We start from the raw sequence: 72,089 nt of genomic DNA, 5'->3' as shown, positions 1-72,089 counted from the left end.
CTCAAATGAAAAACTTGGGATGTGAACAGAAAAAAAAATGCAAACTAATGAGCTCCACTGGAACAGCATGGAGCCAGGTGCTTGGGAATATGCTGAGTGTGTCCTGAGAAGCTGTTATGCAGACTAGAGTAGGCAGCATACATGATTACAAACATGTGAAGAGCAGGAAAAGAGAATTATGCAACAATTCCTTACACAGCATGAGCAGAAATACCACTCAATTATTAAGTAACAGTGGTCCTATCAGAAAGTGAAATCCTGTTTGGTTTGCGTTTTTTTCTTTTTTGTGCTAGTGAGTGATTTTGCAAATGCAAGTACTTGTGTATCTCTTCTTGAAACATGTATATCCCACTACCCTGTTCCCCAGATTATAATGTCATCCATCCCTTTGGGGGGACATTATTAACTTCTCGCAGAGGATGAAATTCCGTTCTCCAAGAGGTCAGATCACTGCTGGTCACTGAAGGTTTTCTCTTCTTATTCCTTTGTGTTCGCTCATCCCCCAGCAGGTGCCTGTTCACTAGTTATATTTCTGCCATTTACTGTATTTTTTCACCTATACCAGCATCCTTGGGTGGTTGGGGTTTTTTCATATCTAGTTCCTCTATTCTAGTGGTCTAGTTCCTCTATTCATTCCCTCTGGAAACCAAATGTTATGTTATGTTAATCAGTTTATTCAAAATTTCTTATTTCCAACTCATATTTTGGAGTTCTTAAATCTCTCAAAGATAGAGGGAGATAGGAGTTTAGCCCCTTTTGGAACTTTCTGATAGCTCACTGAATTGACAATACAAAATGTCAGTTATCTCAAAATTTTACTTCGACATGACACCATCTGGTGTACATGAATTATTAATTATTTATGCTTATTGCATTATCTTTATTCCATTACATTTAAAAAAAGAGTATTTATTATATAAGTCATGGTTATTAAAAAAGGGAATAACAATTTATGATGTTAGATGCTCAGATCTGTATTTCCCTTTACATCCACTGGAAAAATCCAAGAAAAGTAATGAAATGTTATGCAGTAAGATTGGGGCTTTTAATTTTAATTCAATTTTTTTGGCTTATTTTGTAGTATATTAGTCTAATACTAGTCCTGTTTCAACAGAACCATGACTAATGGCTTAGGTTGGAAAAGATAACATTCCATAAATCACTTATGATTTCAAATTAGGGGGATTTAAAGTTCTCTCAGTGTGCTCAGCTTTCATTTAGCTGTAAAAAAATGGAGACAAGATAGTATTCTTTGTGAAAGTGGTAAGTAAAAAGAGGGAAAGCTAACTGACTTCTCCTTATTTGAGAAAAGTAGTTGTTATGTGTCCTTGAAATTTGTATTAATAGCATTCCCACACGTACTTTTATATCAACATTTCCAGGAATTTCTATCTCAAATACCACAGTAAATTTGTCCACTGTGGATGGCAAACACCATTAGTAACAGAGCCACGCACTACAGCTGTGGGAATTTCCATCCCAAAATGATCAGTTTGAAATACCCAGCCATTGCTTCTCCTCCCCTCCATCATGCAATCTTGTTTGCAAAGTAAAAGGCAATTGCCACTTCTTGGTGGAAACTTGCAAAAATACATTATGGATGTGAAGTGTGGAGATTTTTAATGAAATTAGTGCTTTTCTCGGGCGTCTGAGTGTCGCCAACAAGTGTCTAGAGTTGGTTCACATTCTGATCAGCAACCTACAATACAGCATGAGGCTGATTGCTGCATACTGTTGTTCATTGGGGAAAGTATGTACTTCAGATATTATTTTTAATGTCTTCTTTGTCTCACCCAAAGAAGAAAAAAATATCTGAATATCCAGCGGACACTTTATAGGAAATGTTTTTAACCACTTCCAGACATGCCTTTGAGAGTCAGTGGGTATCCATGGAATGCCCTAAGAACTCACGGCTTCTAGGATTAAATCATCAGTGGTGACGTTAACACTCAGGTTTCCCCCTCTAATTGCCATTTGTTCTTATTTCCACCCTGTAAATCTTTCTTTGTTGAAAGGGAAAGATCATATTTTCTTCAGTAATTGACATAAATTTTGAAAGACACTGAAGTATATTGAAGTCTCTGGCACAGGAAAAAAAATCATTTGAATTAGTATACTCTGTGGCAGCCAATAACTATATCTTATTAAATATTTCCTGACAGTCCACTAGCTCTGTCCTAAAAATACATTAGTTCAGCAGTTCATAATAGAGCCAAACCTAAATAGATATCAAAATTCTATACAGACACATAGAGACTGTTTGAACATTTTTCATCTTGGCCATATGGCAATTAAATGTTTGTTGATTTTCTGTGAGGTTTTGCATATTGTAAGTTTCTTTCCCTTTTAGTGGAAGGTTGTATTGAGAGCCAAAATATTGTGTAACAAAATGATGCCATAAATGTGATCATCTTCGTATAGGGAACTACTTACAGGTAATCCCATAATTAACAAACAAAGAAAAATTAAAAATATTTTTTCATACTCACAGTGTTTCACATCTAAATGGTATTCATTACATATGTTCTTATGCGTTTTTTGTATTTCAGTTGGCAAATTAAAAAAGGCATCTGAAATGCAGTATTTTGTGTGTGTGTAGCTTTGCTTTTGTTCTTTTTTTTTTTTAATTGGAAATGCAGCCTTGCAACATGTGCATGATTGTAGATTTACATAGTGTAAAATTACTGTAATTTTATCTGTTCAGTTCAGGAAGTCAGAAAGGGATTTAGTAAGTAGTAAAGATTAAACTAGGAAGTAATATAAAGGCAGAGTGTATATATTTTGCACTTTTAAATAACCTTTTATAACAAGAGAACCTATTATCGTACCGTATACTGTAATTCTACTTTCTAGTGATATTCTTGCTATTGTCACAGTGTTGTCTTTACATCTGGATATGAATAGTTTGTACATGTACACACTTCAAAAGTGATTTCTATAATGGAATATGTGCTCCCTGTCACTATTAGCATCCCACTGGAAAATATTCACCAATTATTTTTTTTTATAAATTATGAATGTACAGTGTAAATTAGTAAATCAAATATTGTAGCAATGAAGAGATGCACTTTAAAAATGCAAAAGTGTTCATCTCCAAGAGTGTTATTTTGTATAGATGTTTTTGAATAAATAATTTATTGCTCATCGGTGGTTTTTTTCTCATTTATGAAATAAATATAAGGGATTTGTTAGCAGCTATTTGAGGTTTATATTTTGTCATCAGTGATTTGGTGGGTTTCTTACTTTTCAAATGAAAGTTTTGTAATTGGATCAGTAAAGGACTTTTAGTCACATTTCACCTTTCATTTAGTAAATCATTGTTGGCTTGATCTAGTTGCTATGACGAAGCTTAGGTGTGTTCCATGATGCTGCCCACAGTCCTTCTCGTGACCAGCCAGCGAGTGGACCTGTCTACAGCAGCTTCCTTCAGCCAGTTTTGGCCATGGAAATCAAGGTATGGAGAGAGGGATACATAACAAGTACTTTCAGTCTTAGGACAAGACAGAGTCAGGGTCTGGCCTTTGTCTATAATCTGGAATAAGGAATTAGAAGTACTCCCACTTCCCATGGTTTAAATGTAGCCAGTTGAGATTTACTGGTAGACACAATGACCACGATATACATTTGTTTCAGTGAGAGATCAGTGCTGAAATCCTGAACTGAAAGGTGCTAAACAGCAAAATGTCCTCAGGCTTCAAAGCTGAGCATAACTCAGATTGGTAATTTGAGATTTCTTGTATAGTTGTTCCTTGCTTTGCTAACAGAGGAAAAATGTGATGCATTAGGATGACTGTCAACTCTACTGGGCAGATATTTGGAAAAAGGGACTTCAGAAAAGTTTTATAAACAATTTTTTTTTTTTTAAGTCTTCTAGTATATCTAGCCTCTAAGAAGAAAACACATTTACCACCATATAGGTGATACTCATATTGTTAGTATTGGAATCATCCACCTGTCAGGACTGTTAATTGTAGAAATAAATTCTTCCTAAAGGAAATAACAGTATTTCAAGAAGAAAAGAATATATTCTGAATGAAAAATAAATCCTGAATTTAAACTTAAAAAAACAGTATGTGCTGTAACGGAGCTGAGCTTTCTTTCTTAGGTAATGCTAATACAGTGTAATCAAAGACAACCTATAAGTAATTAACACGTTTCAGTCACCCCATCTCTTAGTCTTTGAATTAAGAGGTATCCTAGTATCACAAAAGTGTATCCAGAGTGAGCCTTGGACAAATAAACTGAAAGTAGAGATTGAAAAAGCAATCACAGAAAAAGTCCTCTGTCTGTCACCAAATCTGAAGGCTGTAAATCTTTAAACGTGCTTAATACCCCAAATTTCCATGTATGCTGATGTGCTCTCCGTGTGGACAGAGGGCAAACAATCGGGAGGAAGGCTGCTGGGTCCAGGGAAAAGCTTGATGCTACAGTGCATTTTGAGTGCAGTCAGACCAGTCTCTTCACAAAATGATATGGCAGCTGCCATTTCTATTGAAATATGTACTTCCAGGTGGGGAGAAGCAGAATGACCCCATTATTTAACTGCCTGTTGATTACAGCACTGGACTCAGAGGGGGAATTATTCTTTTAGCAAGCGAGCTCCCAGAGCAGCTAGGTTTTTAGATGGTACTGTGTCCTGCCTGTCCCCTTTCTCTGCCTAGGGCTGTCCCCTGAGAAGAGGCAGCAGAAGAGAATATGCGCATGCATCGTAGGTCGCAGTTTGGCATTTTAACTCCAGCAGTCCCTGAAGAGGTCTAGTTTAGTATGCTAGCCTTTGTGCAGCAGCAGTGCAGGAAGGACAGGAGGGCCGGGGCAGATTTCAGCAACTACTCCTCTTTGCCTCGGCATCTGCTGGATCCCTTGGGTGCAATGTCGTAGCTACTGCCTTCATCTCGAGAAGCTGCTGTGAATGGCAGCACTTTCAGGCCTCCTGCTGAGGTTGTGCCACTATTGAGGGGAGGAGGCAGATATGCTGAGGAGGGAGAGTAAAGACAGATTAAGGTGCAAGCTTCTGTAAACCAGCAGGCAGGACGCTCATCTAGGGAGGTGTAATCCTGAGCTCTGGTCCCCTTTCCAAAGAGAAAACTGCAGAGATGTGAGGAAGGTCTCATTTATGTGCGGCTTAAATTGCATTTTACTGTGACATATTGGACTTTTTCACTTCCCTGTGGTAGTAAATTGTGCTTCTCATGGCAGTAGATGTAATTGCTTTGCACTAATTTATATTAACTATTTCAGATGGTTTGTTCTACTTCATGCTTGGAATGACAGAGCTGAATTCTTTTCTGCAGTACGGAGCTAAAAAGAAGAAAATTCCTGCTGACTGGGAAAAAATGTTTAGACAGTGGCTAATTTTAAAGTAATAACATTTCTTTTGTTGTTATGATTTTTAATGGTGGTTGCTGTTAGTTGTGAAATTCCTGACTTTCCAAAAAAGGGAGCTGTTCTTCACAGTTCACTTTTATTAAACTCGGTCATACTCAGTCTTTGCTGCAGCCCACGAACTCAGAACTGGTAGCGTTGCACCTGACAGAGAAACAGGTAGGTTAATTTTTAAGTACCCAAAGAGAAGAGGTTGTCTTCCTTTTTTTCTTCTGAGATCTGGACTTTGTTGTTCATATGCAGCCTTGTTTAATGATTCAGGTTCAGCTTTTGTGCATCCAAAGGGGGAACTTTACTTGGTGGTGTCAAAAGTAGAGCAAGAAGAGCTTAGGACTACTTGTTCAGTATCTCCGCCGTCTCTGAAACTCCCATTGCATGAAATACTTATCGCCTACCCTGCACAGAGGTAGCTGGTCTAAGAGCTCACCCTTTCTTAATTATGAAGGTGCAACAAGCTAAGATTTGCAGAACAGTCTCTTCTTGTACTCTCGGAGTGAGTGGTTCCCAACCCAGCAGCAGCACCAGGGCCCTTCTGCTGACTGACATCAGTCTGACAGTTTTGTAGGGAGCACTGCAAAATGGAAGTATTTTACCTAAAAGGATATTTGTGTAACTAGCGTGAAGTATTACCTGTTCATGGTTTTTAAAACATGTAAGACCCTCTCTGTTAGATCAAAAATCGTGGTGGAAATCGGGAGAATGATTAAGTGACAATTAAAAGAGACCCAGGACACAAGAAGTAGGGTAAGGACAAAGAATATGAGTGAAAACAGACAGGGAGGGATGGAGAAAGGGGGAGCAAATGGAGGGTGGGGGCATGGGAAAGGGTTGGAAAACTGGAAGTAGAAATGTGGGGTCAGCAAGAGGGACCTTGTGAGACAGGTAAAGATAAGTGAGGGAAGGGATGAAGGGAGGGTGTCCTGGCCTGGAAAAGTGGCAAATGTCTGTACCTTTGAGAATCAGAGTAGTGTTGCCTTTCAGATGCTAACACTGAGCATATTGAGGTCTGCACTGGGGGGCGGCGGGGCAGGAAGCAGCATGAAAAAACCACTGAATAGAGCTGGGTCAAGGAGACCTGTGGGTGTTTTGGGTTTGTGTGGCAGGGTTTTGCTAGCAGGGAAGGGGCTGCAGGGCTGGCTCCTGTGAGAAGCTGCCAGAAGCTTCCCGGGCTCCAAGTCGGACCGGCAGCTGGCCCAGGCCAAGCCCATCAGTGACGGTGGTAGCACCTTTCTAGAACAGCACCAATTGGTAGCACCAATCTAGAACAGATTTAAGAAGGGGAACCTGCAGTGAGTAGGGGGATTGGATGTGAGAGGAACCCCTGTGCAGATCCCGAGGTCATTGAGGAAGGAGGGGAGGAGGGGATGCCCCTGCAGCCTGTGGGGAGACCAGACGGCAGGCTGTCCCCCCCCAGCCCACAGAGGGGAGCGGGGGAGCAGATGCCCACCTGCAGCCCGGGGAGAGAGGACCCCACGCCGGAGCAGGGGGATGGAGGCCCCCCAAGATGGCCGCTGCTCCCTGGGGAAGCCCGCGCTGGAGCAGGCCATGACTGAAGGACTGCAGCCCGTGGAAGGGACTCATGCCGGAGAAGTTCATGGACGACTGTCTCCTGTGGGAGGGACCCCACGGTGGAGCAGGGGAGGAGTGAGGAGTCCTCCCCCTGAGGAGGAAGGAGCGGCAGAGACAAGGTGTGAGGAACTGACCCCAACCCCCATTCCCCATCCCCCTGCACCGCTGGGGGGAGGACGGAGAGAAAACCAGGAGTGGGGTTGAGCTGGGAAGGAGGGAGGGGTGGGGGGAAGGTTTGGTTTTGCTTCTCACTATCCTTGTTTTGATTTGATTGATAGTAAATTAAATTGATTTTGTTTTTTCCCCAAGTTGAGCCTGTCTTTTGCCCGTGACCATAAGTGGTAAGTGATCCCTCCCTGTCTTTGTCTCAACCCATGAGTGGTTTTTTTATATTTTCTCTTCCTCATCCCCCCGGGGCTGGTGGCGTGGAGTGAGCAAGCAGCTTCATGGTGCTTTGTTGCTGGCTGGGCTTAAACGACAACTGTAAGGTAAGACATTTCCTGTTGATGCAGATGAGTTGATAGAGTTTCTTACAACCATAAAATTACTGAAAATTGCTAGAAAAAGATAAGGCTGGGAGGAAGGACCTCAAAAGGGGAGGGCCTTGTATTTGAATGTCTTGCCCAGAGTATTTAATTTTATCTATTTTCAGAGCTTTTTTGTTGTAATTTGTGCTCTTATTCAACTAACTTTAGAGATTAGGTGTACTCACTTTAAGGAAAGAGTGAGACAGGTATACCTTATCGCTTTGGCCAATGTCAGGAACATGGAGAAAAAGTGAAACTTCAGGTGATAAATGAGCTCAAGGTAAAATACAGCTGAAAAGAGGAGAGAGTAATTGGGGGTTTGAACAGAAGCTAGTGAGGAAAATCAGAGAGTCAGAGCAGTCTGTAAAAGGTGCAGAGACAGCTGAGCTGCCTGAACATAATGGCTTACACACAGAGGTCGTGTTAACATGAAGCAGATTTAAATGATAGGCCACAACTGTATTTTTACACAAGTATTGTATCTAAGCATACCAAAAGCCCCTTGACTAACTGTCTTTTGCCAATTCATTCTTACTTATTTCATTCTCTGAGTAAGCTTTTTATTCTTGAGAGCTACTGTAGTTGATCAATACAAGATACTCTGTAATATGAAAAAAAATACTATTAGGCATAGGACATTACTAAATAGTACTTTTAATGGAGGACCCTTCATATTTCTCTAAGAGGGCCCATGTAACTAAGATTCATTGTGTCTGTGCCTGTTCAACCTTCCAGCATCTTCTAAAACAGCATCTGGCCTCCGGCTCTCAGATCCAAATTCTCCAGTCCAAAAATTGAACAAACCTGTCAGTTCAATGTATAAGGTAAGCCATAAAGTACTGGGCTCTCAAGGGAAGAGATGAGCCCACTGCCTTCTGCACCTTCCTCCTCCTTGAACTCCCACACTGAATCTACATGTCCCTGGCATTCTCAGGGCTAAAGGAGCATATGTACACCTGTATGAGGTTGTACATACTGAAACATCCATAGCTTCATGAACGTCTCCTTCCTGGCTCTCAGAGAAACTTTCCGGCATCTGCTGCCCTGAAACCAAGATGAAGCATCTGTTAAACCATTACCCAGACCTGGCACATGCACTATTTTAAAAAGAATGTTATGGCACAAGCAGTGGAGTGCAAAAGTCGTCACAAACTATGGTCCCTGTGGGGCTCTAGCCATCTGCTTGCTAATTATGTATACCACAGCCTGGCTGTTGCACAGAAAACAAACATTGCTGCTGGCAGCTTCGTCCTGCCATATAATTACTGTGACCGGCACAGGCAGAATTCCAGAAAAGTTATGCCTTTTTTGCCCATGACTGTTGCCACTTTTTGCTTGTTCCCCCTTTAAAGGATACACCTGCTCTTTCTGCCACCATCTACCTCATTCTAACCTGCTTGCATCTGCCTTTCTCAGCCTGTGCTAATCTCTCTCTCCGACAGTGAAAGTACATCACATTACCCAAGACGTGCTTCCTATGCCGCAAGAACTCTGCTCATATTGAGCTAATGTTGATATGACAGTGGAGTATTTGACATCTTTTATGCAACCCTGCATAAAAGTCACCTTTTTGATAAGGCAGATATATTCACTGTTTTTCTTTGTCTCAGATGAGATCTCAAGAGGTGACAGTTAGTTCAGAGCAGTCAGGGCATACTCCTGTGGTGGCCAGATCTCTAAGAACATACAAGATCTGCACTCATCAGCATCTTCCTTTCCTCCCCACTGCTTTTCCTTGTGTGAATAGCTCTCCCCTATGCCCACATAGTTGACAACAGGGTTCAGTAGTCCACGGTGTTCATCCGTTACAGACAGACTTGACAAGAAAAAACCTGTGAGAATGCGCATTGCCCCCCCACCCCAGATCACAGCCTGTTTGGGCCCTGTGATACATTGCTGGATAGTTATGCTGTTGCACAGGCACACAAACGTGATGACTTTTTATTAATGCAAATTCAGCTACTTAGGTGCTATTGCAGTTAGGCAGCAACTGAAAAGAAGTTGATGATCTAAACTTCTCTGTGCCTCAGGGGGAAGAGAATATGGATATCATTCTTGGATTTATGTATATTAAGAAAAGCTACCTGATGTCATAATATTATTTGGTTTTAAATGATATATGAAGATTATAAACACATCTGTATGAGTTATACACATGACTGCAGACTCTGCTTAATAATTTCTGCAGGTAGAGGCATCATTTCTTATTCATGGTCCTTCAAAGGTATTACATTATATTTGTCACATCCCAAAGCTTCTACTGGTCCTGTCATATAGTGTGTCCTTATTTATGGATGAATACCCACACCAAATTGATTAATCATGTCCTCCTGGTAGAGCTCTGGGAAGTTCTTTTTGTCCTACAGAGTGGCCATCAGGAGAGTGCGGGCAAGTATTTTGAGTGCATTCACCAGTGCAACAAAATAAGGTTAGAGCAACTGGGGGGGGCACGTGTTGCCAGTGTGCTACCAAAAATATCTACAAAATTTGCTTCTCGCCAAAGGACACTTCTCCCAAGTGTTTATTTCTCCTTAACACAGATTTCATTATTTCTGATGGGAACTGTGATTCTCTCAGAAGGCAAACAATTCTGCTGTCAAATATCATTGATCTGACCAGTGCACAGATTTGTTTTTCTGTCAGCCAGGAAAGGGCTACCTTGTGCATCAGGGGTCAGCTGCATAACTGAAGAAATAAGGGCTACATTAGTAGGAAAAACAGGTATTTTCTAACTACAGTACCCATAGCGATATGCAAATATGTCTAGGTGGTTTACAGCCATATACATATGAGCTGATCTGCTGGGTAAGACCTTATCCCAGATGACCCATAATTAACCGCCTACATACCATTATATACCCTGCACTAAAGTGGTGGTTAAAAGATCAGCCAGCCGGGTGGTCATTGACGGGAGGCTGCCCAGGCGGCCAGGCGGAGCTCCTCGCTGCCCGCAGCAGAGCAGGGCCGGGAAGCTGGGCAGGAGGGTGGGTTGGGGAGGATGGGAAAGGCAGTGGGTAGGTGTTAACTACCAGTCTGTGGGAGGAGTGATGAGAAGATGGGGGGAGGCACAACTTTGGTGTTCTTTCTGCCAGTTCTTGGGTTTGTGCTCCTTCTCGCACAGAGCTGGTGCTGCAGTACAGGTCACTGGGACTCAAGGCAATTGTATGTGAGAGCCCTGGGCTAATGCATGCCCAGGGGGTCAGGGACCTGCAGAAAGCTTTCCTTCTTCTCTTTCTTCCTCACTGCACACCTTTTTAACCTCTTCCAATTTTTAATTGGTTTTTTGCTACTTGCAAGTTATGTTTTCTTTCATGGTCAAGGTTGTTTAGCTCCAGTACAGCTCACAGGTATTGTATCTTCTTATACCTTTTTCTGTGGAATTGAAAACTTGCTCCCTATAGGTTTTTTTTCCAAGTGTAAATGCTCAACAGTATCAGATGTCAATCCTCAGCATTTTCTCACCAAACCAAGCACCTTCACTGCTTTAAGCCTCACATTGTGAAAGCTTACTCACAGTCTCCAGACCTCAGAAGCGTACATGATGAACTTGTAGTAGTGCTATCAATTCCATACATTGACACCAGATCAGTTTATTTTTTTAATTCTCTTTTTAAATCTCAGGGGCACACATTATTTTCTCTTGCCAGAGCATTAACCTGAAAGGTCTGTTAAGAATCAGTGATGATTCCTTTATATCTTTTTCTTCTCCTGAGCCACAGCTTTTCAAGATTCTCTTATCATGTGTATATTATCTTCACTATTTATTTCCAAAGACATCGCCTTATTTTTGGCTGTATTAAAATAATTTTGTTGGATTTGTCAATCTACCACAGTATCTATTATTAATTTTGCCTCAATTCAGATATCAAGATGTCAGTGAAAAATGGGTTCTTTTGTTATGCCTATGTAATTTCATATATATATATGTACATACAAATACACATTTACACACGTACTCTTCCCTGTTCCTTCAGCTATTTGGTAACCCCTACTTAATTGTTTACAAAGTGTTGATTCTTATTAATATTCATTTAAATGTGACGGGTTTCATTCTTGTTATTAGTTACTATTTAATGCTGTATGCTTGATAATTCTCATGTGCCTTTTTCATCTGGGTGTTTCAACATAAAAATAAGAAAGCTGTAACATCTTTTGTTTGTTCAGTCTAAGAGTTTTCTAAAACATACTTCTAGCTACAGAATACTTCAAACTCATCAGGGCATTAAAAATAACAGCTCAAGATTTGTGGAACCTTGACATGACGTCAAATAGCCAAGATGTTTTTATTACTCAGTCATAAGGCTCACTTGAACACTAAATGTCCCAGAAAGTAGTGCTGTGTGACCTCTTAATATCGGCGCTCATGAAGAATGTTTCATTTAACTTCTTCAGATCATTTACTTTCCTGATTTGTGACAGACTAATGGAAATCTGGATATTAATTCAGAAGCATACTCATTTGCCTGAGTGAATGTGAACTTGGATGAAAACAGTTCAAGAGTATCTCATTAGATTTAAAATGTGTTTTTCGATTAACAAAATGTGTTTATAATGTAGGATGTGTCTGGTGAACAATCCATCTAATGAGCTGGTAGCCATCTTGAGAGATTCTTATATTACTTGATTTACTGAATAGAAGTCTAATTTTTCACTGGCTGTTTGTTTGCATTTCTTCAAAATGACAATTCTATCTATGAAACAATTTCTTACCATTGCCTTTATCTTCGAATTAATAAAAAGATTAATTAAAAATTAAATAATAAATCTGGAAAGTCAATGCCACTGTTTGGAAAATGCAACCTACCAGGCAATTCACTAAAGCAGACCAGCAGAAAATATTTAAGTGTGAGGAGGAATTCACATGCTGCTACTCCAAGTTATTGTGCCCACAGAAGGGCTTCCTCCTCACAACCTTGGCAGATGTAATGCCTAATTTTGGGATAGGTATCCAGCCTAGAACAACCCAGGCTTTTTGGACAGCATGGAGAGACAATAAGGCTCTTCAGAATGGGATGTACCAATGCTGTCATACTGAGACACCTGACCCAGCTAGCAAGAACAGCTGAGAACATACAACTAACATAAAACGTGCTTCATGGTGTAGCATTTGCACTGCTCGCTGCAAGGCAGAGCCTTTCTCTAGTCACAATTCTATGGTCCTCTCCTTTTATAGGTGTCCATGTTCTCTTCTTGAGTACTTTGACTACACCACCTCTTTTCTTTCTTCCAAATAATGGGTACAAAATGAAAACATGTTGCCACTGCCTGGATTTTCACAGTAACTTGGTGTTGGGAGGCAGGAAGTGAAAGACATTGGTCCAGTTCCTACTGCTATCCAAGGAGCTTCTGATGTGAGACATCCATGTGTCATGGTTCCCACCATAGAAATATTCACAGAATATTTCACTCATTGCAAAGCACTACAAAAGGAGGACAGGAGCATCTGCCATCTGTGGACACTTTGAGTATGGCAATGAATCACTCTCAATACTGGCATCTCCCAGTTTTTCTTCTGGAATCTTAAATCCTCTTGTGGATTTGTCACTAACCATGCTGAGAGCCTCATTCACAGCAGGCAGAACACTAAAATTGGTCTGTCATAATTGTATTATGTGGCCTTTTTTTTTTTTTCCTAAATCAATTTCTGTTTTCTGCTAAATTAGAAAAGAGCATGCTTGTTATCTTGGTAGTATTTTATCAGCTTTATGGCTACATAACATATGATGTACCTACCTACCATCTCTAAATCCAAGACATAAACTTCATTATATGATACTGCTGTGGTCTCTGCAAGAAGGCCATGCATTGTAAGAAGGCAGAAATCTCACCATTAAGCTTGCCACTAAAATGATCTGTCTGAAAGAGATTGAGTTTGGTCTGAAATCAGTGCTTTATCAAGGTGAAAGATTAATTTTCTGTCTCATTTTAAAAAGAAAAGTGTTTGTGATTCAAGCCATTGAATTTCAGACCTTCTATAGACCTTAAAAATTGTTCATCTGTTCCACATTTTTCCACATAAATCATAATTTGCTCTTTAGTTAAGGCAGAGTTTTCAAACAGTGATATACAGGGTTGGCATGAATTCAGACACAAGACATTGAGTGGACTTTCCTCTGCAGCTAGATTTACCTTTATAGAGGCTTGTTCTGCATTTATTACAAAGTATAATAAACCACAGCACATTTAAAAAAATTCTTAGGCATACTTCCTGTAACTTAAGTTTTAAATATTGTTTGCTTGCATAAGGTATAACATCAGTTCGGGTTTAAATCAACATTTTAACAAGACAATGTAATAGTCTATAGATTTATTCAGTTAATGTTCAATGAATTTCAGTAATCCCAGTTATTTACATGTTATTTTCCATCTGTTTCTGAGAAAAATAATTTATCCGAGAATGTGATTTCTGCATCATACACTAAAATTAGTATGTAATGACCAAATCCTGTTGATCTTACTCAAAGCAAACTATTAGCCTAAGGAAACATAAGAATATAAGATACATTCCACCAGCCTGGGACAACTTTTCTTCTTCCGGATGAGACCATAACTAATCTGCAAAGGCAGAGATATTATTTTAGAGAACAAGCATGGCATTTGGAAAACCAGTCACCGAGTCAACAAGGTGGATAAATAGTTTATTCAGTCACAGACCATCAAATTCTTCCAGATCCGCAAGCTGCTTGTTCCTTCTTCAAGCCTACTTATCGCAGGAGTAAAGATCCAATGCTCTTCTCTTCCTTCGTTGCTTATAGTACTTACTGCTAATCAGGATGCTGTTCGTTACTATAGAACTATTTATCCACTATATGTAAGTATATTTTTTCAGTGATTATTTATCCTTTAATTTATGACAGCTACATGTACCAGTTAAGCTGAGCTTCAAGTCTAAACATAAACCATAGAAATTAGTCCTAAGAGCCATTTAGCTTTGTATTTTGCATTTGACAAAAAGCAACAATTGTTGCTGAGAGAAGCCTGTAAAAGAAGAAAAATTCCAGCCACAGTCTATTTGTGATTGAGGGAGTACCTGATGCAAATCTTGACTCTGATAGGCCTTGATGTATTTTCATTCAACAAAACTGTCAAAACATTTCTAGGAACTCATATAAAATACTTTTACCGCAGCTTCTTGACACAAGCTGTTACACGATGTAACTGTGTGTTGTCTAAATAATTGCCTTCTTTTGTTTGTTTTCAACCTGCCACCTACTTGACCCTTAGTTCTGTACTGGAATAGACAGTGAATGATCCTTACCTATTCACCCTCTTCATCCATTTCTGGCTTCAGAGACCTCTGCAAGGTCTTCTCTAACTAAAGAGAATAATAGCAAAAAATGTTTCTAATAAAATGGAATTCATTCTAGAAAAAAACTAAGTGCTTAAAGTGACTAGAAGTCACAGTATCGATGAAACCCAGCTAAACTGACCTCTCCTTGTAAACTATTTTTATTTCACCTTTTCTTGCATTTTTTGACTTGGTGACATTTTGCTGAACTAACTAGAACGAGACTAATTGCTGTTTTCATGACATTAATCTGGAACTTCAGCAAATTTTTTTCTGTTGGAGTATCGTTATATGCACTTTTTGCCTCTCCTCTTGCAAAAGACTGTTCTTGGAATTTTAATAGCTAGAAGAGATCAGAGACTAATTTTTTTATTATAGATTAGGCATCCATATTACTGGTGTCCCCTTCATGCCATGCTAGAGCCCAGGATAGCCACTAAATGCCACAAAACAGTGTAATCTGCTATCAAAAATAGCTCCTGCAGCTGCACAGATTTATCTCGGAGGTGTCTCATTCTAATCCAATGCTTGTAAGAACCGATGATGCATCAGAGAGCCTGGTAGGGCTGCAGGCTGTTCTGAGGTTGCAGAAATGTGTCTGTTCCCTGTATCAAACATCAGTTCCAATTGTATAATATTTTAAGTATGGGCTAATTTTTCTGAATACCATAGCAGGTCTGCAGAAATTAATACATGTAAATAATCTCAAATTCTATTGCTTTGGGGTATTTCCTTGAACAGAATTTATCTTTTTATCAACAACTCAGAGATTTAATGTATAGGTCTTTAAGTTTTAAGAACACAGATACAGTAGTGTTCTTCATGTGCAGATTCAAATCTTGGGAATATAACGAATGAGTCATGTAATTTAAAACTTAATAATATTAATATGGTTAACTGTTAAGGTTCACTGCTCCTTTTCTTAAAAGTGCTGTTTAGTGTAAGGACTGTTTTATACTTCTCTAGTACTTCATGTTTAGACAGTCATTGATCTGTGCAGTTTCACTGCTGGGCAGAAAGGTCTGACACCCTTTCTGCAGAAAGAATGGCTGAAGATGGGCAGCTAACAGAAAATCCAGAACAAAGGGGAAACATTCAGGAAGATATTCATTAAATTATCTGCAATGACATGTAGGCAATATATGAATCTTGGATTCAAAAAATTAAGGTTATTCTTGAGCCACTAAACTTTGCCCTCTTATTTCTCTTTCAGCAGATTTCAATAACAGGATTCTGAATGAGCTCCAGTAAAATGGGAATACAACTGCATCTGTCTCATCAGTCCAGTGTAATTAAGACTTCCCACACCTTCTATCTAAAACTGCGTTTGAGGGTCAGTGGGGATTTAAACATTTATACTCTTTAATTAAAGTCAAGAAAACACAAAATATATACTGCCATTCAAATTTTTCATCACAGGTCAATTTACTGCATGTAACCATCTAAAGCCCACTGTTGACAAATACTTCAACTGCAGCCAATGAGCAAAGGTTGAGATCCTTATTTAAACAAACCTTAATGTAGGTAAGCTCCTTTTGAACTAAATGGGGAGGCTTTGATTTTTGACTGTGAAACTGCAAAGAAAATCAGACCCATTTTTCACTTCAGGAAAGCCCCTCAACTCTCAGAAATGAAATCTGTGATACTTGGGAAGTATATGAAAGGATATAGGTGAAAGTTCCTTATTCTATTAGGTGTTTGGAATGGATCTGCTTTTCTCAATGCTTTGCTGTGCCATGGAAGAAGTCAGTCTTCTTTATGTTTTCTTATGTAAGGAAACAACCTTAAAAGATTTGCAATGGGCTTAAGGAGGTATTGCAAATTTGGCTTCTTGTCTGCAATCTTAAAGCCCCCAACCAAGGCTCATAGACCTACTTTTCCAGTAGAAGTCTGTTTCCCTTTACTCTCTGTTTACTTTTCACCCATGTCCACTCATCTTTGCAAGGAACAGGATTATGGATGATATTTCTGAGCTGAAGTTTGCAATAATAATAATCATAATCTTGAGTTTTACCTCCAGTCAATTCACATGCTTGTAGGTTTTCTTTCACTACCACATACCACAGTCACCAGCTCGGGGGTGCTCCCTGCTACCCAACCCCTACTTCACTTACCACCTATGGCAGAGATCAAAACACTGATCTTTGGCTCCACCTTGTGATCGCCCTGTCGAGTCTAGCAAATGAGGGAATTCTCAATCCTGATTCCAGCTCTGATTTTGATCTCTCTGCCTGAATAGGAAATGGGGGGGGGGGGGAGGGAGGTAATTAATTCTTTAAGTCAAAATACTGACTTTAGAAGAAGCACTGGGGTTGAAAATTGTTAGTAAATAAAAATAAGTAGGCTCAGAAGTGTGAAATAAATTTTCCAAGAGAACAAAACAAAATGAAAAGTGCTGCAAAGAAGCTGATGGGCAATCTGGGGGTTATCATCTGAGTTTCAGAAAGTCATTTTCGTAAAGTGCCAATGACAGAAGACATAAAATAGGACACAAAGTTGCCTTCTTTTTCAAATACATTGACAAAGAGAACTAGTGAAAAGTGTACCCAGAATTTACTTTACCGCATAACATGGTAGTATTTTTTTCTTTTAGTCTGAACATTTGTCCTTCACATTTCCATGAAAATGACTCTGATATCAGAACTGACTACACAGGTAGCTCTTGGTTCCTAGCAGGACAAAAATAAACAAGTCAAGCATTAACGTCAGCTTCTGCTTTGTGGGAACATGCTGTGGCCAAAAAGATTTTGAAATCATTTGCATGTTTAAAGCTTGAGTGAATACCAGTGCATAAAGCTCATAGGGTAAGCTGGGCCCCTGGAAAGTACTTCACTTTCAGATTTCAGAACAGTTACTGCCATCGATAAAGTACAGAACTGTGGAAGATAATCTCCTCAACAGACAAAAGGTCAGACTATAAAACTTTTGCTTGCCATTTTCCAGAAGAAATTCATTATATTAACTCATGAAATGTGAAATGAAGGGGTGTTTTCACGTTGAGTTTCTATGGGTAATATTGCTTCCCTGAATTTTTAGACCTGATTTATTAATTATTAATTTTCTTATGTTGATAGAGTATAGAACTAAAAATATTTTAAATCTGCAATCAACATAGCATATGTGAAAAATGTTACTTCTTGGATAGTTTATATATTTGTACTGCTGTAATAACTACCAGAAAAACCAGTGCACTGAAATGGAGAATGTGGCTCCCATTTGCCATCTAAGTATATTCATTGTGCTGCTTGATACCACAGTTATACTTGGATAGAAGTACAGAGGGGTCTGATCAATGTTATTATTAGTTTGGCCAGTTTCACTATCTTATGTGCAATGACAAATTTACAGTCAAATCATGTCGGTGCACAGAGAAGTTCAAAATGAATGGTAAAATATTGCTGAATTTCTTATATGTAGGCTGTGTTGTTAATATTGTCAGAACACATTATGTTATAAAATAAAGTGATGTATCTGCTAGTGCTAGAAGTTTCTCAAAATGGAAAAAAATAATAAGGAAGGAAGGAAAAAAGAGAAAGTGAACTACAGTTATTTCTAAAAATTAATATTCTGAACTTCAAAAACAGTCAAACGTGGCTACAAATCTAATTTAAAAGTAAAATTTCTATATGTAGGAAATTATAGTATGGCTTATAATTAGAAGATGAAGGTATGTATTTTGTCAACAATTATCTCTTCTTTCTTGTAGATGAAAGTGTTCATTATTTTGGGGATTTCAGCAGCTATAGCCTTCACAGCTGTTTTCTTTTCTTTCCTTCAGATAGGCAAAGATATCCTCTTTGGTGAGTAACAGAAAAAATACATGTTATTTTCTTTTTGTCGGTGATTACTGTTAAGCTGAAAATACACTGGCACTGCAGACAGTTTAGCAAAGGCAGTTTAGCTTAATCTGTTTTTACGTGCAAAATACAGTATCTGACTTCAGTGAGAATTATTCCATGGGTGTTTTCTTTTAAAATGCAGCTTCATGAATTCACAAAGGAAAACTTTGTATGTGTAATGTATCTATCTCAATTATGTATTCTTTGACTAGGAGTGATTTTACTTTCTTAGTGACATTCATAAGTCAGATGACATGCTTACGAGCATGATTGCTGGATTTCGTTCCCAGACTGCCAATCACTACATTTAGTCATCCTGGGCTAGAGTCAGTTGCCATAGGATATTGCAGCTGGCACCCTGCTGCTGGCCCACGAGGGTGAACTTCTCCTCTGGGTCCGTTCTCTGCTGGCACACTCAGGATACCGGGGAGATTTTAGAGCATCTCAGATTGCACTACTGCCTATGTTCAAACAATATTATCTTGCCATTTTAAACATCAGAGCTATTTTATTTGCATCTGTTCAAGCTAAATCAGTTAGATCTAGTAGACGAGAAATACAGCAGATACTAGATTGAATTTTAAGAGACTTCTGCAGAGACTGATTTTACATTAAAGTAGGGCAGAGATGATGAAGAAATAAGATTCTAATCTTTACATTCTCCTAATTAATTATACAGCTGTAGATCTGACTCAGAAGGGAAAGTCCTCAGGAAAGTTTTCACTTGAAGTTAGCATAGAATCACAAATGAAACAAAATTATATACAAAATAAAGTAAACAAAAAAACCCTGAACCAACCCCCAAGCCATTACTTCAGATGGGCAATCTTTTTTGGATCATCACTGTGAAACAGGGGATCAGATTTATTTTCCATAGTGGATCCTCTACTTGGAGCTTCCATACTAATTGCTTGGAATGACATGGTATATAATGAGGTTATATTGCATTTTAGTTAATATAAAATTAATTATATGTAGACTGTAAATAAATGGATTAGATGGACTGCATATGATTCTTTTTTATAGTAAGCATCCTTTGAACTGATGGGAACAATATAAAATAATGTTTATTACTGCAAGAACCACATTTTTTAAAACACTGCATTGGTACCAAAATCATATTTCTCAGTAGAAAAGGAAGGGAGACAATGGAATTCAGGTATAGCAGGTGGATCTTCTCTTCTAGATCAGAGTCTGAATCAATACCACATGATGAGCAGTACTTTGAGCATAAATATATTTCTCAGAGGTAAACTCCCTAGGAGTAATTAAAAATCATGCAATATTAAATTCTAAAAAGTTAGCTCTTGTATGGCCTATAAAGATCAGTCTTGCTTTTTAAAATAGACTCAGAACCATTTTCAGATGTAACAGAAATCTGAATGATGACATTAAATGAATCATCGAATTTTTTATCATATATAGGTGAAAAAAGAAATAACTACTGCTATACTTAGAGGCTGAGAAGATCTTTAGTCAAGTGAAGTAGAATTTTGCCTAGGAAAGATTACTCCTCATCACACATTATTTTCCCTTTATCTGAACACCCTATTCAAAAAGTACATCACAGAAATAGCACAACATGGACTACAGTTAAAATATGTCACTTAAAATTACAGTGTACATAAATTATGAGCAATTGTACATAAATGATTGTTAGCAAACTATTATTATTCATGATTCATTTTCTAAGAAAAATGGGTGATCTCATAAATTATAGATGGGAATTAAACCACCGGATTTTAAATATAACTGATTCATTTACTATAAAGCTAGATCTACACAAAAGAGGAATAATCTATGTTCCATGACAGCACTACGCAAAATAGGAAAGCTGAAGTATTATTAGCTTCACATATGTCTTTCCATCAAATATAGGTGGAGAAATGAAAATAGGGCTTTCATGCATTGGTCAGAAGGTCTTATAGTTTGGCAATTATGCCTGAATATGGACTTGAGTTCTTCATGTGGCTCAGGCCAGCTCATACTACCTGTGAGGGAGGCTTGGATTTGTCCTATCAATCCAAGGACAGTTTAATGCAAAATACATGTGAAGCCTAAGGAGCATAATCACATACACAGAATACAACACGTTTCAGCTGGACCTGTTAGGTTTGGTACTACATAAGGTGTGCACAGCTGGATTTATACTGGAAGAAACAGAAGGAAAGTCTAACTCTTCAACCCTTATAAATTAGGGAAGAATTCATTTACTACCCCACCTTATCTCTTTCAGAAAGCTCAGAAGCCACAACATTAGTTCCAGGAACACTAAAATATGGAGATCATTTTAATGGGGAAAAATTACATATAGCTTAATATTACAAACCTGTATATTTTGTAAATGTAAATATTTGAATAAATATGTTATTGAATAACATATTCATCTTTCTTTCTTTTTATTTTTTTCCCTGTTGAGAAGAAACTGAAGATAACTGCATTACTGAGGCTATCCAGAGGGGCTCTAATCTGGTGGATTATGCTGGACATTATACACTGAAAAGGTAAAAAAAAAAAAGAAGAAGAAGGATCTACTCAGCAAAAAGCTTTCATAAGAGACAAGCTTGAGATCAGTCTGCTTCTTTGAGAAAACATAATTATAGATTGTTTATGATCATCTGTACCAATATAACCTTATGCATTATCACTGCATGAGCTGCTGTCTTAAAATGGGAGAAAAATATGAAATATGAAAATAAACAGGAATGTTTTTCTGATCTAAGTAACATACCACATTCCATTAATATGTGGCTCAAAAAATTGTAATTTTATGGACATTACATATTTTTGAACTTTAATTATGCTTTTTCCAGTGCAAAGTGAGATGGAAAAACCCTATTGCCTTAAATGGGACTGTTGAAGTGAACTGCACATTTCTGTGGTCTGATACACATTGTTGTTAACCATTGGATCTTTCTTAGGCAGAACATTGCTAATAACAGCTCTCTGAGAACTGGTCATGTCTTTTGGTTAAGCTTGGGATTAACCCTGTAAGCAGCCAAAGGCTTTCAGCAGAGCATCGGAAGATGTGCGTTAGTGTCACCACTGAGGCATGTGCTTTCCTGTTTTGCGGAATCAGAGCCACAAGTGTCCAACACCTGCATTAGGAGTCTGAGTCTCATAAAAGTATCATTTGCTCTTATGTTAAATGGTATAAAATACTTGGTCTTTCAATTGTACTTCTATTGTGTGCTTTTACATAATTCAATTCATTGTCGCCCAATTAAGTGGGGCAGTGAGAATTACAAATATCATTAAGAGACTTCTTCCTGGTTTAATATAGGCTTGTAAAAGCACTCTACACCTGCCTTTTAGATATTAGTCCTTGGCCATTTGCAAAGTACAGAGGACTGAACTATTATCTAATCTGATCATTATATTGAGGAGTGAACATGTGTGAATCCTTAATTAAAAAATTCTGCTTTTTCACATCAGTTTAAAGCTACTAAGGCTTCTTTCTTTTGTACCTTTAAGAATATTGAATACTTGAATTAAAGCTTTGGTCAGCACAAAGACTAAAAACAAGAAAGGAATACATGTGACTAAATATTTGAGCTTCTGGAAGTTACAGAGGTCACCGTACTGTGAAAACTCATTTTACTTTGGCTTACAAGCAATTGAAGGAAACTACAGTGCAATATAGATGAGCTCAGTGCTGTCTTTGAAACTGAAAAGCCAGCCCTGAGATGAAAAGGCAGCTCCTTTTTCAGGTTAGAATGGAAAAACTCCTAGTTGTTCCATGTACAATAGTCCAACCTGATGTTTGCTGAATTCTTGTGTCTGAACTGCAAACTGAGTCAGAATAACTGGTTTTCTCCTGAGACCTCAGTTTGACCTTGAATTGTGATTAAAATGGACAAGTACATTTCTTCACCTAAGCTGTTTAATACCACCACTTAAAATCTTGAATTGTCATTTGTATTTTAACTGCTGGAGCACTTGACTGGCAATGGACTAAGCATATTGGCTGAAATTGTTTTATTATTCTAGTTTTTAAAAATGTCAGGATTTTCTAGGGAAATGCCACTTCTCAGAAATTACTTCCCAGGTTTGAAGGTCACATGGGTCCCAGTATGGTCCTCATAGTTTTCTGTGCTGTTCATGACTGTCTCCCCTTGCCAAGTGCTTCTCATGACTGTTTGCTAGTACCTGCCTGCTATTCCAATTAGCTCAGGAGTTTGTTAGTCTTTAAGAGTAGGTGTTCGTGTTTGTCATTAAATATAAATATTCATAATAGTATTAACATAGCATAGATGGAACACAATGACATCATCATTAAAATGTACTGGTTGTATTACAGCAGCAATGCCACTGGGAATCAAGGCAGTTTGAATAGGACTTTCAGAGCTATATGTCACCTGTGAGATCATAACACTTACACAGTGGTATGTGCAAATTCATTGCTAATTTAGCATCAGGTGCATTATAACATACATTTTGAAAGTAGTAGTTGGCTTGCAAGAGGAAACTCTAATTCCAGTAAATCTCATTATAATAATGACCAGTACAAATTATGAAACTTGTACTAGCTTTAACTAGTGAATCTCAGCACTGCTGGGAGGGCTTCCGATTCTGACTGTACATTCTTTTTTATATTCTGCTGACTCTCTGTTTTTTCTGGGTTTTAAGGTGTAGAAGAAACTAAAGATAACTCCAGAATGGGCAAGCTGTGCAAAGTGATAGTCTCCTAGGCCCGTGTTGCACACAGCTGCAAATTATCATATATTTCTTCTGTTAGAACTTGACAACTAACTCAAAAAGACTGCTGAACTAGTTATGTAGAAGATAGATGTGAATTATGGTGGTAGGTCAGGTGGGGCTTCCTCCTTGGCACTAGATATTTGGTTTGAGTGAGTTTTAGATAAGACATATTTTTCGACTCCTGTTTGGACTTACCCTAACAGATTGAAGGTAAGTACAATTCTAATACAAACACAAGAGGTTTCTCAGCCTAATTAAAGAAGGAAATGATTGAAATTACTTAGTGTATTTTAACATATATTTTAGCTGAAGGCACAGTGTTCTTAACAGATTAAATAGATAACAACCCTAAAAAAAAAATTCAAGCCTTAACAGCAGATTAAAGATATTTCTCATCATCTTCATTCCGGTGAAATTACTTTTATTTAGTGTATACTACATTTGAACTAGTTCATTTCATGTTTTTAAAGAATCTAAATTGTAAACGTCACAATTTAGGACTATTCTATTGGCCCCTATCTATGCCAAATCAAAAGGACCATCTACAGAAAGGACCATCTATGGAATCATCTTTATGCATAGGGAAGTGGAAAATAATTTTCAGTGTTCCAGATAAGAAGTTGTAGTTGCAGAAACAGACTGGGCATGATCTGTTAGTCAGTGCCACTCTGGTCTTAAAGCAGACAGGCCATGTACTTACGCATTACAAGAAAGAAGAAATTATATTCTTTATAATTTTACAACTTTATCACTTTATATTCTGCACTATGTCACTGTTTTGAGAGACCTCCTCAATGGTGACAAATATCTAAGGCATTAATTCTGGTTAGAAATCTCTAAACAAGATATGCTATAAATATATTAATTTAAGGCAGAAAGAAATCTCAGAGCCTCAAAATGTCTGAGGCTGAAAGAGGAAGCGTGGCTCATACTCTGGAGAATTTATTTTAATTTGGGGGGTGAGTTAATATATATATATACTTTTTTTAATTATGATCTGTAATGAGACTCAGCAACTGAGAGTCTGGCAAATGTAAAGAACCTTCTGTCCAAACATCATAGTCTGCACTAGGACTTATATTGTTAAACAAGTACGAAGACACTTTATATCTGATCTCATCTTCCTAATAATGATACTATCACAGGTCATTCTATTAGCTTTATGGGGCCATTTTTGCATTACAAAATATCAAGGCAGTTTGTAACTTACACAGTCAGAAAACCAGCATCATCTTCCAGAATTAGAGTTCAGCTTCAGGGGTGTGGGTGAGAACTAGAAGGGACTAGCATGCATAAGTGGGGGGGATGGGATGGGACATGACATGATACAGAGGAAATGTGGCAAACTAATAACTGCTGTGATAATCTTACAATATCTGTGAGATTAGACAAAAGATAGGGGAGAAAATATCTCAAAATGGAACATACCTCGCTGTTAAGGGTGGTGATTCTTTAGTTTGAGGGTTTTTTTGCAGGGGGTGTGTGTGTGGTATTTTTGATTCTTAGCTCCTAGATAATTTGTACAAATGTTCTTATTTAACTCATTTGTACGAACATGTTTCCCTGTTCATATAATTTTTTTTTAAATGATGCATGACTTAATATCCTCATGTGGATATTAAATATTAAACCTGAGTTCTTGGCATTTAGCTATATCATCTTCCTTTTCTTTTTAACTGGGACACAGTTCAGGACTTTTAATTCTCCAGATTCTCAGTCAAATTCCTAATTGCCTACGGAAAACCTGAAAAACATGGTACTGAGGAGCTAGATAGCTCTTTTTCTTCGTTGCAAGAGTTCTCAAGCTCTGCTCTTGAAAGGAAAGGAATAGTTTCTCTATAACGAATAAATGTGCAGGCTAAGGCTCCTCTGGATAAATTAAGGACAAATTTAGCATCTAGAAAAACCCTGGGAGTTGTATTTTCTTACTTAATGCTTTTTATGTAAGTATGTTTCTAATTTTGCAAACAGAAATTTAACTGTTTTGCCGAAATCAAAACTGCAGTTTCCATTTTAAACTTGTCTCATGCTTTAAACAAACCTAAGTGTATATGACAACACAATGTTTTCATGAAAATTGCATGTCCAAATAAATCTGTGCTGCAGAGAAGCCCTCAGGGGTGTCTGCAACCTATGACCATGTCTGGAAATGGAATAGACTGGAGTGTTTTTTTCTGAGCTATAGGAGTTAGTTTAGGACTTGGGACTTCCAGCTAAAAAAGAAGTTCTCCCTGATGCACTTTTCTCAAGGCTTCTTGAGACAGTGGAAAGACAGCCCATACTGAGTAAAAAATAAATCTTGCAGTGAATCACAGAGCAGTTGAGAGACATCGGGAGACCATCTAGGCCAGCACTGTGCCAGGTTGCTCAGCACACTGTCCATTTGGGCTTTGAGTATCTCCAAAGATGAAGACTTCACAACCTTTCTGGGCAGCCTGTTGCAGTGTCTGATTACCCTCACAGTAAAAAGGATTTTTCATATGTTTAAATGTTTAACTTTATGTTACAGAAGTTATCTCATCAAACCTGAACTCCTTAAAGTTAGAGGTAAGACCAGGCTGTAAACTAACATATATAGCCATATAACTGTCTAATGAAGCCCTACTAAACTAATTGGTGAAACTCCATATATAACTAGTCATTACAAGGCAGGTGCTTGGACAGTCTCTGAGAGGAGACATGTCTCTGTCATCAACTGCAGATGGCATCTAGACGACTGTGGGCCAGTTGCTTGACTGTTAGGTGCTAAGGCATTTGTGAATCCACCTGCAATGATTGAGATGGTCTTTGATATTAAATGTTACATGAAAGCAAAGCCTACTCACGTAGATGTGTCTGTAGTGGGAGTCCTGTATTGTGACTATTCTACACAAGGTCTTCCCAGCCACTTTGTGCTGTAGGCTCTGTCCATCCCAACAGTTTCCATCTCATCCTAAAGGCTTCTCAAAAGCTTAACCCTGTTGTGTGCGTCCCATGGAAGGGCACTTTCCCTTTCTTTCCAGAATTTTCCTTGCAGAACAAGGTCACGAAGTAGTCTTCCTCTCTGCTTTCCCAGCATAACCTTCAATCATATAAATACACCTTAAATAAATCATAAATATAAATCATAAAAATATACCTTAAATTCGGAACATATCCAACATAGACAAATACAGCTATGAATAAATTCTAAAAGGTTATGTGTTAAAAAACCTTCTGTGTTTTATCTCAATTATAGAAATATCCAAGGAAAGGGAATAGCAACTCCTACCTTGCTGCTGGCTTTCTCAAAATCTCCTGAACAAGAGAGTCAAGATATTTCCCAAGCAGCTGAACGAATGGAAATGTCAATTCAAGTGCTGAAACAAAAAGTTTGCCAGAAGCACAAACGTTCATTGCATCCAACTGGTAAATATAGTATATTGACACTGGCAAAAACCCCTGTTGATTTCTTGAATGCTGTCTTTTAGATTAAACTTGGGTTAGCTTCACTTTTATTTTACCTTCAGCAGGAGTACGTATCTTGTCCACACCCTGGGGCCAGGATGCCCTCTCTTTTGTTCTTAAAAGCACCTCACATAGTCACATTTGTCTTTGCTGGAATGTCGGCTGTGTTCCTATAGTTGAGGAGAGCAGCACTATGCTACTGGCATCCTGTGAACTCATGACTGTATATTTGTATTGCCTATAAATCAGCTTGCATATCCGCAGTGTTGCAAGCTTCTTTTTTACAGTGAAATATCTATCTTCCCCAACACTTTGGGTTTAGTGCTCCTGGGGCCTAGAGTCTACAGATAAAATAATACAATTTCTATCACTCTATGGCACTGGCATTTTCAAATACACTTCCTCTGGACATTTATGGCCTTATGGATAACCCTCTCTTAAGAAAATACTTTCTTATTTCCAAAACTAATTTTATAATGCATGCTGTTGCACATTTATTTCCACTTTATTTCTATTTTAAGTGTTTTCTTATGTTAGATGGAAAAAGAAGGAGAGTCCAGAAAGTTCCATGAAGTTTAGTTGTCTAAGTGAAGTAAAATTCTTGTTGCTGTTAATTAGAGATTAATTTCAAGAGGTCTGTCTGGTGTCTGGAAGGCTCAAAAACTCAGAGACATTGACTTTTTTTCCATAATTTAATTCTGTCACTTAGAGCAGCATGAACTGGAGAACTGTAATTTGTATTCTCTTAATACAATAACATGGATTTCTTTTTAACATGACATTCTTTTTTAAGATATGGAAGCATTAGAGTGCTGTAGACAAACAAAGATCCACAGTTATTTTACTTTTTTTTTTCTTTTTGGAAACACCTGGAATACTAAACTAATGGGACATTTGTAGAACTAAAAATTATATCTATATGTGTGTGCGTGCATATATTTATATATACACAGACACTCACACACAGAGATAAAATTATTTTTCTACTGGTGCAGTTTCAAAAGAAATTGCATTTCTAAAGCATAGAACAAGTGTACAAAACTTGTTAATTTTCAAAACCAAAACAACTTTAATGGAAGATGAATAGAGGCTATACAGTCTATGTGCCATGCCAAAGAGTAGTTTTATGTGAATTAAAGAACTAAATTGACTTTAAAGAAAACATGTGAGTCAATATGTAGGCAGCACAGATAACCGGGGAACTGGGCACTCAGTATAACTTTGAACCTGAACTAACATGGAAATACAGCTGTATCCACAAATTTGGCATGAGTAGCTAGCACATAACGACAAGGTTACGTAGCCACTCTAATAGCCCATTCTCTCTCTGTTCTCACCCCTACCTTGCACAGGTTCTAGCTGCTCAGCAGAGCAGTTTTTCAGCTTGGCTGTTGAACCTTTTTGTGTTCGTTTTTCTGGCTTACTTTTTTTGGCTTGATTAATGGATTAAAGTAGCTTAGTTCAGAATTGGATGGGTAGAACGGATAGGTGGTGGAAGTGGGTGACCTGCAGAAGCCAGTTGGGAGAGAAGGGCAAGAGTTAGAATCTGTCTCTAGCATTTTCTTTCAGCATGTGATGGTTACTGTCAGTTTGAATGGCGAGAGTTCTCTGAGTTCAGGAAGGATATTGCTCCTCTTTCACGTGTACTTCTACCTCCAACCAACCATACATGTGTTTACATACATGTGTAGGTGACAGAGGGTGCCAGCTCTCTGGAGCTTACGCAACAACATGACTTTGTCCCTCGTCAGCAGAATGCTCACTGGGACACCCATCTGGGATCATAATTCAAAGATATTAATAACATGCTGTCTACTGGTATACAGCTCCCTGATTTTACCTAGCTTCCAAATTCCAGCTGTTAATTCTAAGCCTTTTCCACTCCACACTTAATTATATAGTCAGCTGTAGTCTCTTTAAATTTCTGCATCTTTGCAGTCCCACATTTTTCCCCCTTGGTATATATTTCTGTTCTTGAATGGCATTTTTCCACCTTTGTTGTAAGCACAGGGACCAGCCAAACAATGTGACTACAATGCAGGGAAAGAAGGAAGAGAGAGCAGGTCAAAGAAGGAGAAAAAGGAGCGGGTCAACCTCAGTTCTCAGCTATGGCTGGACTACTCATTCTCTATACATCAGATAATAAAACCAACTGTTCCCTTTCACCCTCTATCTCCTCTAAGACCCCGAGACTGCTTACTGAACCACATCTCACTAAGTGCTCTTTCCTAGGAAGAAGAGAGGGGATGCTGTAGTTGTAGCTGACAATAATGCCTTTTCTCCTGTGGCAGCTATATAGCAATAGAGCAAATTGCTTGTTTGGGTTCTTCCTTTCAGATATTTTATCAGCTGATCTGCTTGCTATGATTGCTAATATTTCTGGATGTCTGCCTTATATGTTGCCACCAAAATGCCCAAACAATTGCTTAGCTAATAAATATCGACTCATCACTGGTGCCTGCAATAACAGGTATGTATGATAAGAATTGTGCCCTGAAAAATGCTTCTGTCTTATTCTTTAAACTCAAGAGGCTATGTTTACTTTTTTCCTAGAAAAATTGGGGGAGATGACCTCAGACAGCTAACTTTGGCATCAATGTTGAGGTGTCTCTGAAAGCTTCCAGGGGAAGAACCCCTTCATCTAAACTTTGGTACACTAATTTCTACAGGCAGGCTTTCCCTATGAAGGCTTCCAAGATTATGTAAAGAACTTTAAATTTAGGGTGGACTGGTTCAGTAGATGTCTTTTTCTATATAAATTAAACAGACTGAATTCTAACCCAGCATTCATTTTTGTTTGAATTGGATAAAATGATATTGAGCAGGAAAATATAATTACTTCACGAGGAGCAATAAGAAAATCAAGTAGATTCTCATTTTTGTATTTCCCCACAATCTGGACATTTAGCAAGCATGCATCTAAAAATTCTGGGTGATATATTTATTTTTATATATCTATTTATATAAATATTAGTGGCTATCTGAATGACTATTATTTACTACTGTTATCTACTTGTTACCTAATATATGTGGCAATTGTTTCCTGCAAAACCCAACATAACAGATGAAACTATTTTCAGAATCCTCCAATGCAATGCGGGTCTAAAACTGAGAATGAAAGCCCTTCTGAGTACAAGTGTAAACAATATTTATACTCAGCAGCCTTTGGATATGTAGGTGTAAAGGCAGACTGTAATGTTACAAGTGAAGGGCTACTGAGCTGTAAAAGGTAGGCTATTAGCGTTGCACAGGTGAAGGCACTCTGCAGCGTGGTGAATGAACAGCAGTAAAATTCTTCAGTTTTATTATTCAATCAGTCTGTTTTTATGAGATGAATCTGTTTTGCTATATCACAAGTCATTTGCAAGGAACATGCCTGATAGGCTCTTCGTTGAAAGAACACAACCTGATATGCATCGATGTTACAAATCTAACTATGTGGATATCCATAATTTCCCCCAAGCACTTGCAGAGTTGCTTGGAATCTGAACTAACAGCTAGTATAATATTTGCACTGACAACTCTATCAGGGCTTGAACACATTGGCCAAGATTCATGCAGCTGAACATGGCTGAAGCTCTTAATTTGCAGGCATGGCTGCTGTAGTCTTTCTCTCCAGAGACAGAGAGAAACACACTCTCCTGTGGGTAAGGTAAAACATCTTTTTCTCTTCAGTGACTCTGGTAATACTAGGATGCGTATAGGCATTTCAGGCTGGTTTCTAAAGCTGGGTGGGGTAAATATGATCCACTGAGTCTGGTTAGTCTGTAGTCACTGTGTTCTACTTTGTATAGTTTTATGCTTGCACCAAATCAGTGTTTAAACCCATCACTCATATTTGGTGGTGTTTTAGACTCTTTGCTCTAAACATCTGTAAAAGATGCAAGGCAGCAAAAAAACAAAACCAAAGACTTTGAAACCAGTGAGTCAGATAACTTAGTCTAAAACTTGTGAGCCCCTTGAAATACCTCAAGCTTTACTGAAATACATCAGCTTAAAAAGCCCATTATACTATATTGTAAACAACATATTCTACGATGTAAGCCAGCTTCAGAGACTTCAAACATTAAATGAAGTACTGGTCTATACTTTTCCTTGCTTTACAGCTGCCACTTTCAGGCAGAAAATATATCAGGACCTATGCTGTATTTGTAATTTTAGTCACCCAGTAGGAATGTGCAGCTGTGCTGTAGATCAACAAATGCTGCATTTCATAGGTGAAATTTAAAAACAAAATTCACAGTGGAATTAATTGTTTACCTATAAGAAATCTACTTAAAAGTGAGCATGGAATTTCTTTTCAAATGTTTTACTCAATCAGTTCATGTATTTGGGACAAATCAGATAGATTACAAAGGATTTATTCCACAGCACTGAGATTACCTTGTTTAAGTGTGAACTTCCTAGAACAAAGGCATAACAGAATAGCATAAGCATGTCCTTCTATGGAGAGTATCAACATGACATCAGACATTCCCAGCAGTGTCATTATCCACATTTACTAGTAACAGATATGAACAGATTTTACTTTTCTTTCTGCCTGAAGGCATATGTGTGGATAATAAGCAAGATTAAATTTATAACATTATTTTTAAATGAAGAATAAGGGAGACAAGGCACATCAAAATAGCTATTCCCCACACACACACACATTTTTTATCCCAACTAACTAGCATTGATCTGTGTAGTTTTTAGTGTCTAGTGCAATAGAGGGATTCAAAGGTGAAGGAACTACATGTACTAAAGGAATGGAATCTCACAGTGCAATTAACCTCACCTAATCTTAGCTTTCCAGGGTAGTTATGTCTACTGCAAGGCTGCAGCTTTGGCTGTTCCTAATAGTGAGAGATAGGTTGGGATGACAGGGTGGCAGCCAGGCATTGTCTGTCTCTCTGGCTTGATGGACAGGTGCTTAGATGACTAGATTACATTTTGTATGCCTAATATTTGGGCAGCTAGGAGGAATTTTATCTGCAGCATTTCTATTTCATTGCTGGGTCATTAACCATTTCATCAGGTAAGAACCTGAGGCTTAGTCTGAAGCTCTAATAATGTCAGAGTTAGGGGTATGAATATGGCTCACCTAGGGGAAAGAACGAGCAGTCCCCACTAAATCCATTCACTGTAAGAAGGAATTGAGATGTTTCCTTTAGCATAGCTGCTTCACTTCAATACAAGCTAAGTGTTCAGTTTAGTGGCAGGCTTATTTTTCAGAAGTTTTCCGTGTTTGCCAGAAGTTATGTCCATGGTAGCTCAGAGTGATGTAAAACATGACAAAATCTAATTATTAAATTGCCATATGGCATTCATTCTTTCTACCTGAAACTAGGCAGGACATTAAAATAACATTCAAAAGACATAAATCTGCATAGTGAACTGCATCTTAAAACTCCAGGTTCCTTCTAAGGGAGCCAAACCAAAACCCAAACTGAGCAATTCCAGTATTTCACAAGTGAATTAAAAGTCCCACTTCCCATAAACAGAATGTATAGTAATCAAATTTGACTACTCTATAAAGCAGTACGGTACCAAAATCTCATTATTTCAGCTGCCCTGGATAAAAACCTTTTTAACTCAAGCAAGATTCCAAGACATTAACATGTTTAATGTAATAATAAAAAGGCATGTGAGAAGGGTTTTACTAAAGTAGCATTCCAGTGATCTGCTAAAATATAAAAGCAATCAGGAGAAAAATCACTGGTTAAGCAGTTAAATTAACATTTCATTATTTTTAATTGAGTGAAATAGCACTACACTATGTGCAGTATTATATGCAATTTCAATAAAGGCAAATCAACTGTAACTAATTTGAATGCTTTATTAAAGCATACTTCAACCTTCAAGTGTGAATTATTGTGGATAATTAAGTGTATTACTGTACCATATAGCTTGGCAAATTGAGCCACTTCAGTGTGCGGGAGATCAATGAAGTATTAATAAAATAATTGTTCCCTCTTTAGTGTCCCAATAGACATACAAATGTATGTTTTAACACTGTGTAGTTCTACTGTCTGAGGATATTTCTGGTTCTTTGTGGCTTAATTTACAATTTTGGTCAACTGGGTACATTGCAATAATTTTATTTCTTCTTTTTAATGTCTCTATATATTTAACAAGTATGAAAAATATTGAACAGGCCATATTAAAAAAAACAAACAAACAAAAAAACCCCTAACATATTCTCTTAGGAAAAATGCATTAGAAATGTTCACGATAGAAGGACAATTAATTGGGTCAAGCCCAAGACTCACTGACTATACTAATAAATAAAAATCAGCAGGAATCATTTCCTGGCCCTCAAATCAAATATGACCTGACTCTTGCTTTTACTCTTAGACTTTTGTCTGAACTTTTTTAGTCCCCTTTCCTCTTCTAAGCAGGCTGGCTGCAGGATGGCAAACTGACATGCACTAATCCCAAGGTGTGCCCAACCGAGCGTCATTCAGAGAAATGCTAATTGACGTGAGCCAAACCCACACTGCAGTTAGTGTTAGCAACTTAAAAGCATAGTTAAATGCATACCAGTGCTTGGGCTTGTGCATAGGCCTTCCCAAAGCCCCATCCAAGATATTAGTATTGATGCAACCAGAGGGAGCATTGCCATTGAATTCAGCAACTTCAGCCACTGTTCCCCTTTCCCCTTTCCTCAGTCCTTTCTCCATGGGTCTTGCTAAATTATTATTTCTGTATGACTAGTCTCCATTTTTCTTTTAAGCTTTCTTCACCTTTATTCTAGGGCTCCTTTTTTTTTTCCTAAATCATGATTTCCTAGCTATTGCTCTAAACAAACATCTTTTAAAAAATACCAGCAAAGGCACTTAAGCGTATATGTGACTTCATGGGGAATGAGGTCACTATCAGGAAATCACCAGTGGGGCAAGTATTTCAAAGATGTCAGAAAGTTACCAACTTACGTTATAAACATAAGTAAGATAGTAATATTTCATTAGCAATTTAATTTTTCTTTATTTTCCTTTCGAGTCAACCTGATGTTGGCATACATGAAGACCGGCATTTGATGCTTTTCAAAGATCATTACATGATCACCTTATTGCAATGGAATATTGCTCTGTGGCTGATGATTATTTTATATTAATTATTTTATATTCAGATTACTTTATATTCAGAATAGAAATATATTAGAAATATATTATAAAATATATAAATATTTTATATTCAGAATATATTCAGAGGCGCAAGATTTTTTTGGTTTCACTGCTGTTATTTTGGGGGGGGTTTGGTTTTTTTCTTTTCCCAGGGAACATCCTAGATGGGGAGCATCCAACACGGCCTTGGCGAGGTGGCTTCCAGCAGCCTATGAGGATGGACTCAGTCAACCTCGAGGATGGGATCCCAGCATCCGATATAACGGAGTCCAGCTACCCCTGGTTAGAAAGTGTACCACAAGATCACTTGAAACACACTGGGCTAGAACCATACCTGCCACCACAGACCTCCTTTTGCATCAGTAAATCAAATAGTAGAAGAATCTGTCGAGCTCAGTTAAGGAGCCACTAGCTTTGCTACAGCACAAATGCAGTCAGCCAAGTAGTGAGACGTCCCCTGCACCTGGGCAGGGGTAAGCCCATGGAGCAGTGCAGGAGGGCACCAACTGCATTGGGGGGCAGCTCTGCCGAAAAGGACCGTGGTGGAGAGCGGGCAGGGTATGAGCCAGCCGCGGGTCTGGCCTGGCTTGCACCAGACATAGGGAAAGCAGCAGACGCGAGGTGATGATTGCTCAGCCTAGAGAAAAGGCGGTGCAGGGTGGACCTAATCACAGCCCTCCCATGCTGGGAAGGCTGTTGCAGAGAAGGAGGAGGTCTTCACAAGGATGCACACTGACATGGCAAGAGGCAATGGTCACAAGTTGCTCCAGGGGAAACTTTGTCTTGATACGAGAAAAAAAAATTGTTGTGAGAGCAATTAAATGTTGGAATAAGCTGCCTAGACAACTGCTGGAATATCCCTCATGGGAAATACCCAAGACCTGGCTTGATGGGCCTCTGAATAACCTGATCCCTGCTTTCAATAGAAAGCTGCAGCGTGTGGTCTCCAGAGTTTCCTTCCAGCCTAGACTTTCCAGTGATTTTACGATTCTTTGTTTCAATAATGGTGCCTTTATTCAGGGAAGGAGGAGGGGGAAAACAGGATTGAGTGTGAACTAAGTAAGTACAAAGCACACAGACATGCTAGCATGCATATGCATGTATGTACACATGTATACCATTTCTCCCAGGTTAGTGTACCTTAACTGAACGAGTTTTACTGTCAAATCATAACTTCATTTTTTAACTAGCCCAAGTTACTGAGATAAGAAGGCATTGCAACTCATATACTTAAAAAATAGCAGAGCTGCTATAGAGGGAAGTTTGAACAAAAAATATTTGCATAGAGGACTGGGTAAAAAAATCCCCAGTGCAGCATACAATGATTTGGGCTGGATTTACTGTTTCTGGTTTGTCATCATTGCTTTGAAACCTGACTTTTAATGGACTCAATGTCTTGTTATTTTAACCACCATATGTTTGATAAGGATGAGCAAGAGAATTTAGTGTTAATGTCACCTGCAACTCATGTTATTAATTAAATAACATTGCCTTTAAGCCGCACAATTTAGCGCTTAAAGATGAAAACCTGACATTTACACAGGTAAATTTCCAGTAGATGGTACAAACTGCCTTTTTCCAGATTCATTAGGGTACATGCTTGTGATGTAAAACACACTAAAACAAAACTACATGACTGCACCAAATCTGATCATATTTGACCATCAGCAAGGTTGTTTGCTATATTTTGAAGTAAGATAGGCTAAAACTAGTGCCATAGATGTTTTTCCTTATTTACATAATTGTCTTTTTTTGTACTTTTAGCTATTCAACTATATCCTTTAAAAAGCAACATGCAAATAATGTGAAGGTGAGAGATAAGTGTGAGGATTACTATAAAGCAGTATTAGAACACAGCGTAGCTGTGCAAGTTAATAGTGATAAGAAAATCTTACTAACTGCAAGAAAAAAGTTTGTGTTTTGTGGCCACCAAAGCTATTAAAATACTGATATCAAGACTTGTATTCCTGGTGAGCTCTATGTATCTCTGCTCTTGACTATTTCAATATAAAGCCTGATGTTCCTAACAAGTCCCATGTTGGCTCTTGTCCTTACCAATTCTATTTAACTGCACCTGCCTTATACATTCATTATATAGCCCTTCTATTTATTACAGACTCTGTGACTCTACTTTATGTGCTGCCCTTTCAATTGCTTGACTTCTAAGGCAGCTGCTGTATGCGAGGGAATATTTTGCAGCATGAGGGAGGAATCTGTGAATAGTAACAATACCCTAATCATCACAAACTGACTACTGATTTTGCTCTGATGGTTTTGCTTGGTTACTAGCATAAGCTGGACATGTGGCATAGATGTCTCGATGTGTTCCCCCTGAGAACATCTGGATCTCTATGCAGCTTTCACTGAAGTGCCTCAGAAATATGTTTTGGCTTCTCCTTGCCTGGGAAAATGAAGCAGAGCTTTCAGCTACCATGTATTTGCAACCTAGCTTGTCTCCTGGGATGCATAAGCTGCTCCATTTACGTACAGAGTAGCCCAGAGCCTCTGTGTATTCACAGTGATTTGAGGTTGCCCAGCAAACAGAATCCATTTGTTAAAGGAGCAGAAAACAGAATAAATAGAAAGAAAACTTTTAGACAGTTTAAAAGAAACGTGTTGTTTTCAAAGTTCTCTGGAAAGGAACAGATCAAAGGTACACTGCTCATTTGGCAAATATATAGAAAAACTCAGCTAAAAACATCTTTTAATCTGCTTGTGGCAACAGTATCTCAGCTCCTGAACAGAAATAAGAGTCTGTCAGAGGTTGGGTTTTTTGTTGTCATTGGGGCTTTTTTGGTTTTGTTTTTAGTCAAACCATTAAAAGTGCTCTACAACATAAAGTATTCTAAGGGGGGGGGGGGGGGGGGGGGCTTTTTTCCCCTTTCCCCTTACTTTTTAGTGTTTTATCATTTTGTGAGAAGTAAATACTACTTGGCACTCAAGGTAAATTAGTTCTCTTCCCAGGTTCGTGAAGTGACAAGAAAAATTATTCACGTGTCTAATGAGGCTGTTACTGAAGACAACCTGTATTCTGATATTATTATGGTATGGGGACAGTACATAGACCATGACATTGCATTCACACCCCAGAGCACAAGTAGAACCACCTTCTTAAATGGAATGGAGTGCCAGATGACATGTGAAAAACAAAACCCATGTTTTCCAATAAAGGTAAGATTCTTAATTCCTTCAAGAGAAATTCCAGGCTCTAAACACATAAAGTAAAGTAAATGTAAAGTAAAACACATAAGTGATACATATATGCAGAAATAATTATAAAGCAAATTGATAGATCATCCAGAAATACTAGAGCAGACAGTGATAGAAAAATTGAAACCCAATGTAACTATTAAATGAAACAGGTAGATATTTAAATTGTTTTGTAGAGGTAACAAACTATAGCTAAGGTACTTAGTATAAATATCAAATTTTTCTGCCTCTCAGGTTTATGTTGCAGAGAAACCTTACTAGTCCCCCTAATGTTATTGTTCTCATGCTTCAAGGTTTTGAGTTCCACTGGGGAAAATAGGGAAGCAGTCATAAATAATTCTGTTTTTAAATTGCCAGCCAGATAAAGTGAAAGGATCTTAACTTTACTCAGTGAAAGCAAAGATATTTCCAGCAGCTAATGCAAACTTTTGAAGAGAGCTATCTTTTCAACATATGTATAAAATGACCTTCAGGGAGTTGCTGAAACTTACATACATCACCTCTTGCTTTGAGTAGATGGAAAACATGAATTCAAAGCTTGTTAGAGGGTTAGAAGAAACATAAATTGGTATAAATATAGGATGCTGTATTCTTGTCCGATTAATTTAAAAGTATAGTTATTCTTTCACTCAAAAAAATTAAGTAGCAAAGTCAAACCACTTTTTTGTTTCTCAAAGCACATCTCTTTCTCATGCTACAGGAGAGCCCCATGCCCATTACAGCCCTTGGACTGAAGCCCCCATCTCTTTCCAAAGCAACTTAAATTACTTTCCTTAGGGTTGGAGCTTGATTACTGACCAGCTTCTCTATGCACTGAAGCCAATGTAGGGAATAAGTTCCATAGAAAATGCTTTCCCCTCAACAAAATGTAATTGATAACTATGCCACAGTCTCCTTTTGCCTTAAGTGCCTCATTCGACTTCTGTTAAACATGAAGGGAAATATTCGGCTAACTGTAATGGGAATCGAGTCAGCTCCTGTGTTGAAAGATGGCCCATCTTCCATTTGGTGAGAGAATCTAAAACACAGGAAAGGCCAAGTGAAATGAATGAGTGCCTGCAATTTTACCACAGGCAGGTAAATCTAGTCTTTCTCACCCAGGAGAAAGTTTGCAAGCATAGCTTGAGAGCATTCAGAAAGAGCACAGACTTCTTAAAAGAATCACATTCTCAGGACACTGAGAGACTGGCTAACCCAGTTTAGCCACAACAGCCCTAATTACAATGAGTCTTCCATAGTTCTGACAAAAATCTCTAGTTTACTATGTCTCAAATTTCCATCTGGGGCAAGAAATTATTTATTCTGTTTATGCTGTTAAGTGATAGCCTTAGAAATGTTCCCATCGCAAAGTCTTATCAGGAGAGGCTAGGGCAGAAGTCCAGTCCCTGACGAGCAGTGCTTCACATGATGTGATGAAGGAGGTGGAGTATGTCTTCACCATGACACAACGTGGCTACGAATGGACTCCCATTTTAAAAAAGTCACTTTGCTGTAGATATAAAGCTGCAAAAGTCTTGGAAAGCTTATGTTTTGTGTTTATGATATAGTCTTTGAAAGAGCATAATTAGTAGTGATCTTTAAGTGCAAAACCCCCACATTTTTTTATTACTAAATAGATTTTTAAATTGAGAAGAGACTTATACTGTTGCCCATAACTTGAATCAAATGTGGATCACAGGGACCATAGAAGTCTAACCTCTGAACTCTGACTAGTTCAAGCCTAGAAATCCCATCTGCTTAAAAAGAGACAATTTAAGAGATCTTCGAAAAAGGACTGCAAGGCTAACATTATTCATGTGGTAGTGGCATTACAGTGCAGAGAGAAAGAAGCTGCACACATTACCATGGCATAGATCCACAAGTGCATCCTTCAGTGCTCTAAACAAGGGACATATTTCAGACTTCTATCTTGGAGCTATGAAGAGATTCATCACAGAGCATGTTTCAAGGATGCTTTTGAAGGCAAGTTACATGTACATGTACTAAATCTAGCACTGAATGTAGCCTAGGAGCAGCTCCTGCTCAGCAGTGTAGCCCAGCAGGGGAATGGGGTCAGGCCCATGGCTACCTTTGGGAATTAGTGCCTGATACTCAGAATGGCCATGGCAGGGGGGGCATATAAAGAAATTCAGACACAACCCTGTAAGTATTAGATAAGTTTCCCAACTTGTGGATTCATTACATGATCACAGTCCCATGAATTTTTCAGCTCCATTTTGTTATTATTCTGTTATTCACAGCTTAGAGAGACAGATATGAAGATGGTTGCTCTTTTGCTTTTATTATATATCTAGTATTTTGTGATTGTTTTTGTCAAAGGCAAAGAATAGACACTGTATTTTTTAAAAAAAGGAGGGGAGTTGTAGTTATTAGTGTGACCAGAGGAACTATTTTTTGAACACTGAAACAAAATGCTATTACCCCCTAGAACTGATCTTCTTTGTGAAATCTTAATTAAGACTAATCTCCACCTATTAAATATTTGGAAAACTGCCACAGTTAGTTTTATATGTTCATTTTGTATATGAAGAAACTGTGGCTGGTTTCCAAAGACAGCGAAATCAATAGCATATTATCCAACAATGTAAACATAGAGGCTGCAGTTTGCACTCTTGCTGTGTTCCTAGAACAGCAGCACCCCAGAGAGAATCCACCCACAGCAAAGGACAACCATGCTTACAGCTGCATGCCCTCTCTGGGGGTTTCACCGGGGAGAGGAAGCTCCTGAATGTGCAGGTTAGGGAAGCTGTCTGGAAAATGTTCTGACTCAGTGCAATTCAATGAAGGATTGAAAGCTGCGGTGGTGCATTAATATTAATAACAAGTGTAGGTAAATGATTCATAGGTTAGCAGGATCCATTATGATTTTCTATTCTGGACATTTTCATAATAAAGGCTATAGAATTTGACCCAGTGATTCTCACATCGAGCCTGCAGCTTCTGGTAGAGCCTGAATATTCTTTTTCTGTATCTTTTTAGAATCCCATAATGTGGAAAAAAATAATGAAAAAATCACTAGCTTTAGTTTATACTTCTTTTACAGCAGCCTGACACATGGAACAGGTTGTGGAGATAACCTGTCATTCCTCAGATGATTATTTCAGGTTAGGGCTGAGACATAATGAGGCATTAGAAAGACTTTCATAGGAGAGCTACTGACTTCATTCAGTATTAATACATTGCTGACAATGTTAGACACAGCGCATATACATAGTAAGATACAATCCTGAAAAGCTTTCAGTCAGTTAGTTCAGATACAAAAAGGTGGAAAAGAACCAGAGCCACAGAAAAGTGAGGTGATTTGCAAAAGGTGACATGTAACATGACAGGTTACAGTCTCAGCTACAAATGGATCAATCTGTGCGCACTCAGCAACCAGCAAAGTGAGCTCCTGCCTTTTTCTTCCGTGTTTCAGAGGTAGCAGCTCACTGTCAGATGGATTCATTGACTCTTCTCTGAGTGTCCACAAATAAACATTCATGTTTTCCATATTGGCAACCTTTCATAGACTCTAAGCTAGGTTTTCTTTTAAGTCTACAGCAAAAATCCTTTTACAAGGTCATTTCCCACAGAAAAACTTCACAATAAGAAAGACTTTTCTTTAACCAAAATAACAGTTTAGTCATTGTAGTACACTGAAACAATTAGTGCCTTTCATTTTCCTACACATAAAAGAATTTCACCATAAACAGGTTTGACCATGCATATTTAATAACAGTTTAAATCAACATGCAGCTATACCAGGAAAACTATTGTGGCCAGAGAGGGTTTTATTGTGAGTTTTTTTCCCTCTAGAATTATGCAAGGAAGAGAAAAAAAGATAGGGCTAGTCTTCATTAGTTTTAGAGAAAAATGTGATTCTGTACCCATTTCAGCAGAAAAGGGTCTTCTTTTTTTTCTGTCAGATTATTTTTTATGTCATTTGAATAAGAACGTAAGGAACCTCTCATTTGCACATTCAGCTGCTGGCTACACACTACTTACCCTATGAAAAGGGAAAGGACTGCATTATGCAGTTCTGCCAGCCCCTTAATGTTCATTACTGCTGTTTTTCTCCACTGGGGCACAGAACGGTTTGAATTGAAATTGCAGAGACAGTTAACTAAAGATTATTCAGTATGAACTTCATTCACTGTTGATATGTTTTGTTGTGAGCCTCACTGTTAACAACTTAAAGGTGGCTCATACATTTTTTCCCACTGATACCTGAATTCTTCCAGGCTTTCCTGATAACTAGATGCAGGAGGCAGTCAAACACATACAATTCTATGGCTGCCAAGTTCAGGTATTTGTAGTACGAGATGAGCTTCTTGCTTTCATTACCAGCTGAGGGGAAAAAGAAGCCACACTAATAGCAAGAGACTTACTAATAGAGACAAATACTAAATAGCAAACCCAAGCAGAGAAATTACTGATTTCAGCAATTGGTGAAAGAAAGAAAAAGGAAAAAGAAATTACATATTTCCTTAAAAAATAACCTACTTTGATTTGCTAAAACTTAGGTAGTGAAGAAATATTGCTACAATTTTTTTACCAAACAAAACTTGAAAAATAAATGAAACCTTTTCTTAACTTAAATGCTTTATTGGTATCAATCCCTACTGACGTAAGTTCTCAGTAGTAAGAAAATTTTACTTGGTATAATAAATGAGGTAACAATGTTGTTATATGAAGCTCTGGAATTCCATTCCAAAGTTGCCTTATTAGTTTTAACCCCAATTTAATGACCATTCTATCTTCACAGACTGATCTCTGTATTATTAAAAGAATGAAGAAGAAATTACATAATTTTGTATAACATCTGCAGTATTCACTGTCTTCTGCCAAAGAGTTCTGAAAAATGAAAATCAAGCAGAAAGATAGAATTCAAATAAGAAGGGTTAGCTCAGGTGTCTGTACAAAACATTTATTTTCTCTTAGTCAAGTTTTTGAAGATTCTTTTTTTCTGGGATATTTCAGCAGCTTTAATAAGTGTTGCCTGTAACTACTTCATGTTGATCAATTGATAAGAAAACCCTAGATTTATATTCCCTGGAACTCACACTCCATGATTGTTATAACATTTTTAATTCAGGTTAATCTTTTTTAAACTCTTGGAACTGACAGGCTGTTATGGCTCATTGTTGTTGCACAATGCAGTACTGTTAGAATTTGGAAATAATGTGCTTTTCAGAAAAAAGAGTTTGTAAAGCCAAATCTGCATTAGACAACACGGACGGAGTTTAGTAATTCTGAAACATGGCAGTTTTTGTTTTAGTGATGAACTCTGTTCTTTGAAACAGACTTGATGTTCTGAGCTTTCCTCTTGGATATTCTACAGTGCAAATAAAACCTTTCTCCCTCTTTCTTTCTCTCCTCCTCCAGCATCTCTGCTGCCTTCCCCACACCTGTTAAGTTAGTCACATACCACTTTCAGTGCTCTCCTGTGACAAAACTTCTAGCTGTCTGGTTTGGGCTGTATTCTCTCCTAGTACTCTTACCTATACCCCAAGGTCTCATTGGATAATTCCCACATGTCCCTCTCATGCCCTTTACATATATTTGGAATAGCTGACTGAGTAACAGGCTGGTTCAGACTGGTTTCGGACTAGCACGCAAATGCTGGATCACCATTTGACTTTGGTCTCTTGACTGTGTGTGGGTCAAACCGATAAAGGACTGGGAAGTCTTTCATTTGGCAAAGGCTATGTGCAGCCTTTGCTTTTTTTATAAATATAGCCAGAATTCAATACTTGTAAGACACCTGTCGCTGTAATATAATGTGGGAAAAGGATTGTGGGGGACTGGCAGAAAGCAGAGTGAATAATTACATATGCCTTTTTTAGTTAGGAAACTGGATTAGAATTAAGTATTGAAACAAAGCTTTTATAACGTGCCGCTGCAGACATTGAAACTCTTCATTATGTTTTTATGTATACATGTAAACCTGCTGTTTTATTTGGTTTTCAGTAGAACATAATTTGACCAGATGTTCACGTCTTCACTGTGATACATTCCACGATGAATTTTGATTGTGAAGCCAGGCTAATTTAGGTGTAGATCTATGCAAAAGGGGTTACATCAGTAGCTTGCTCTTATGCCAGAGTAATGGTTTTGGTTTTTATTTTTGTCTTTGCTTAAAATGGTTGAATCGTGTCTTTGCTTAAATCTGAAGGAAAACAAGTTCTACAGGTTTAGCATACATCACTTCAGTAGATGAGATCTGAACAACTGAAAACTGAGGCAGAGGATGGACATATTTACACAAGCCTTAATTCAACATCCACAGCTGTTATCTTCACCTCAGAAAATACCCATTTTTTTTTTTAATGCAGGTGACCACCAATGACACGTTATCTGCAGGGATGGATTGCCTGCCCTTCTACCGCTCATCTCCTGCGTGCAGCACTGGTGATCATGGCATTCTCTTTGGAAATCTATCAACGCTAAATCCAAGACAACAGATCAATGGCTTAACTTCTTTCCTTGATGCTTCTACTGTCTATGGCAGTACCCCTGCCACTGAAAACAAACTGAGGAATTTAACAAGCAAAGAAGGCCTTCTTAGAGTAAACGTTGAATACTATGATAACCATCGTGAATACCTGCCTTTTACAGACCGGATCCCATCACCTTGTGCACAAGACTCGAATTCAAGTGAAGGTGAGAGGATTGAATGCTTTATGGCTGGGGACAGCCGATCCAGTGAGGTCACGTCTCTGGCAGCCATGCACACGCTGTGGCTGAGAGAGCACAACCGCCTGGCCAGAGCCCTCAAAAACATCAACGGCCACTGGAGTGCTGAGACAGTGTACCAAGAAGCACGAAAAATTGTCGGTGCTCTGCATCAGGTTGGCTGTTTATTTGCTTATCTACCCATTGCAGTGAATATCTTAGAACAGAATTGATCACAAAACTTCAGATATGTTTCTGTGAGTGGCTTTTGAGATCATGTTACCTTTGCCACCTATTTCTGCGCTTCAAATTTGGCATGTTTAAAGTTTGTTCCATTTTCCACTTTCCTGAATGCAATGTCCTGGTCCTTAGATTGTCCAGACCCCTCAGTGCTCTGATTTTCATGGCAGTTTCTACTCTGCTACATCTTTCTGTGGGATTCTCTGGTATCTATTTTGTCTTTGAAGAGGTCTTTTCAGATGCATTTTTGGTAGGTTTTTTGGTAAAGGAAACAATTAAAAAGTAATGTCTCTATATTTACATAGTGTTCACATTGTTTACTTTCACATAGGTATTATATACATCAAAAGCTTCCCTGTGTAAAAATGCCTATGAAGTTCTCAGTGAGGCATTAATGCATAAACTTCAAGGGCTACTCTTGATAGGAGATAGCAGGAGAAACAGATATCGGAAAATACAGAAGAAAAGACCCCATAAGAATGTCTATATTAGATCTGAGAACAGGCAAATCTGTTTCTACCCAGCATTTTCCTTTTTATTTCTTTTTTTTACTTTTTTTTTCCTTATTCTCCCCCCCCTCCCCCCCAAAATAGCTACGCAGGCTTTAACTTCTTTTTCCTCACAGTTCTGTTTTTCAGTGTGGGGAGACGCACACACACACACACACGTGGCAGGCCACACCAAGCAGTGCAGATCAAAAGCAGCACCTTTGCTGGCACTCACATGAATGTGAACGGCAGGGATGGCCTGACCCATGTTCTCTGCGGCTGCTCAGGATTGAAGCCCATTAGTGAAGTACACACACAGGCAACGTGGAGCTCTCCTGGACAGCCTTGCACAGTGGCTGGGCCCACAGCTGGTCTGGCTCCTGATGCCTGGGCTCACAAGCCCCTGAGGCTCAGGGTCCCACTCATGCTCTTTGCAGGTCCTCAAGTTTCTTATGTTGCTTGTCATCTCTGGTCTGGCTGGAAACTGCCTAGTGATTGCACATGCACATTCAGAATAGAGAGTACACCCACAAAGGGGTTACATGGAAATAGGATTTCAGAAGAATATAGCTTAAACTGCAGAGATCAAGCACAGGGCTCAGTCAGATGAGCACACTGATCAGCTAACTCTTCACACTCAGACAACCTCTTTTATCCCCTTTTCCCTCTATTTTGCCATGCTTGTTCCTCCCCAGCCCACCTTGGCCCCTCCCTTTCCCCAACTTTAGTCCTTTCCCCGAGTACTCCATAGTGTTTCACACATTCCCACAATCCCCTTAAAACATTGCAAACGATGCTCTTACCCAGTCCCCCCAAGTCATCTCCTCCCTGCACCCCATAGCGACTCCCACCGCTGCAGGCAACCACCCCTTTTGCCTGTGTGATGTTCGGAGGACAGTTTCTTTTGTTGGCTTATCTTGGCAGGTTTCACACGCGGTCTCGGGGTCTGGCCGCTCTCTCCAGTGGCCTTGGGGAATGGACGATCCCGCGAGCCCCTTTTCAATGGTTTGGTTACTCAGGTTGCTCCACCTGACGTTGCTCCTCCAAGCCTCACCAGGGCCTTTGCATTTGTGGAGATTGACCTTTAATCAGACAACCTAAGACACAGTGATTCAGTCTGTCCGTTATAATCCATAATACTGGAGGAGCAATATCAGGACCAGAATAAACTGAAGGCTAGGGGACTTTCCTATGCTTTCTGATTCTTACAAACAGATAGGTTTTAGTACCAAAAGGAGACTTTTTTGAAGATAAATTGGGGAAGGAGGGAGGAAAATTTCACTATTCTCATAAAACACATTTCTTTTCTTTTGACACAATTTTTAGTCAGCAGAATATGCAGAATGTTTCCTTTAAGAAACCACCTGCATTTGCTGGTGTGTTGTTATATTTGCACTTAAAGCCAAATAACATCAGAAAAGTTATTTAATTGTATTTAGTCAGTCCTTTTGAAAAGTTTGGCTTTTTTCTTAATACATATTTTGTATACATTAACCGTATCAGCTCCTCTGTTGTAAATGTGCTGTTTACATTAAAATAATAGCATTGACAAGTCAGAATGGTTAGAAGAAAAGTGCAAATCCAAAAGTAGGCCTCTGTGCATTCATACACTTCTGATTTACGTCCACTAATATTATGGCCTGAAAGAAAACACTGTGCAAGGCAATACACCGCATGAATCTGGGCTACTCACTATCTCTGGCAGTATCACAGACTAATGAGATTTGCCTATGGCTCATTAGAAATGTATTTGACTTCTATCTAGCTGGTTTAGAGACATTCATTCAGGAGAGATAATTGGAGTATCTCTATTAATGTGGTATGCTATACCAGCGGAATAATGACAGCTCTAGTTGAAGTTACCTTGAGATTTCCACTCTAAAATTTTGTTTCAGTTGCTACACATTTCTAAAATTCTCTCTTTTTGGAATGAATACTTTCAAGCATAATTTTTGCCTGTGGGTGTGTAATTATAGAGAATTGAACAAAAGGCCTTCCCTTCTTTCTAGAATAAGGAGAATTAAAAAAATCTCTCTCTAGACCATACTTTTCCTTCTGGATGTTTTTCTGGCACCATAAATATCTCTAGTGACAAGCATTTAATAATAGAAACTTGACAAAGTTACCAAACATAACAAGTGCCTGTTGATATCCTGGACAAAACAGATTTTTTTGGTTGCATTGCAGACATGTTTCCCTGATAAGTAGTAGTTTATATAAGTCACAACAGTGATTAACTCTCCCCTTGTATTTTACTGGAATGACACATGCTTAACTCTAAAGCATTAACACCGCAGTATACAGTGGTAAAAATACATACACTGATTTACCTTGTGTTTTGTGCAAAAAGACATTTTTTCATTGTCATTTACTAACTGAAATGAAATTATCTGCTTGTTTTGCTTATTCCTGTTTTGACCTGAGAAAGAAAATAGTTTAAATTTGTTTTCCTTTAAACAAAAAGTGTGAACAGAATAGGAAAAAATGCTCAATTATGCAACTGCTACAGTCTTAACATTACTATTTTGTACATACGTGATTTGCAGGATAATATTGCATGCACACGTGCTGTTCCTTCCAGAGACTGTTTCCCCTGATGTGCCATTTGGATTGTGAAAACTAGATGATGTGGCATTAGAGTGAAGCAGGAGTTTTGCAGATCAATCCGAATCAAATTTTCTTTAATTTATTACAGTATCAGCGAACCAACTTTGAATTAATGGTGTTACTGCCAGTTGATCCCAATTGTAGCTGACAACGACCTTTAGTTTTCAATGTGTATATGGGTGTTTTTTTCACTTGCTTCACATCTGCTTGTGTTCTCTGAGCATGTTGCATCCCTAATTCTCTGCCATGATCTGAGGTGTAGGTTGCAAGTGGGTGATGTACTTTAACTTAACCTTAACTACAATTATTGGGTTCAACATGGCTAACGGATGAAACTTGTCTGTGAAATTAGATGATTACATAACTCCTCTCGGAGCTTAAACTCTATGAAATTATAAAGGATAAATAGAAAAATAATTGATGTTATAAAAGAGTATGTGTTGCACACTGTAATAACTCATGTTTACAAAGAGTATAGTTCAAACTATTAACAGAACTATAATAATGTGGTCATTTCTTTATTAAACTCTCATACAATCACCCTTTACATAAAAGTTTAGGACTTCAATATAATCTGTAAATCCTTTAATACTTACAGTGAGAACTTCAAACCAACTGTGCGCATCATTTTAATGAATTAAACACTGCTATGTTTGGTTGTTCTCTATTATTTCTGCAATCTTTCCCAAGTGCAGGTGCTTCACTTAATTGGCTTTTCAGTATCTCAGTAAGATAATATTTCTTTGCAGCTACCTCTGGCCAATGGCAAAGACAAATTGCACTTTTGGTCTTACTTATTCTTATGATAGTTCACATATTTTTATATTCTCTCTTCCAGCCTGTTTTTTATTGTCCTTTTCCATCCATTGTGCCCCATTCACACCTACTTTGGAAAATACTGGAGGGGTTTTGGCAAGGAAAGTCTGCTGAACCTTATGAGAAGTAATAAAAAATTCTGTATCTTTTGCACCTAATTTGAAATAACTTTTAACACAAACAAAAAATTCTCAAAAATAATCTGAAATTATGTAACCTATTCCCAAATATCTAATGTATGGCTGACTTCCACTGGAGGTGGCCCAGCCGGGAGGCAAACCCAGCCAGGATGCTCGCTGAGTTCATAAGGACACTTGGGAACCCCTGTTGTAATTCTGCCTTCTGAATGAGAGGGATGTTGCCTTTCACGCTAATAGCCTGTTTAACTTGGAGTATTATTGTATTTGCATGTCAGGATTCAATTACTTTTCTATAAACAGTGCACATGTGATTCATAATATGATGTAAAATCTATACAAAGCCTTTTCTGACAGTCTTGTAATCACTCAGATTCTATTTCTGTCTCGATACTTACCAAATGATTGGTTGAATTGCTAGGAAATAAAAATTTGATTTTCTCTAGTATGACTAAATAAACAGCATTTAAGTACTCGTAATCTCTCTGTTACTATCTGGTCATATAGACTAATTAAGTAATTTCAAAATTGAGCATATGGCCTTCATTTTAAAAGACAGTGCCCATTTGTCATCATTTTTCACTGAATTATTCTGTTGAAACAATGACTGCCATGAGACAGTAGAAACATTTACATTATTGATTAAAATTAATTTCTTCATGAAGCTGCTATACAGCTTGGAGTTGATGCTATTAGGTGCTGAATGTATCCTCAGAGGAGCTTGGATTAACAGTTATTTCATAAATGTCACAAGGAGTTGAGACCACCCAGTACCTTGCAGGTTCAGACTCATCAGATCCACATAAATCCCTTATGCTGCTGCAAACACCTGGAATTTAACTTATTATTCATAAATAGACTCAATGTAAGTAATAAATGGTAGTTCACTGTACGTACTTGCAATTTCTTTTCCATATAGTCCCTTTCTGGCTCTGATTTTATTGACGCATTTTTAGACAAGCATGTTCCTTTGTTTCCACAGGAGAATCTTAGTTGTTGGAGGAACACTGTATTGAAAGAAAGTGTTATGCTTCTTTATGCCAAATATGAAAGGAAATAAACCTTTCAAATCATTCTCTCAAAGCAGGGAGTGCATGCAGAAGAATTTTAACAAAAATAATTTTGATGTTTGTCAGCTGTTTACACCTTCTTTAAAACATATATGTGTCAGTTATGAGAACTTGTAGTGAGCATCTCTTTGACTTCACGCAGATGAATTCAGGCAAGGTACATTCAAAGACCACACAAATACTGGATGCTACTTTAGATGTGGTTCTCTGTCAGACTCCAGATTCTTTCTGGCAGTATCACCTTCTGCTGTATTAGTAACATCTTAGTCTGTATTGTCCAAAAATCTCTTCTACTTGATGGAGTCTCATTTAGCCATTGGAAGTTTCCATCAAACAGATGCCTCTCCTAGCTCAAGGCAGGCATAAGAACCCTCTCTACCCTTAGCCTTTTAATTTTTACGTCTTGAAACTGCAACCTTTCTCCCCGCCCCCCTCAAGGAAAAAAGAAATTAAGATCTTGCCTCTGGAGCAAATGAAAAATCTGAATTGCCCTTTCCTTCAGGGAATCTGGCCTTTACAAGCAGCTTAGCTTGGGATTTCATTTACAATGAGCCAAAAAATTACAGTCATGTCAGGATGTTTGTGTCCATGACTATCCTAGTGCTATTTAAAGTCTTTGCTCGTAACTAACTCTAAATCTAAAATTAGAAAGAACTGTTGTCTTGCAAAACCTTTGTGAATGTAGGAAAAGGTTAACTTCTCAAATGGTAGTGTCAGTATTAATTTCTAGCAATTACTTTGTTTTCTTCATATGCTGTATTAAAGGAGCTGTAAAAGAAATTCTAATCTATTGTCTTTCAAATATTTTGTTCACTGCATGACCTGACGTGAAAACATAAAGAGGTTGTTACCTCTGCCTCCTGAGAAAAGTGCGCAAATTCTGGAGAGGTTTGCTTGTCTCTGTGCCGTGCCTAAAATAAAGATACAAGTTTTTCATAAGGTCATTTTATGCCAACTAGCTTTTCAATATGCACTATATCAAGCTCAAAGTACATTTGTCTGTATATTTTATTGCACACTATATTGAATCTATAAGGTATTTTATTGAGTTCATTATGCTTCATATTCATCCCATTATGCTTTATTGAGTTCAGTGTAATCTTTAACCTATAATGCACTTTCATTTTATTTGGTACATTAGATTGTTTTCCCCTTTTTTTTTGGTCATGATTACTCATATGCTTTCTTCATGCAACTATAATACTATTCCATTATAAAGGCATTTGACAGAAGGTGTTTATCAGCATTTTCATTTTTGAAGTGTGGTTTTTAGGAGCCTATAAATTGGCTTGAGTTGAGCATAAAATGTCTACCAAGGGATTCTGGGCACCAGTATTTTAAAGCCTGGTCATTTCAAATATTTAGTAAAGAGGATTTGTGTTACAAATATATGCCTGAAAATAGAATCTGTTCATATTAACTACCATTCTTGAAAGATTTTATAGCAATTCATGCTTTCATTGCCATTTTTAAAGGCATTATAATTTACACAATCACAATCAAGGCTTTAAATCTCAGCACACCTCCTGTGAGGTGGATTACCCCCGTGGGTTTTAAGTGAACAACACTGGTAATCCCTGCTCAGGAGGCTTTGGTCTAGCATTTATGGTAGGAGCTAACAGGGGCCTGACTGTTGCACTGTACTGAGCTGTGCCACTGATTCTCTCTGGTCATTTGTCTCCTTCTTGCAAAAATAAAACTGATATTGTTTACCAGCTAATACCGCTCTTTGTCATGCCAAATGCTTGGGCCCAGATGAGTGAAGAAAAAGGCATTTAGCACCTGGGAATCATTACTATTCATCTATAAAAACGCTGAACGATAAACGTCTTTTTTTTTTTTTCTTTCAGATTATTACTTTAAGAGATTACATTCCCAAAATCATTGGTCCAGATGCTTTTAATCTGTATATTGGCCTTTATACAGGTTATGATCCCACAATGAATCCTACAGTTTCTAACATATTTTCAACAGCTGCTTTTCGTTTTGGTCATGCAACAATACAACCAATAGTAAGGCGACTGAATGCACAGTATTTAGATGATCCAGAACTCCCAAATCTTCATTTGCATGAAGTTTTCTTTAGTCCTTGGAGGCTCATTAAAGAAGGTATGGTTTTATTTAAACTGTTTGGGTTTTTTTCCAGAATATTGTAACTTTTTTCAAAGTTACTTACCTTGAATTAGGAATAGGAACATTTATTTAATTGCTTCACTGATTTAAGTTGTTGAACAGGTTCCAGAGCACTAAACATGAACTGGAACGATTATTCTGAGTTAAATAGTTGTCTGAATCAGACAAAAGTTACTCCCCAGATTAAACCAGTCTGGTAGATTGACAATAGACCAATGATTGATGATTGATGATGAAGATATTTCATATCTTTTTTTGTGGATGACGGTATTATCGGGTTGCAAAATTTCTTATGCCTGAAGAAGAAGATGGAGCCTTTTCATAGCACTATTACTTCTATTCCAACCTGAAGGATATTTTTACATGTGTTTGAATGTAGAAGCCTATGTGGCCAATGTTTAAAAAAGATAGAAACATACATGCATTCACATTTGTTAAGAAAGTTAAAATGGTTTATATATATGCTGTAACATTATACTATTTTTGTGTTTAAAGGAGGCTTGGATCCTTTACTAAGGGGTCTTCTAGCACATTCAGCAAAACTGCAGATGCAAGATCAACTGCTGAATGAGGAGTTAACAGAAAAACTGTTTGTGTTGTCCAATAATGGTTCACTTGATTTAGCATCATTAAATTTACAGCGTGGCCGTGATCATGGACTCCCAGGTCTATTGATTTTTCTTGAATTTTCTTCCAACTGGTAACTGAATTATAACTGCTTATATTTGGGATGTAATCGTAGGCTTTTAAAAAATAGCTTTGGTAATTAGAAAAGTAACTTAAGTCTCTTTTAAAATGTAGTGTTGCTAATATTTTTAACTTTGATGGAAACAAAATATTCCACAGCATTTGAAATTAAAATAATCCGTTAAGTCTGGAATCTAGAAGGACAGTACTAGTGAGTGGAGCTGGGTGTGCTCAGTGTAGGTACCTGAGGCTCACTCTTGCTGGAACCAGCTCCAGAGTGCAGTTTCTGCCTGCAGCAGCTACTTGCCATCACCAGGCTGCCCCCAGCCTGTGGGGCAGATCAGCTTAGGTTAGACACAACCTCATCGGCTCTACCAACCATAGAAGGTGTTCAGATGTCTCCAGGAGTGGTGTAGATGGCTTAGTTAGGCGTACACCGCATTTTGAGAAATGTTACATATTTGTGCCTGGTTTTTGCACCACATTTCTTCCTCCAGTCAGCCCAGGGTAAGACTGAACTAACAGTCAAGGAGCATTAGCCCATCAGGCCATGGGTGTTCCAGCTTAGAGAAAAACTACTGGAGCTTAGTTCAATTTGATTGCATCAGCTCTTAAAAAATACAGTGTGTTCCCAGTTCTGTGTAAAAACCTCTTACAAGCGTGCCACAGCTTCTGAGAGCAGAGGAAGCGATCCTCAGCATGGCAGGCGGGGCCTCTTTATTTTTAGTTCCTAGAACTAAAAGCCCTTGCCTGAGCAGATCACTTGTCTGCATGACTAAGGAACAAACATGGCTGCCCTTCTATGCTCTGAGCCCGACGTCCTACCCGTGGAGGTGGGACTGACTGACTGTCAAACAGCATTATGTCTCTGGGTGACAACCCTCTCCATTTGTCCTGTGCAACTCCGCAGCTAGGCATACACAAGTCGTTGGCCCTGGACAGTAGAAATGAAGTCTGAGTGGCTTGGAGTTTAAAGCTCTCAGCTACCCAAGGGTAGAAACGGAGGTTCGACCTTCCAGACCAGAAGTTAAATTTTTGTTGGGAGGTAGGGGAGTTTAATTCCAATGATGTAAAATAATGTAAAAGAAAACTAGTTTCTAGAGAGCTGGACATGGACCCTAGGACACTCTCCTTAGTAAAGTGCTTTAGTTACTAACTTCATTCAGGTTACTCTTTGCCCACTCTTCATCTAAATCCTGTATTCCTAGTCTGGAAAGCTCAAGAAACAGTGCATGCTCCTATTATCTATTGTCATGTTTTCATTGCTTAAACATGGGAGAATTGTTTTAAACCTTTGTTTTTCTTCATGAAAATGATGTAGCAATTGCATAACCTGTAGTTTCAGATCCTGCCATCATTTCCCTGATCAATTTAACCAATAATAATAGGGATATTTTTAGACATAACTGCCCATGACTGTGATTAAGGTTGTCAGAATCCAGTGCTTATAAATTTATTAATTTCATATATCATGCTTAACAGTCAAATCTAATTTTTCTTTTAACATAATATTTACAGGTTATAATGACTGGCGAGAATTCTGTGGCTTACCAAAACTGGAAACTCACACTGACCTGAATACAATAATAACCAATCACAACGTCACTGAAAAAATCATGGAATTGTACCATAATCCTAGCAATATTGATGTTTGGCTTGGTGGTCTGGTAGAAGACTTTCTTCCAGGTGCTAGAACCGGCCCCCTGTTTGCGTGTATAATTGGAAAGCAAATGAAAGCACTAAGGGATGGTGACCGGTAAGTTTATTCATGCTGTTGAACAATTTCTGTAACAAAGCAGAAGCAATGGAGGTTTTACAGATATGTGAGGAAAACGTGGTGCTTAAATATGCTTTAAAAAAATTATTCCCTGCCACTTCCACATTTTTATCTTAGCTCCTTCAGTTTTGTTGGGTGACATTTGCTTATTCTTCTTTGGTCTGTATATAGTGTCAATCCCAAATGACATGGAGATTGTTTCTATGGTACTAAGATGTCCAACTTTGCACTCCTGGGGGAAATGCAAGGTGCCACCAGCAGTTAACTGTGGCAGGAGCAGCAAACTTCTGTGTGGATGGATGTAGTTCTGTGCAGCCTGTAGCTATCCAGTCCCTGAGGGCTGCACTGGGCTCAGGAACTGGAAGAACCTCAACATTTTCCATGGTAACCACAGCAAAGTCAGAAGGGATAGGCAAAGAACTGTAATTCAGGCTTCCTAGAGGGGATAATAAAAACATCACGTACCTGGTCTTACGTGAACTGGGACTGCAGAGTGCTCCCAGAATTGCCTCATTGGACACAGCATAGGACGTCCCTTTACCCAACCCTGCACAACGGCCACCAGGATCTTGCGCCAGTACAACCCTCCACACCAGGAAGGCAGGAGAAAAGCAGCTTCAGGTCACAAAGGGGTGCAAGATGCAGTTTATATCTTGCTTCTGCTCCTGAAGCAATTATAAAACCAACCTTTTTTCCATTTCCGTCATGTACTTGTGGCAGTGGTTTTGAATCTCATGAGAAGACTAATTTTAAACTGCTCTCACCATGCTAGCAGTGGCGTTTTAAGTACATCTGGTCCTTACTCTCACCTTTAAGCTCCTCTCATAAGTCACCGTTGTGGAAAGAAACCATTATGTAAATAAGCATCCGAGGCAGAATTTAAATCTGAACTTTAAAAAATGTTAATTAATTAGCTCACAGGAAAAAGCGATGTTAATCATAAAGGTGGTATCTTATTAGCATAAACTGTATAGACAACAAACATTCCACTCAGCTGTGTTAAAAACGTGGTTGAAAGTCCTCTGAATTGTACAGGCATACTTGACCCTATCTGGGGAAGGATAATCTATCAAGGTCCTTCCAGTCTTGTTTCCATTATTCAGTGCCTTATGATACTACTTATTATTCAGTGTCTTATGATACTACTAGCATTAATTAAATTTAAGCATAATTTAATGTTAACTCTAAACTGAGAAAAAGAGAGTTCTAGTAATGAAAGGATTCCCCAAGTTTCTGCCACAAAGTTTGTGTCAGCTAACTTAAAGGTGAAATGGTGTTCTGTCATTAAGAGTAAAGGAACTATCTAAGAGAAGTTAGAAGTATGTAACAACATGTTATAGTTGTCACACAGTAAGTATAAGAATGGAAAAGTCTAACATTCATTGCAGTGCCTTGTCAGATAGAATGTTGGGTATTATCTATATCTGCACCAGTAACACTACATGCTTAGTAGATACCCTAATTGACACATCAGTAAGTAGGGATTTCAAAACATCTTTTCTAACGTACACTTTTAAGTTCAGAAATCAGGACTAAGTAGAATTTTTGATGGAACTCCATTCTGATAGCCTTAAAATCTTCTGTCAGTAATCTGACAAAACATGAAAGGATTTTGTTTTCCAATGTACTCAGGCACTGTCTTAACCTCAGCCAAATCACCTGGAACAAATCATTTCCATTCCATCAGCTTTGACTTTCTTTTTCTGTCTCTTCCTACTCTGAATCATTTTGTGATCTCAGGATTTGCAATAGTTGGGCAAAAATTCTGAAGCTGACTTTGTAATTTTTTGCATAGAAGGGCTTGTGCCTCTTTTTTTTTTTCTTTTTTTTACTCTAACCCTGAAAAATTCACCTCTAAAAATTTGGTCACCTGATACATATCGATTGGAGCAACTTTGTAGAGTAAACACCTATCTGCTAGGTAGATTAAAAAATAATTTTCTGCTCAAACCCCAGCCTTGTTCCCCCAGTATTACAGACACCCAAGTCCTCTGTTAAACCTGAGATCAATTTGTACAGTGTGATCACATCCATACTCTACTGCTAATAGTCCTAGGACATGTTACCACAAATCCTGCCTAACATTTGGGAAAATCCTAATTGGCCTGAGTACCACAGGGAACTATCTTAGCAGTTTAGCAGTGCTTAATGCTGTTTAATGTACTAATGCAGCTGTGCTATCAAACTCCCCAGAATTATTTTTTTGCCACTCATTACATGTCTTCATGTACAAAATGTTTATCTTTCCTTTTTCCCCCCAGTGTTTTCTTTCCTTTTTATCTTTAAACACATATGTATGTGTGTATGCACACATATATATTATATATAATATTTACCATTTAACAGATACACCTTTGTAGTAGCAACTGGTTCTTCTGTTCTGGCACCGCACTCCCAATCTAACAAAATGGAAAAAGCAACTCTCTGTTCCAGCCAGTCCTCTTAGCTTACCTTTTTGTATGATCACAAGCACAATTGCTGTCTTTACAATTTTCTACTATAATTAATCTGCATATCTACAGCTTTCTTAGCAAATTAAGAACTCCATATTAAACAGAGGAGCATTCAGCAATACCTGTTTTCATAGCAACCATTCAGTAATGGCAAGCAGAATTCAAAAGCTATGGTATGGGGAAATCTATTATGGCTACTCCTGTAATTCATGCTTATAACAATTTAGGAGTGCACAGTGAATGCTGGTGTGCCTGAGATTAAGTACCCAGTTCAAACAAATTAGTTCCAAGTTTTTCTCTCAGGATTGTAATATTTTTGTGGCCCTGTATCATCAATGAAACGCAATTCTGCAAATGTGAATAATAAATAGTTTTAATCGGCTGACTTTAACACATCGTCTGAGTTGACCAGTACATCAGACTCACACTAGCCTTTTTGTCACTTTCAAGCTGGGTATGTAAGTCTGCAGATCATGGTGTTTATTTTTATTATTGTTGTATCCACCTACATTTTGTGGTAATTCTTATTTTTGGTCTTTTACATAGGGTCCTGTGAAAGTAAGAATAATCAGCTCTTTGAATTTGATCTTTTCAAAATGTTTCTATCAATCTTTCCAGATTTTGGTGGGAAAATGATAATGTTTTCACAGAAGCTCAAAAGCATGAACTCAAAAAACACTCATTGTCCCGCGTGATTTGTGACAATACAGGAATCTCTGAAGTGCCAGCAGATGCCTTTCAACTGGGAAAGTTTCCACAGGATTTTAAGCACTGTGACAATATACCTGGGATGAATTTAGAAGCTTGGCAAGAATTCTATCAGGAAGGTAATCTGGTAATTACCAATCTTTTCTGATGGGAGGGGAGAGTAATCAGCAGTTAGAGCACTGACCTTGGTTGTGGCAGGTCTTGAGTTACTGGTCTGATGCAGATCTTCAGTATTTCTGCAACTTAGAAATAGGATCTAGGCTTTCTCTCCTTCTTTCTCAACTTCCTCTGTAAAAAAGATAGTGCCAACTTCACTCTGATAACATGAATGGTTTGTGAGATATCCAGACTTATGGCAACTGGGGAGGAGTTCTTAGACAGATAGAAAATACTAAGAACTCTGCAGAACATGCTCTTAGAAGATAACACTAATTTTACAAAGATTGTAAGTCAAACCTGAGGTATTCCATATAAATTCTTGTCCAGAAATGAACAAGAATTAAATTGATAAATTTTAATCTTAAATTATTTTTAATTAATTTTTAATCTTAAATTCTTGATCACTTTGAAACATGTGAGTAATTTCACTGAAGTTAACTTATAGCAGTAATGGAGAATAATGTCCATTTGGCAAGGGTAAGGTGGTAATTTTTTAAAAGCTTGTAATACAGTCTTTTTATTTGTAGAGGAAATATGTGGAACACCAAAGAGTGTGGAAAATGGTGATTTTGTATACTGTTCAGAATTTGGAAAATCTACAGTGACTTATTCATGTCAATATGGATTTCAATTACAAGGAGAAGAGCAATTAACCTGCACAAATGAAGGATGGAACTTTGAGGCTCCTGTTTGCATAGGTATCTATTTTGGTTGTTGTTGTTTCTGAATTTTCTAAAAGCTGAAGTCCAGCACAGCTCATCAGAAATGAACTCCCTCCTATAGGTACAATAACATGATAATGTGAAACTTTCCTTACTCCAGAATTGCTATCTCAATCTCTACCCATCCTGATTCAGCAATCAAGTTGATGATAGGAAAATGTCACTAAAAATTTACTGAATTAAGCAAAAACTGAGTCTATTAACAACCAGTAGGGAAAAAAGGCAACAAATCAGAATTATACATTGCTTCCTTCTACATTCAACATAACAGCAAGACAGACAGTTGTCATTTTCCTAGCATTGTTTCAATGGATGCTCTAGATACAAAATGAGCTCCGCACCAGTAGTTCATGTATCAACCTAATAAGTTAAGCAAAAGTGACAAAGAAAAAAATACTGTGAAGTGAATAAGTGAAATTAGGCAAATTAATTATCACTTCAGTTCCAACCTCCCTCTCCCAAATAACTGTGAAAGGTTTGCCAGAAGTGAACTACTACTGCAGGTACAAAAGTAGAGTGGGTGAAAAATCAGTAAAAAGATATTGTCCTTTGACATTTCACGCACATTTTCAGGGGAATACTTTTCTGTTATTTTAATTCTTCTTTTAGCTTCTCTTTTCCTTTTGCCTTATTTTTACTGTTGGATAGAATAGGATAGGAAGAAAAGAGAATGTGGCAAATATTTCATTACAAGACCTTCACTCTTCACAGCTATGAAGGATGAATTCTCTCTGTTCACATTTAAAATATGTGTGTTTATAATGGGTGTGTGTGTGTGTATATTTATATATATATACATACACATACACATACTCAAACTGCTCAACTTTATAAGAACATGAGAGAAAATGAAACCTGAAAAGGCCATATTTAGGAATATATTATGGATGGTGGTAAATTAATTTGAATGCAAGTGCTGCAGCTGATCTGCTATAAAGTCTGCTTATCAGTATTTCTGTGACAGCAGAATAGAAAGCTATTCATTCTAATTGTATACCAGGTATGGAAAAAGTCAAATGAAATTTGCAGCTCTTTCCTTTATTCAAATCCTATTTATCCACTGAATTCCACCCACATAAATACCATATAAAGAAATAAAGCTGTTAAATGAATTATAATAAAATCTTTTCAATAGATTAATGTTCTGGCAGCAAACTGAATAAATAAGTAATATGAATGAATCATTCCTTGTCCTAGTTTCTTTTAATATGTTCAGTAATGTAAACAAAAGACTGTATATCTGCTATAGGAAAACAAACCGCTGCATATATTAAATAAGCAATGCCTTTATTAAAAGAAAACCATCAAAACCCACTTATGCAGATGCTACTTGAGTTTTACAGTAGAAAGCACTTTGTTCCATGCATGTCTCTGCAATGTGTTCCCATTCTTTTAAATGTTCAGCAAATTAGGAATAAGTCAAGCAATATAATGAGGAGGATAGAGCTTAGCATTTCTGCAGATGGTTTCAAAATTATATGCTGCTCTGGAAAAGACAGAGTGGCCTGCTGGCAAAAGCATAGGAATCTGAGAGCTGTTAATTCCTGCTTACTAACTTGGGCTTTGACAGAAATCATTTCTATTGATTCAGGAAGTCATTTAGTGCTAGACTATGCTACCTTCCTTTATATTAAGTGTTATCTTACTCTTGATAGATAACTCTGTTTACTTTGCTTTAATAAAGTCCTGCTGTCTTTGACTAGTAGGGTACGCTGGTAAGATCTGACATGCACTATTTAGTGATGGAAAAAGGAGTTAGCTAGTTAACAGATAGCATGACTGTGGTACTACAAAAGCTGAAATAGCACATTTGAATTACAGTGCAGGCAAAGCCTGTGCAGGTTCTCTTTCCCAGACGATGACAAAGCCAGTGGGAGTTAACGCAAAATGCAGTCTTGAAGGCAGTAGTACTTATTCGGGAATCTTCATCCTGAACAACAGACTATTTTCCTGCTTCAGAGAGGTATTACCAGAGCTAGTGTTTCTTAAGGGTTCTGAAGTTTAAGATTATTCCTTGCATGATTAGTCTTTTGACTGTCTCAGTTGATAGCTAGCTTTGGACACAGCTACTGCTTTGTATTAAAATTTAAGAGAGGATCAGGCTTGATCCTATTTCCAGTGATAGAATTCCCTAAGTGGTCTGAGTGACAATGCTAAACTAAGTCAGTAAATCACTCCTAGAGGGTCAGTTTCTAATACTGGTCAAAAAGAGCTACTTAGCCCAAAGCAGCAGATTCAACATTGTGGTAGGGTAGGAAAGGAAAGGAATATAACCAAAAAGAGAAGACACTGAAGGCTCAGCTAGTTGCCCACATATGGGCTTGTAGTGCTTCCCGGGACCATGGGTCACAGACTTCGAACAAGCTGGCAAATATTATACAGGACCAATGGGAAACTCTCCAAAACAGTGCTGGACACCTACCTTTAGGCAACAGAATCCAGTCCTGCAAGTAAATATTACACAGAAAGAAGAAAGATGCAGAAATAAGGAAAAGACTCCATTCTTTCCCTCACTGAGTACGTACTTTCCTGCACTCCACACTTCTCGCATTTCATCACATAATCGGAATGTGAGAGTGAAAGGTCTTGCATGGCCTCAGGAACAATATGTTTATGTACATTTTCCAATGGATAATCATTCATCTGTTCATTATTCTGTCAGGATATTGTCATTTCACAGAATTTATATGTGTCAGTGTTATTATTTTCACCATCTCTATAGAGCACAGTACGGGGAAAGTTTGTAGAGAAACTTGAAGTCTTAGCACATAAACACATGCAAGAAGAGCTCTCAAGTTTACAGTTTGCATTTTTTGAAAATTCAGCCAATTGCCATTTGTAGCTTTTGGTGGGTTACCAAAACAACATTTTCTTTTTTCATTTCCAGCTTAAAAACAAACACACACAGATACACACCCAAAATCAAAACAAAACAAAATAAAACAAAACCCCCAAACTCTGTGCTTTAAACAGTAACAATGAGGATCTTTGGCAGTGTCTATGGGTCACTGAAAGTATATAATATGTTTCATTTATGAATACTTGTAGAAGGTGTGTATGAGAAGGTAGTAATCACTCTCTGTAATTTGTAATGATTATTGATCAGTGTGTATTCATTTTGCAGACATCAATGAATGTGAAAATGAAACTAATCCACCATGCTCTCCTTCTACTAAATGCATTAACACTAAAGGCAGCTACAAATGTCTCCATACTGATCCTTACAAGCTGTCAGAAGATGGAAGAACATGCCTTGGTAATGCTTGTGAACCAACTGTCCATTAAAACTTTCTCTGTTCTGTTTTACAATGCTGTAAAAATCATAAAATTGAGATTTATTGAAGAGCTGTTAACATACGTAAAAAACCTCTACACAGAGTCATGGGCATAAAGAATACAGTCAGATTCTGTAAAGTAAATGAAGGTATTGAATAAATAATACAGACACAGAAGTAAGCTTTTTGTTTTCCATTCCTACCAGATATAAACCATTAAGTATTTCCTGACGGTGCATATGAAGGGGGGATCAAATCTGTGGCAGTTTCTCCTAGTTAGTATCTAAACTCAGCACCCAGATCTTAACTAGAGTTCCACCTATTGCATTCCAAAACTGTTAACCCCTTTAGAGCTAGCATAAATTATGCATTTTCTTGTTTTTCAGCTTTTCAGCATTCATGGAAGCTGTATTGTGTCTTAAGGTTTAGGTGGGGAGTATGAGTGTAGTTGCCCACTGATGCTAAGCAATACCTGTTCTGGGGAAAGGCTGCCTAGATCTCTCAGAAGCTCCATGAAAACCTGCAATCCAAACTCAAGTGGATGGATATCTACTTTACCAAAGTGCCCAAGGGAAGCACAGAAAGTTTAGAGTGCTCAAATCTTGCATATTGACTGCTATATGCCGCACAATCATAGGTAGGCTGAATCTCACTGATGGCACATTTCTTGTTTCCTGTTTCAGCAAATACCTTGGTCATGACATGTGGGATTACACTGTCCCTTATTATTAATTGCACAAAGAAAACACATATGCAAACAAACAGATGTCTTCAATGATATGATGTACATGCAGTCAGTTTTCCAGCTGTGGTTCAGAACCACATGAGGATACCCCTCAAGTGACACCTCATCCCTCAAATGAAACGCTAAGTGAGGCCATGTGAGATCACCAAAGGCCCAGTGTGGCAGTGTGCTCCTCCCCACACCGCCTGAGCCATAACCACTAGTGGGGGTATGGATGACTGCATCCAGCTTACTCTGGACTTTAGGGGACAGATGGCAACACAGTAGCCAAGGGCTGTCTGGAACAGTGATCCAGATGTCTTGCTGGTATGCAAATATAAGTCAATCATCTTTCTTTATAAATAGTGGACAGCCCGGGGCGGTTGAGCTCTCCTTCACAGCAGCTGGCTGCACACCAGGATCTCCCCGTGAGTAGGGACACCTCCCAAGTTTACTGCTCGAGGTTGAGAGATTTCTTATCGTGTCAGATATTAGGTAAGTGAATTGGGAATAAGCACGCTGAAACTTTGAAATCTTAGCTAAGTGATATAAAGGATTGACTGTATATATGTAATCCTTTAGACATAAACCATTGACCAAGTCTGGGACTAGGAATGGATCCAGCAGCACCTAGACTGCTCTCTGAGAAGGAGTTTGGAAAAGAAGGGGGTCCTTTCTGAACCACATGACTGAACCGGAGGGTCTCCCTGACACCTTTGTCTAACCCTGTCCTCTGTGCAGTAAATAGTCAAGTGTACCTTGCCATCAAATCTTGTTAAACCACTGTCGCATTTACCACTGAACTTTCTTACATCAGTAAAGGATATTGTTGCTTCTCTTTTACGAGTGAAGTGCATGACTCTATCAGTGACACCCAGGAATGAAGGACGGTGGGAGACTACACTAACACAGCAGCACTTGCCATCCCTCTGGGCAGGCACACCAGCAGAAGTACCTTCCCAACAGTGAATGTTGCCAGAAGGACCTAGCTCTCTCTTGCTGTAGCAAATGCAAATGCAAATCCTCAGGGTCAACTCTTTCTGGGATAAAACTAAAAAGGAATGGTGTTAGTCATTCAGAGTTTCATCTTTTAACATATCAGAAAAATAGAAAAAAAAACCTTTTTTTGTAGGTGTTTCTTATCTTTATTTACAGTTTATTCCTTTACCCATTCAACCATGGTTATATTTATTTACCACTCTAAATAGAGAGACAAAAACCTGCCTTCAGATGAGCTTAAAGAGATTAGTTCACTGGTATTGAGTGCAACAAAGACAGATTATATGAGGACATTGCACTAGCATGAATGTAAGACAGCTCCAAACATAAGATAAAGTCTATATTTCAAGGGAGGAAATAGTGCTTACAGTCAGTGCTACTGTGCCAAGTGATCATTAGCCCAGACCAAGTCAAATGTGCTTTTCAGAGCTTCATTGGCTTTCTGACAACTCAAGAAAATGAGTGCAGATACAGCCACCCAGGCCACTGCTGAATGTCTAGCATATAAGGTTAGTGCCTTCCTTTAGACCTCAGTGGCTGGAAGAGATTGTCATCTCCATGGACGCATCCTTGCATGCTATGCTAAGGTTTGGTTTGTTGGATCTCTACAGTCATAACAGCTTCTGCTATGTGACACACGTTGCTTCCTTTTACAGCTTAAAGCTATGGAAGAAACTGTCCATTGACAAATGACTAGCAAAATTTGGCAAGTGATTACCTGGGTCTCCCTTGCTTTCTTTTATAGAAATAATGAGGCTTGCTTTATAGTATCTCTGCCATAACTGCATTTTAAACTGATTGGTCAACTTGAAATTGTGGCATTAATCAGCCAACAACCCTTTAATCCACTGCAGAGTGTAAGTCATTACATGTTAGTTATAATTTATATTGACAAACTTTTAAAAGACATCATGCCCCTTCTTATATTCAAGGATGCAATTGCAGCTATTCTTTACTTCATTACCTTTTTACCTCCTCACTGGGAGCCCCTAGCTGAGTACCATGAGTAAGAGGCAATCTTTGAAAATGAAACCTTCTAAAAAAGTGGTGTCCGAGGCATATGTACTGAAGAATTAATGCTAAGCCCAAGTTTCAGTGTTACCATTATGTGATCTGTAACCCAGATATGCATTCCTGGGGAACAACCCAGGAGGAATGAGAAGCCAGTGTGCAGTTACAAGGTGATGACGTCACTGGGATCACAGAAGCATGGTGGGATACCTCACACAGCTGGAGTGCTGCAATGGATGGATACAGGCTCTTTAGGAAGGACAGGCTGGGAAAGTGATAGGGGGCATGTTGCACTTTTTGTGAGAGAGCAGCAGGAATGCATAGGGCTCTGCCTTGGGATGGGTCAGGAGTCAGTGCAGAATTTATGGGTCAAGATTAGTGGGCAGAGCAACATGGCTGCTGTTGTAGTGGGTATGTACTATGGACTCCCTGATCAGGAAGATGAAGTAGATGAGGCCTTCTTCAAATAACTGGAAGAAACATCAAGTTCACAGACACTGGTCTTCATGGGGAACTTTAACCACACTTTAACCTGGAAGGACAACACAGCAGGGCACAAGCAATCTAGGAGATTTCTGGAGAGCACTGACAGCTACCTGACACAGGTGATCAAGAAGACAGCAATGAAAGGTGCTCTGCAGGACCCGGTACTTACAAATGGAATCACAGAATCACAGAATGGTTGAGGTTGGAAGGGACCTCGAGAGGTCATCTTGCCCAATCCCTCTGTTCAAACAGGGCCACCTAAAGCCAGTTGCCCAGGACCATGTCCCGACAGCTGTGGAATATCTCCAAGGATGGAGACTCCGCAACATCTTTAGGCAAACTGTACCAGTACTCAAACACTCTCCCAGTAACAAAGTGTTTCCTGATGTTCAGGTGACACTTCCTGTATATCTGTTTGTGCCCATTGCCTCTTATCCTGTCAGTAAGCACCACTGAAAAATGCCTGGCTCCATCCTTTTTGCACCATCCTTTCAGATATTTATACACATCGGTAAGTTCCCCCCTGAACCTTGTCTTCTCAAGGATAAACAGTCCCAGTTCTTTCTGCCTTTCCTCATAGGAGAGGTGCTCTAGTCTCTTATCTTCATGGCCCTTCACTGGACTGTCTCCAGTATGTCTATGTCTCTCTTGTACCAAGAAGCCCAGAACTGGACACAGGACTCCAGATGGTGCCTCACCAGTGCTGAGTAGAGGGGAAGGATCATCTCTCTCGACCTGCTGGAAATACTTTTCTTAATGCAGCCTAGGACACTATTAGCCTTCTTTGCAGCAAGGACCCATGGGTCCTTTTCTGCCAAGCTGCTTTCCAGATAGTCATCCACTAACATATACTGGTCCCTGTCGTTGTTCCTCTGCAGGTGCAGGACTTTGCACTTGCCCTTGTTGAACTTCATGAGGTGCTTTTCAGTCCATTTATCCAGCCTGTTGAGGCCTCTCTGGATGGCAACTCGCTTCTCTGGTCTATCAGCCACTCCTCCCAGTTTTATGTCATCTGCAAACTTTCTGAGGGTAGACTCTGCCCCATCATCCAGATTGTTAACTAAGACGTTGAACAGGATTGGACCCACTGTTGACCCCTGGGGTACACTGCTAGTTCCTGATCTCCAACTAGACTTTGTTCCACAGATCACCATGCTCTGGGCCCAGCTGTTCAGCTGGTTTTCAATCCACCTGACTGTTCATCCAACCCATACATCAGGTTGTCTATGAGGACCTTGCAGGAGACAGTGTCAAAAGCCTTACCAAAGTCTATGTAGACAGTATCCGCTGCTCTCTCCTCATCTACCAGGCCAGTCATTTCATCATAGAAGCTTATCAAGTTGGTGAAGCATGACTTCCCATTGGTGAATCCATACTGACCACTCCTGATGATTTTCTTGCCATTCATGTACCTGGAAATGGTTTCTAGGATTAGCTGCTCCATCACCTTTCCAGGGACTGAGGTAAGGCTGACCAGCCTGTGATTCCGCAACAATGAGATGATGGGCGTTCAGGATCCTAAGAGGAGAGAACATGACAAAAAAGTAGGACCACAGCGCTGGATTTTAAGAGAGTAGACTTGAACCTCTTCAAAGCTCTGCATGGAATAATCCTATGGAAGACTGTCCTGAAGAGAAGAGGGGTCCAGGAGAGCTGCTTGATATTCAAGGATCACCTCCTTCAAACCCAAGGATGGTCATTCCTGACAAGTAGGAAACTGGGTTTGCATAGCAAGGTTTTGGTAGCAGGGGTGGCTTCAGTGAGAAGCTGCTAGAAGCTTCCCTTATGTCCGACAGAGCCAATGCCAGCCGGCTCCAATGAGCCAGCAATGCAGCCTAGCAGCTAACAAGGCCAAAAGCATCCTAGGCTGCATTAGGAAGAGTCTGGCCAGCAAGTCAAGAAAGGTGATCCTCTCTACTCAGCACTGGTGAGGCATCATCTTGGAGTGCTGTGTCCAGTTCTGGGTTCTCCAGTACAAGAAAGATTCAGAATTACTAATTTGAATCTAGTGAAGGATGATGAAAACAATGAAGGGACTAGAGCTTCTTTCTTATGAGGAGACCTTCAGAGAGCTGAGACTGTTTAGCCTTGAGAAGAGAAGGCTCAGGGGGTCTTGTCAATGTGTATAAATGCCTCCTGAAAGGGAGTTGAGCTGAGACACACAGACTCTTTTCAGTAGTGCCCACTGGCAACCTGCTGTAACTGACCGTGCTTAAACAGGGAGGTTTGATTAGTTGATCTCAAAAGGTCCCTTCCAACTTCAATGATTCTTTGATTCTGTGATTAGGTATGGAGAAAAGGAACAGGTTTCTAGCAGAGTTTTATATGGTTTCTCTGTAAACTGTGGTTCTTAACATGCTTGTGTGCATATCTCACTGTCATTTCTCATACTGTTTCCATTGAGAAAGTAGTTAATTAGCTACTTGACTGTAGATCGCTCCCAAAAATATTTGTATTAACAAGTGAAAGGAGAACATTACCAAGTCAACTGTGTTCTAGCTTGTTTAATTTCCATATTAACAAAAATTATGACAAATTTGCATAAAACTACTCTGTGTTTTTACTTAACTGATACAATAAGTTTTTATCAAGGTCATTGGGTGGCTTGGTTTGTTGATCTGTTGTTTTTCCATTTTTAAGGACATCATTCATAAGGCCCAGCTAATTTCACAATATATTTAGAATGAGGTTTTGAGCCTTGGTAAAAAAGGCAATGCAACACTTTTCTAAACCAACATGTTGATTATAATAAATGAGCAGCTGAAATTTAGCAGTAATAAGAATCTGGGGATCTGCAGTATAGAGTGATTTAAAATTATGAGAGCACTTCACATTATTATGAGCATTCAATCTTCAAAACTAAAGTGCTCTTAAAATTTTGAAGAGCTCTAGTAATGCTAACTATTCAATACTGCAAATCTATATAACCTTCAATCCTGCTTTTATTGATGGAATTCATCAGCAGGCTCAAGGCTTTCTTTTCTAAGGTTGGATAATGTTTTTGACTCAGATGGAAACTTTTATAGGGTAACTTTATCCAGGAAGAGAATTTGTTGAGTTGCCTCAAATCAAAATTGCTCAGCCCTTACCACTTTGGCCCATGGTTTGTGTAATTGCTAGAAGTAAAAAAAAAAAAAAAAAATTACATACAGAAAACTCCCAACTTTCCATTTATGCATACTCCAACCATGAGAAAAAGACTGTCATGTTGACCCACAGTGAAGACATTTAAAATGTGCATGGCTTGCCTCCCAGATGAAGTAGGCTAAAACTAATCATTTATGAAGGCTTCACCAATGGGCAGAAACTTTTTAAGTTGAAGTGTGTCATATGATTAAATAAGTACGTGTTCCTACCCTCAGGACAATGGAAATAAGCTTGCTTTTATAAATCCTATTTTCTTTGATGTGATCTCAAATTAAAAAGGAATCTGGATGTATTTAGCCATATTTTTTTTAAAAAAATATGACAAATATAAAATACATTAAAAAGTTGAAAAAGCTGTATTAAAAATACTTTCAGCCAGTAAACTAGCATGTGTTTACATAATTGATGCATGAGGATTTTCTAAAGTGCTCATGGGAAACTTCTGCCTCATTCAGTGAGTAATACAGTTTGGATTTTACTTTTTAAATTACATGGATAAATCCATGAAAAATCTATCCAGTGTGTTAAATTTTGGAAGCTTTAATGGGACCTTTGAGTGCCACAACAATAAGAATACATTATGCATTAAAAGGATAAGAGCCTATTGTGTGAGTGCCCTCAGTGTTCCTCCTGTCCATGTTGTGGGCAAAAAAATGAACAGTATTGGGCTCTTACCTGGTAAATGGAGTAAAGATTTAATTCTGTCATTAGAGGTGTCACAATGTAGTCCAAAGGAATTAACATGAACAGGTGGATAGGTTTTCAATTAAAGATCAGTATAAGTAAGCATGAAGAAGTCTCACCTTTCATTTATGTTGTCTTGGTGAGCGGGTTAATATTACCTCCAACTCAGCATACTGCAGCAAATGTAATTTCAAATTGGGAAGAAACTAATTCATTTTAGCATTCTGTTTCCCACAGTGCTAACAATTACCTGTCTGTTTCAACATAAATATTCATATATATCCAGTCCCTCTCTTTCTTACTTTTTAAGAATAGGAAGTCTAACTCACTAGGAAGTGAAGTTACTTCACTTGTAAATTCTCTATTTTTTCTGAAGCCCATTAGTCTCAATATTCTGGAAACCTTGCTCTGGAAAAACTTAGGTTTCCTCCCACCTAGTTTAATTCAGCTATTGTTAATAATTGGTCCACTAGTGATACTGTATTTACTGTTGATACTTCAGTACCTTTCCTCTTGTGCCTTCATGACAACTTTTAGCTTTGAGATTATACTTTATCTATTTGTTTTTCTTTTCAGATGATGTTTAAATTTGATTGATGGCTTTTTAATATTATAACTTGAGAACTGACCATAAATCTTTTCCATAGCCAGTTTAACCAGTTTGTATGGTATATATGAAAAAAACCAAACAATTTAGCTCCCATTGGTTTGATCAGAGGACAACTCCCACTAAGGAATTGTCCTTAACTGTTAAACCCAAAGACCAAATAACTTGAGAGAAGATGCAGAGCTAGAAGTGATGTTTCAGGTTGATCTTTAATACTCCAATAATAGTTCTCTGAAAGACCAAACGAACTAAAAGTTAAGAGGTAGTTCCCTCTCTACTACTGAAATAAGATCTAGCTGCCAAGAAATAAAGATTTTTTTTCTCATAAAATATTTTCTGTGTAAATCAGAATGAAAATGAGACATTTTGATTCATTTGTTTAAAAACAAAAAAGAGTGATGGTGAGACACTGTAGTCTGTTGTTCTGGGTATGAACTCTATGGTTTCTTGTGAATATGTGTTGCAAATTGTCTGTTCTGGATAAGGTCCTCACAAATACTTTCAATCAACTGATGGTTATTTACCTAGTCTGTTTGAAATCTCTGATAAAATTGTCAACAAAAGTGGCAGTATATCAGTTTGCATGCTCTTGCCTTTCATTTCTCTCATTCTAAATACCTATCTTAGAAAAGCAGTATACAAGAAACCCAGCTGCCAGACAGCTTTAAAATTGCGTTGCATTACTATATCGCCTCATTGTAAGGAATGAAGTTCTGAAAGCATAAGAAGTTTGCTTTCTGCACTGAATAAGGACTCAAGGATTTGAGACACCTCTTTCCCTTCCTTGCCGTAATAGTAGTCCAGGCTCCACTGTGATTTTTGTTTCCCCAGGTGCACCAGACAGAGTGGAAGGTTTCTCCAAAGCGGACAGGCTAAGGCTGCACTGTAATCCACCTGAAGTTACACTCCCAAAGCCTGCTACCAGGAATGTGTGCTTTTATTTCTACATATTCCATGCAGAGTTGAGTTCGGGCTTCCTATAAACTTTAAGCACCTTGCTGTATGCTTTGCTTTGAAGGTGGAATGTCTGTTTTCCTTCCTTGTTGTTTGACATTACCACAAACACGGATGAAATGGGCAAAGGCAGCAAAGACCTCGCATGATCCCTCAGCAAGAATGCTCTCCGACATGGGGCACACAAGCCCAATAGCTGCTTTTGCTGAAAAGTAATCTAGAGAGGCAGCAAGTTTTGTCACTAGCCCAATCTGAGGGTACTCTGAGCATCAGTGTCTATTTGGGCTTTGAGTTTTTTCTCGTTCTTCCACCTGGGTACCTGTGTGAGTCCAAGGCAGAACCTATTATCTCAATTGTTATATAAATATGATTCATTCAGAGGAGGTAATTTCTGTATCTAATACTGATTTGCATTGGGATAGTAACAAGAGGCCACTGTCCAATTAGAGCAGGATCTGCACCAGTTCCTCATTCCATTAATTCTTTAGAGATGTTACAGTTTAGACAGAAGATAAGAGAAAAGATGTGGATATAACAAATACGATGGGAAAAATTATAAAATAATGGTGAGACAACTGTGATCTACTTCTGTAGTACTCAGGCTCTTTGATCTTTCTAAGGAAACACAGTACACCTTTATTTTCAAATTTGAAATTATTGTAGAGGCAGTATAGTTATGTGTGTTGCCCTATATATGGCACAATTTTTGTTGTTGCAGGTGCTGGCATACTTCCTAAAGACTCTTTAGTTTCCATCATTTTAGGGGTCGTCATGATTTTTTTGTTTACGATATTGAGTTAGAAAGTACTACACCAGTCATAAGTTTAACCAACTTTTTATCTTATTTATCTAAATATGCAAACATTTCTTTTCTTCTGTGTAGAATTTCTGCCTTTGATTTTTGTTCTCTGCATAGTCAACTAGTAGCAGACATAAAGTTCCCATCTTTTGACCTTGTGAGGTATTTCTTCTTTCCAGAGTATGATGATTAGAATTTCTAAAGCCTTGCATTTGCTTATTGTAGAATGCAACAGAGAACATTCAACATACTTTCAATTTTTATTGAACATACTGAATTAAACTGAAATGGCATTGAAAACATGCAGTGAAGTTTCTGAGTTCAAGGAAGGGAAACAGTTTCTTTTGATACGTATTTCTAAATTAGATTCTGTCTACTTGTTGCTGTTTTTACATTTCTACCTGAGCAGTGCTGACAGAATATAAATTTGGGATTTAACAGATTAGACCTTAGGGATCCCACTCAGACCATGCTTTCCCAGTTGTTTTCTGACCAATTGCAATCTAAAAGAATGAAGTTACTGAAGTCTGTAGATAAGATCATGTCACCTGACGCTACGGGGACAGACAGACTCTTTTGGAGATCCTTGGCAGAATGATGACGGCACTCAGTTGTAGTTACAATGAAAGTTTTTTTTAATCAGAATGTTATGATTAGCATAGTATAGAATTTTATGATCACGGTAGCACAGGATTTTTATAAGCAGAATCAGTGTAGCACAGTTTTATAGGTAGTGTAGCACAGAATTTTATAGCACAGCTTAGTTAATGGTTCCTAATCACCTGGACCCCCTGCAGACTGGGTCAAATTTTAATACATGGCTTGCTGTATCAATATAACAATCATAATCTCAACTTGAAGACAGGTAAAAGAATACAAGTCACTCACTCAATCCCTGTTCATCCCAGGGTCATCACAACCTGGTTGGCCACGTGCCTGGGACCTTCAAGGCTGGGAAGGAGGGAAGAAGTCATCCTGACACCTAGGAACCTTGAGGTCAATAGGGAGGGGGAGGAGAAATCTGCCCGGTGCACAGGACCTTCAGGGCCTGATGAGGAGGGGAAAGGGGACTGATACGTGGCCAGCTCCGTCACAGAGAATGGCCGTCTGCCTTATAAAATGGCATTACTTATGCTGACTGTATTACCAGGGGTCAGGAACAGGGGCTACCAGTCACTGATCAGAGGGAATAACCATGGAAATAACATTTGTGACACTGAATCATCTCTCATGAAGTAGCAGTTTTCTGTACAACTCCAGACAACACTATCTAGCTACTCTTTCTAAGGTCTTTTGAATTTATTGTGCATTTTCCCAATGGGAACCAGGAAACTATGAGCTCTGATTTTCAAAACCAATCTCGATAGCTAGGGAAAAGAAAAGTATGCCAGAATTTAGCTTTGGTGAAAATGTTAGTATTTAGCACAGTTCAACTGAGTATACTCCTTAGCCTACATTAATTTCTTATTTCAGTATGTAGTTCTCTTTAAATATTATTAGAAAGACCTATCTTTGAAAGTGCATTTTACCCCAGCACAAAAGAATTTGGTCTTAGGATTCCTCACAGTCATTCAACCCAAAATATTGTCATCTGACTCCTAATTTTAATTGGCTTTAATTTTTGTTCTGAATTTTATGACAGTGACAGATTGTAACCTTTGGATAAAATTTCTTACCTTTTTACATGCTTTTAGTGCTATGTCA

The 72,089-nt window shown here is 38.3% G+C and overlaps 1 protein-coding gene across 1 annotated transcript; it reads left to right on the top strand.

Moving 5' to 3' along the window:
* Nucleotides 1-18,427: 18,427 nt before the first annotated feature.
* Nucleotides 18,428-70,387, top strand: TPO (thyroid peroxidase). Its single transcript, XM_010566757.1, has 15 exons — nt 18,428-18,433; nt 18,545-18,566; nt 21,028-21,109; nt 26,524-26,693; nt 29,070-29,202; nt 33,991-34,120; nt 36,803-37,009; nt 43,363-43,878; nt 50,911-51,169; nt 51,689-51,859; nt 53,399-53,636; nt 56,729-56,937; nt 57,505-57,675; nt 60,824-60,949; nt 70,305-70,387. The coding sequence occupies exons 1-15, from the start codon at nt 18,428-18,430 to the stop codon at nt 70,385-70,387; spliced, it is 2,523 nt and encodes an 840-aa protein (XP_010565059.1).
* The last annotated feature ends 1,702 nt before the right edge of the window (nt 70,388-72,089 follow it).

This window comes from Haliaeetus leucocephalus, unplaced genomic scaffold (genome assembly GCF_000737465.1).
Source record: "Haliaeetus leucocephalus isolate CR32 unplaced genomic scaffold, Haliaeetus_leucocephalus-4.0 Scaffold217, whole genome shotgun sequence".
Taxonomy (NCBI): domain Eukaryota; kingdom Metazoa; phylum Chordata; class Aves; order Accipitriformes; family Accipitridae; genus Haliaeetus; species Haliaeetus leucocephalus.
The sequence above is the reverse complement of the archived record's forward strand: the minus strand, read 5'-3'. Positions and strand labels throughout refer to the sequence as shown.

Coding starts and splice junctions, on each gene's coding strand:
- TPO (XM_010566757.1), top strand. Junction 51,860..53,398: donor CCGTGATCATGGACTCCCAG/GTCTATTGATTT, acceptor TAATATTTACAG/GTTATAATGACTGGCGAGAA. Junction 53,637..56,728: donor GCACTAAGGGATGGTGACCG/GTAAGTTTATTC, acceptor CAATCTTTCCAG/ATTTTGGTGGGAAAATGATA.